The sequence below is a fragment of the Alexandromys fortis genome, unplaced genomic scaffold, assembly GCF_014885135.2.
Source record: "Alexandromys fortis isolate MF-2015 unplaced genomic scaffold, M_Fortis_MF-2015_v1.1 scaffold_420, whole genome shotgun sequence".
In the NCBI taxonomy this organism is placed as follows: domain Eukaryota; kingdom Metazoa; phylum Chordata; class Mammalia; order Rodentia; family Cricetidae; genus Alexandromys; species Alexandromys fortis.
The window spans coordinates 284,679-345,729 of record NW_026068289.1 but is presented as its reverse complement, the minus strand read 5'-3'; the positions used below and the strand labels follow the sequence as shown (position 1 = coordinate 345,729).

The 61,051-nt window shown below is 47.9% G+C and overlaps 2 protein-coding genes across 2 annotated transcripts in view; one reads left to right on the top strand and one right to left on the bottom strand.

Moving 5' to 3' along the window:
- Positions 1-5,605: 5,605 nt before the first annotated feature.
- LOC126494851 (uncharacterized) lies at positions 5,606-20,767 on the bottom strand. Its single transcript, XM_050132298.1, has 14 exons — positions 20,755-20,767; positions 18,584-18,604; positions 17,659-17,676; positions 16,147-16,173; positions 15,055-15,069; positions 14,093-14,116; positions 13,400-13,423; positions 12,946-12,969; positions 12,493-12,516; positions 12,207-12,233; positions 11,839-11,859; positions 11,324-11,344; positions 7,543-7,566; positions 5,606-6,649 (listed from the first exon to the last, which is right to left on the bottom strand). Exons 6-14 carry the CDS (start codon positions 14,094-14,096, stop codon positions 6,576-6,578), a joined length of 243 nt encoding a protein of 80 aa, XP_049988255.1. The 5' UTR covers positions 14,097-14,116; positions 15,055-15,069; positions 16,147-16,173; positions 17,659-17,676; positions 18,584-18,604; positions 20,755-20,767; the 3' UTR covers positions 5,606-6,575.
- A 33,419-nt stretch (positions 20,768-54,186) lies between these two features.
- LOC126494858 (HLA class II histocompatibility antigen, DR beta 5 chain-like) overlaps positions 54,187-61,051 on the top strand; it is a 12,316-nt gene continuing 5,451 nt past the window's right edge. The window contains exons 1-2 of the mRNA XM_050132305.1: positions 54,187-54,292; positions 56,997-57,266. Of these exons, the coding sequence (XP_049988262.1) occupies positions 54,193-54,292; positions 56,997-57,266 (370 nt within the window). The 5' untranslated portion in view covers positions 54,187-54,192. The remainder of the gene's footprint in view (positions 54,293-56,996; positions 57,267-61,051) is intronic.

Below are 61,051 nucleotides of genomic sequence, written 5' to 3'. Positions count from 1 at the left end.
TGAGGGTGGAGGTGGGGACAGCGTCCAGATGATGCTGAGGGTGTATGGAGCTGGGGACAGCGTCCAGATGATGCTGAGGGTGTATGGAGGTGGGGACAGCATCCAGGTGATACTGAGGGTGTATGGAGCTGGGGACAGCGTCCAGGTGATGCTGAGGGTGGAGGTGGGACCTGAACCTGTTAGTCAGATTCCAGAATTCAGTTTTAAACAATCACGTTTGACTACTTAAAACATGTGCTACCTCATTATTCAGAACCTCAGGTCCCTCTAATTACATGTGGGTAGCCAGCCTTCCAGTCCATCCTTTCTGTGTGATCTCATAAGACTCAAGTTGTTAGCTTTGGGTAAGAATTTTGTGGTTTTTTTTTGTTTGTTTTCTCTTTAGTAATTTGGTTCCCCAAATCAAGAGAAGGAACTATCTAGGCTATCAAAGTAAACTATGAGCATTTTTGCTGGGGAAGGAAGGCTCAGTGTGGACAGGGACTCAGTCTGCCTGTCAACTAGAGTCATTTAGAGGGGTAGCAGAAAGAAGGTGGGGGCAGTGCAAATGGTATGCCCTTGTGTAGGGCTTCAACTTCCCTGCAGCAATAGCCCCCAAAAGAGACACTGGGAGCCTTAGGAGATTTTGAATAAGAGGAGCATTTGAGGTGCCTCAGTTCTGGGCATGTAGAAAGTGTGAGAAGCTACGTCAGATATCTGAGTTGAGAATGCTTGAGGAACTTACCCATAGGAGGAAGTGCTAGAAGACAAAACACAGAAGACACATCAGTGGTCGGCTCCAAACCCCAAAGAACCCCCCTTCCAGCAGCCTTTCTCTAGGAAATTGTGCTTTTGTTTGTGTGTTTAGTCTGTGAAAGCGTGTGCCTCGTGCTGGGATGCTCTAGGCGGCCAGGTGGAACTGCAGGCAGCTGGGAGCCACCTGGCATGGGTGCTGGGAACGGAATCCTAGCCTTCTGAAAAGCAGAGCATTCTTGGCCACAGAGACGACCACCCTGTCCCACATCCTCAGGCTAGTGATGTCGGTCCTCCCTGGGTCTAAGTGAATGCATCCCCTGCCTTCCCTTACTCTCCCACAAGTCCCTTTAAATCCCATTTTCCTGACTGACAGTCACGAGCATCATCATGTCTTGATGTGCACGTTTTGTCAACACCAGGGTATTTCTCATCTTAACGTCTTAAGTGAAAGCAGTTTGATAGCACAGCACAGAGGAAGCCAGTCCCATTATGGCAGACTATACCAGTGGTTCTCACCGTCCTAAAGCTGCAACCCTTTAACACAGTTCTTCATGTTGTGGCAACCCCCAACCATAAGATTATTTTCATTGCTACTTCATAACTGTAATTTTGCTACTATTAGAACTGTAATGTAAATGGTTTTGGGAGATAGAGGTTTGCTAAAGGGGTCGTGACCCTAAGGTGGAGAATCCCTGGACTGTGGTGGCTCTTCTATTAGTAACTGAATCCAAGACAAAACGCTGTATATTACTACAAAAGGAAAATAGACAAGAAGGATCCAAACTGAAATAAGGAGGAACCACTTAAGGCAGAATGACTCCTTCAGATGGAAGGGTTTCCATTTCAACAAGATTTTGCAACATAAACTCAAGGGTGTTAATCCCAGGAACAGGGAAGTGATACACACTTACTGAATTTTCCCGAACTGTCCACTGAAAGACATAAAGGCAAACACATCATCAGTCAGTGCGTTTCCTCCCTCCTTCCTGACCTCCAAGCCCCTACATTGGATGGAATCCATGTCATTGCTGTCTGAGTCCCACTGGGTTAAATGTGGGACACTTCTGTTTCCTATGCAGCTCAGCTCTTTGACATAAAAGGTTGTATGCCCTGTCTTCACTAACCTTAATCATTTTTTAGTTTTGATTTGAAATGGGAGATCCTTAGGCTAGTGTAGGGGTTTTCCACTGGCTTAATTTCAAGACTGTGTCTCAGAAAATACTGAAGGCGGAGTGATGGGAGAGACACATGGTCAGGGCAGGCAGACAGATAAAATGATTTAAACTTACACTAGAAAACGAGGAGGAAAAGGGATGGAGAATTATTTATGTCCATGAGTTCGGCGGTCAGAGGTCAAAAGTGCCAGTGCAAGCAGAGGCCAAGGATGCTACCCACACGGAGGAAGTTTGAGGGGCAAGACCTGGACTTACCCGAGCCTATCGGTGCAAACACTTAAAAGGAAAAGAAAAAAAAAGATTGGTTTTAAAATAAATTATGCACTCAGTTCCCGTCCAGACCCCACTTGTAACACTAGAGGAAAGACTTAGACAATTCTCTCCCCCAAGAATATGCTGCCTTCTCATAGCCAATCTGAACCCCTGGCAATGACTTAGAAACCCTCATCATCTTCATGGCCCGTGGGACCAGTTTTAGGAGTAATGGGCATTTTTTTTCCTTCACAAAATGAAAAAAAAAAAGATTCTTAGCCAAAGCAAAGTGTCATGACTTTGAGGAGACTGGCAGGGTCCTACCATGAGCCCCTTCTTCATGGCCTCGTTCTATTTATACTCAGGAGCCCATCAACATGCTCTCCATACTGTAAACTTGTCTCTAAACTTTGGTTACAGTTTCTATTTTTGACAGTCTCTGGGGTTTAATGAGAATTCTAAAGCTGGTTTGGGAAGAGCTGTGATTGAAGAAATACTCTAGGTATTTTGGGATTAAGAAATAAAGCATATTTCTTTATATTTAAAGATTTCTAAATAGGTGTGTGTGTCTCTGTGTGTGTGTGCCTGTGTGTGTGTGTGTGTGTGTGTCGTGGGGGGGACTTCTTGGAGTCTCTGGGCCTTCTAAAAACTTCCCACCACTTAGGATCTAGGGCTTGAACTTGGGTTGCTGGCTCAGCGGCAAGCGCCTTTCTCCGCGGAGTCATGCCACTGGTGTTTATTCTGTTCTTTACCTTCCGTCATGCCCTTCAAGGCTCCCATTGCCTAGTATAGTTTATCTTTATTTCAAAACTGCATGAGTCGTCTTTAAGATTGCTCTGGGTTTTGTGATAAGCTCATGCCTTGACTGAGGAAAAGTCAGTAACTCCACAGCTTCCTAAGAACTGAGGGCAGCTAGAACCAGTTCTGAACTGATCTTCAGCTGAGGGTGTGTGGTGGTCATGAGCAATGCCGGCTTGCTCGTCGCTCACAGGGCATTTAGGGACAAGTTGAAATACCGTCATTTGATAAAAGTGCTCTTTGTGGGTTAGGGAGGATATAGAGGGGAAGGTGGGTGGATTTGCGGGAGAATGGCACCCGGGCTGGGGCCATAGCTCCTCCTAGTGTCCTAAACAAAATTTGTCTTTAATGCTAGCAGGGTTTTATCATTTGATTAAAACCCCAATTCTCTCACAACCACAAAGTGCTTGCAGTAGGTCATGTCTACCTAGAGAGCACACGACTGCACACTGGAGGACTAACCACTCCAGGTCTCAGGTGCCACGCCACAGTGTGTAAAGTGTGGCAGGGAACAGAAGGCACCGGCTCCCCTGCTAGTGGAGTGGTGGGATTGTCACTTGACCATGTCACGTGAAAAGCTAAGACTGTGCTGTGGGACAAACGTTTCCTAGGAAACGTGGGAGCGGCAGATTCTGAGTTCCGTGGTGAAGGATTTCTCTTGAAAATTCTCCACTAGGAATTATAGTAAAGAGGCCCTGGAGAGACAGCGCCCATATTTAGGGTCACTCCCAAAATGCAGGCCCCTGGACCCTCCTGGACCTCATAGCACACTGGCCCGCTTGTATTCTGAAGGACTAGTCATGTGTGAAAGCAGGATTTCTACCAGAATAGCGTCAGCACTAATCAGTCCTAAAGTTCTCTCTGCATGAAGTGACCCGCGCCATGGAGGGCCTAATGTCCATCCGTCGTCTTCATTCCATTGGCGCCCTGCTGGCCAGTCACTGCGTATTAGACACAACATTCTCCAGGACAACAGGGATGGAGGGGGCTTGGTAAACATGAATCCAAAATCCTGTCCATCTAGGAAAGGCTCTAAACGATACTGAAATGTAGAAGTAGATGGATAAATAACTTACCAAAAATCACGGGAGTAACTGGCAGGACAACATGAAACAAAAATGTATTAGCAGAATATTTGGAACAAGCTCTAGTCTCTTTCCTTGTTTTGTTCGCCAAGAGTTAACCATTGCTAGTGCTTCTGCTGGTGTCAGACCTCCCCCAGAGCTACCTATGATAAGAGGTGGGGCATATTCTAATGAGGGGGACTGGTCTGATTGGCTGCACGTCCCCTGTAGGGCTCCCTTTTCTTCCCTTCTAGTAGGAAGGTTAATGCAGAGCAGTCAGCAAGCTGATGCTGGCTGCACTCACTCCCCTCCTTACCCTCCCTCAGCCTATGTGCTGTGGGCTCCTCCGGGCTATCTCTGTACCTGGCGCAGCATCCTCCATAGCTTTTCTTCTTGCTAGAAGCAGGGAAATTTTTATTTCTTATGGAAAGCCATTGGCGAGCTGGAGAGATGGCTCAGTGGTTAAGAGCACTGGCTGCTCTATCAGGGGGCCCTTTCTCAGCACCCACATGGCATCTCACAACTATCTGTAGCTCTAATTCCAGAGGGTGTGACGTATGCACAGGCAAAATGCCAATGCTCATAAAATAAATAAATAAATTACAAAAACAGGAGAAGCAAAGCTGTTGGCAGGTTGTTCAGGGGATTTTTTTTTTTTTCTGAATCTTTCAGTCGAGTGTTAGCCTTGCAATAACAGATTGCTCACTAAGAGGGCATGCTTGGGGTAGTCATAAATAGAAGCATCCCACTGAACAGAGATCGGCCAGGACAGCATTCTCTCCACTGTGGGCATCCCTAATTCTATGAGATGGATGAAAAGAAAATGCACTTGCAGATAGGCACTGCTACACGGGCTAAATCCAAACACAGACCGTTTGTGTAGGCTGACACTGTCAACGGCACCAGCAGAAGTCTAACGATGAGGTCTGTCCAGACAGGGATCTGGGCTGAGAAGAGACCCTCCCCGTCCTTCACAACGAGAGGCTGCCGTATATTTTTCCTACACTAACACATTCATTTGGAAGGGTGAAAAGGAGCCGAGTCATTTTGTTATCCGGTTCCTCTGCACAGGCTGGGCAAACTCCGTTTCTCGGGCTTTTGCCCCCAGTTTTGTTGCTCTCTCGGGACTTTTTCTGCTTCCCCTATCCTCCTCACCTCTGTTATTTGTGGAAGAGTCTGGACAGTGAACTCAGGAGATGCTTACCCAGCTCTAGCTTGTATTTGCCAGTTTCACTCCATTTAGTCAACAGGGGCAGAGCTCCCCGTGCAATCGGGAGCACCCTAGTGCTGCTGCTGGAGGTAACAACAACAGCCGTGACCTTTGGCGTCACACGGGAGTCCTCTTTTGCTTTATTCCCCCTCTCTGAGCACTTATGTGTCGTGGCGTGCACATGGGGGTCTGAGGACATCTTGTAGGAGTGTGAGTCTTCCTAAGTGTGTAAAACTTGTTTGACTCTAGCAAGACATTCTACTTACCAGGAATATACCGTCATGTTCATGTTTCTCCTTGTCCACTGTTCCCTAAGAGATCCTGGTACTCAGGAGACTATGTAATCTACCCTAACACGGAGACAGACACGCCTGCCCTGAGCAGGGGCCATACTTATCAAAGGGGAGCTTTCTCAGAGTCGCTGTAGTCGGTAAAGCCAGCAGAGAGAGCACGGTGCACACGGGTGCTCTCCAGTGAGGGCAGAGACACACCAAGTTCTAAGAGGATTTGTTAGTGCTCAGAAGAAGGAGCTTTTCTCTCAACCTCCTTGGACATGAAACATGTCATAAGTGTTCAAATGCATGAGTGAACTCTGGAGGAATGAGCTTTTTTTTTCTATCTTGGCCCTATTGTCCTTCCCCTGGTCCTCCACTATTTTTTATTTTTTTATAAATGAGTAACATCTCAGTTGACTTAATTTGCTAATTCAATTTGACTTCTCTTACTTTCTTTTTGTTTTAAAACCCCAATTATCTATTAACTCTAACAAGAAAAGCAGCGGGTGACATTTCCCACAGGGGACAATTTGTGAAAGCTGTCCGAAGCAGCAGGAAGACATACTGGCGCCCTGCAGTAGGGGGCAGCAGCTTCCAACAAAGGCTAGCAGCTGTGCAGGGAACAAGAAAGGATGCTGCTGGAGAGGAAGGTGCTGGATGCGCTGGCAGCACATCGCAGTCACACGACAGAGGACACTTAGTAGCCCGTCAGCCACACGACAGAGGACACTTAGTAGCCCGTCAGTCACACGACAGAGGATACTTAGTAGCCCATCAGTCACACGACAGAGGATACTTAGTAGCCCGTCAGTCACACGACAGAGGACACTTAGTAGCCTGTCAGTCACACGACAGAGGATACTTAGTAGCCCGTCAGTGCCAACATTATCTTGTCATTGCAAATAAGAACAAAATAACCCAACTAAAAATATTCAAAAGGAGTAGATCTGACTTCAAGGTGCCTTCAGGCAGCTCATGGTCTGACTTGTTAGTGGTAGGGTTTTCAGTTACCGGTGACTTTAGAGGAAGCTGTGTGATTGAAACAAGAGAGACTGAAGGTCTGGAGTCAGAGAGACAGCGGGTGTAGGAACCAACCCAGGATGGGCGGGCAGACGTGGCACTTACTTGGGTCTTGTCTCACTGTGAAAAGAAACAGATAGATAAATGACCACAAGTTTCTGGATGAAGAACACAGCTACTTCTTAAACGCTGCGACAAGTTCTAGAGAAGGCCTGTGAGGGCTTGTGTCAGCGCCCTTCAAGTGCACTGGCGGCTCTGAACTGAGGCGCCTTTTGGAGAGACGAGTGTCTTTGGAAAAGGCCATCCCCCCCCGATTTCTCCCCAGTCTCCCCAGACAGAAGTTTGAAAACTCACTGCTAAGAATTTTACATCCCTATCCTTTCCTTACCCCTCTTTGGAAAGACTGTGTTCAACTGTGATATTTTTATTACAGCTCAGCTGTTCTTAGGTTCATTTTCGTGAGCTCTCTCCTCTTCTTCCATAAGCATAAATATTTCACAGGGGTGGGGTTGAGGGTCCATTGTTTCTCAGAGAGTCAGCTAAGGAGACCTAGTCTGAGTGATGATGGTAGTAGATATGTTAGCTTGGAATTCCTCCTGTGTACGTTAGGAAATGACTTATGTGATACAATGTATATGTATGTTAGGAAATGACTTATGTGATACAATGTATATGTATGTTAGGAAATGACTTATGTGATACAATGTATATTCATATATTAAGTACTGAGTTCACTGCTTGGCACAAGCTAAGTACCTAATAAATAGCTATCATAGTACCACACCAGGTACTAAGCATCTTCAGTTCTGACCTCCAAATGGCTACGGAGAGTTGAGAATGAAGCCAGCTGCTGGGAACAGGAGTGGGGAATTGGGAAACTAGGGATTCTAAAAAGCCAGTAAGGCAGAGAGTCAGAAATAGAAATGTTGGGTCTTGGTGCATTCACAGGGTTGACATGGGGACTCGCCCACAGGAAGTTAATAAAATACAATTGAGGAAAACACAGGACTTACGTATTACAGGTGGTCCAGGTCTTGCTTTAATGAAAAAGACAAAAACGTTAGTATAGTTTCCGATGAGACAGACTTATCTGTGCACATGTCTGACTGCTAGATGAGTCTTGCAAACTGACTAAGAGGGGGAGGTTCAGCGGGTTCATTTGGTCTCTGGATCACTTAGTTAATGTCCCATATCCCAAGCTGTGTTGAGCTGAGCTGCCTTCTTGACCCTCCATGGTCATTTGTCATTTGATGCTCACTTGTGGGCATCAGAGGACAGTCCGTGGGAATTGGTTCTTTCCTTCCACCATGTGAGTCCCAGGATGGAATTCAGATCATCAGGCTTGGCAGCAAGTGTCTGCCTTGCCTCTGAGCCACCTGGTTAAATGTGAATGCCATTTCCCTGAGTGTGGGCACACGTTTTTGTTCATAGATGGCAAAGCAGCGGTGTTCTTAGATGTGAGTCTGAGCTTACACTGTCTCAGGCTCCATGACAGCGTTGCTGTGGGCTAGAAACATGTGTCTTGTGAATTCCAGGCTCTTTGAGCCTCTGGGTTTCTCCTCTTCCGAGAACTGCACCCGTGGCTGCAAAGGGCTTCAGTTCTGGAAGTGGGATGCCTTCAGATCTCACTAGGGACAGAAGAAAGCACAGAGGGTTGTTCTCATTGCTAGTTGCCCCCTCCTCTGTCTGAGAAACACAGAAGGTTGGATCTTCTGCAGGTACCCAGTTTTTCCAGGACTGCCTTCTTGGGGTGTGATTGCTTTGGTCTCTTATTGATTTGAGAAATAAAAAAAAAAATCCCACATTCAAGCTAATGGCGCAAGCACCGATGGTCACCGCCTGTATGAAAACTTTTATCACACTTAGGAGGCATTTGTTTTGAGAAAAAGCTGTGGTCTACCACACACCCTGTCCTGCATCTCTGCCTTCCCATCAGAAAGTCCCTGGCTCCGGCTTCTCCAGGGAGACCCCTGTCCTGTCCAAGTCAGCAACGACTTCCACTTTGCAAACTCTAAGTCATATTCTCTCCAGCTCTGGAAGGTGGTTCTGTGGGACCCTTGGCCCCTTCTGCTACTGTCCATCCACTCACTCCATGTCTGCGCCTACATCTTCCTTTTGTGTCTAAAACGGGCTGTCTTCACCACGGTCCTTGGCTCTGCATCATTGAGTACACCTCGGATGATCCAGTTGACTCCAGTCTGCTTCTTACTCTTTCCGTGTGGGCTGCTCCTCACTGTCCTCCTGTCCTTTATATCATCGTTGTCGTCCTCATAGACAGTTCCCGTCTCCTGAGTGGTAGGATTGTAGGCGTGAGCCACTCTGCTTGACTGCCCCAGTGGCTCACGTATTATCTGTTTGCTAATTAACTCAGATTTATTCCTCGCTGCGTTTTGCTCCGAATCTTTGGATTCAGACGAACACTGTCTGTATCCACAGGAAGAAGATCTTTAGGCAGAAGAGGGTGTGGGATCCCCTGGACTGGAGTCATGAAAGATTGTGAGCCATCATGTGGGTGCCGGGACAGGAACTCAGGTCATATGCAAGAGCAGTCAGTGCTCTTAACCACTGAGACCATTCTGCAGCCTCCACTACATTTTAAAATCTCAAAATATAATCTTGAGTGAGGAGACGTGGAGTCACCAGTGTGTAGGACCACGCCTGGGCAGAGCAGACCAATAGATATTACATATATATCCTGCAGCGTGTCTCATCTGTGTCTGCCACGCCTGCTAACTCTGACACACTTGAGAATAAGTAATGTCTTGTCTCAGTCCTCTTCAGTTTCCTCCTAGGTTTGTTCTCATCCTGTAAACCAGCGCATGCCTCGTGTTTGTGCTTAAAGCCAGACGAGACCGCGCTGTGAAGAGGAAGACGGCGTAGTTCCCAGGTGCCTTTATGCCATCACAAACCCCATGTCCAGGCTTTTGCGTGCCTTCTCTGCCTAGTGTCCCTGGAGCCTCCACCAAAAAGAGTATTATTTGTTCAGTTTGGATTCCAGCTTTTCATTTCCAGTGGCCAGACCTTCTGCTTACTTCAAGTGACCTGTGTGTGTTCCTGTTCCCAGCTGTATGTGGGTCTGTGATGGTTCTCTTCTTTATCAACTTGATTGATTTAGAATCAGGCAGGAGACACACTTCTGGGTGTATCTAGGAGAGTGTTTCCAGGTAGCTTTTTTCTCCCTAAATTATATGTCAGGGTGTGGGTGTGTGCACAGGAGTGTAGGTGTTTTGGGGGGCCAGTGGCTTTGGATCTCTTGGAACTGGAGTTTCAGTGGTATTGAGCCACCAGATGTGAGTGCTGGGACCCAAACTCTGGTCTGCTGCAGTAGTAACAACACTGTCTTTCAACAAAAGAGAGGCAGCTCTCCAGCCCGCAGGATGTTTAGGGGAGGGAAGACCGCTCCTGAATGTGCATGGCACCTGCCATGGGCTAGGTCTTGGGACTGAATAAAGAGAGGAGGAAGTGCGCTGTCACCAGCATTTATCTCTGCTTCCTGACTGCAGACGCGACCGGCTGCCCCACACCCTGCTGCCTTGCCTTTCTTTCCCGGCATGTCCAGATACCCTTAAATCCTTTCCTAGAGCATCTGACTATACTTAATCCTTTCCCAGCATGCTAAACTACCCTTAAATCCCAAGCCACAACAAAGCCTTCTTCCTGAAGATGCTTTCTGTCACAACAGCAGCGACTGATACCTAATCTAGGACATTTGGAGTTTCCAGCTTTGTTCTTGGTCCTGGGTCATGATGCTATGTTCATCGTGCAGTGGAAATTGGCTGATCTGTCTGTCTGTCGAGGAATACATGTGGGTGGGGACTTCAGAGGGGCACTAACATGTTCTAGCAATAGCATCTATTCCAATCCATCAAAGCAGCCCCTTGGCCCTAACACTGAAACCACTACATTCTACCAGCAGGAAGGACTGGGGCCCGCTTGTGTGGGAGCAGAGGTCTGCAGTCTACCAGACGGGTCCAGACACAAGCATGGTTATAGATGGGGACATTTTCACCCCAAATGTGGATTAAGTCATCTGCTTTGTCAACTCTCTATCTGCATTTTTCTTTCTTTCTTTCTTTCTTTCTTTCTTTCTTTCTTTCTTTCTTTCTTTCTTTCTTTTTCTTTCTTTTTCCATGAATCGATAGGTTGGGAGGAGCAGCCTCTTTAGACCCTGCAGCCTCCAGATCCCACTTCCCGCAGCTCAGGTCTTCTGGGCACACTCACTTATGGTCCCCCTTGAGCATTCTGAGTTTTTAACCTTGACAAGAACTCAGCATTTTAAGCTCAGCATGAGGAACCCGTGGGGATGTTGCAACAGACTCAAGAGATAGCCCTTGAATTCTGCGGTCACCATCAACATTCCGTCTGCAAGTTGGGTGGTGGTAGCACATGCCTTTAGCTCTAGCACTCCTGGAGGCAAAGGCTGCCTGTGAGTTCAAGGCCAGCCTTCTCTACAAAGTGAGTTCCAGGACAGGCTCCAAAGCTACACCGAGAAACCCTGTCTTGAGAGCCAGAAACAAACAAACAAACAAACAACAAAAACCAAAACCAAAACAAACAAAATTTGATTGGTGTTCAGTATAGTCTCAGATAGCATCTGGTATCTGAAGGTGTGTGTTGCTAACAGAAGGAGGGGGAAGTCTGTATCTGGGACCCCTGCTGGCTGCCTCAGGACCTTGTGAAACGCGAAAGCAACTGGATGTGAGAAACAGCAATCTCAGCTTCTAGTATTTAGAGGTGAAATCAGCTAAGCCTTGAAAACCCCCACATACCCCAGCAGAAAAGTAAAGAACTTACTTGTGGTTCTCTGTGAAATTACTAGAGAGAGAGAGAAAGAGAGAGAAATCCATTTATTTTTCTTAACTAGAACCAACAGAGAACTCTCTAATGTTCGCAGACATCTAATTTGATGATGTCTGCGAGGGGATTACTCAGCTAAAGAGCAAGGATGCATTCAAAACAACTCCATGCAGATTAGCTCAAATTTAGATGCGAGATTAAGTAGTGGTGCAGAGGTCAGGGCAGAATGCCTTCAGGTCCCCTCATAACTGGATTTAGCGGCTTTGGGTTACAGACTTGCCTGAGACCAGGGGACATTGTATTCCTGCCTACACCAATATTCTCTTGCTAGAAAAACCTCTGCCTATGTCTGCTACTTCGTAGCGATTTTAGATTGATCTTTGCAGACCCATGCTAGCTCTTTACTTCTTTGTATCCTGTTCTGCAGTTATGTTTGGTGCAGGAAAGCTGGACCGGAAAGAACAAGAGGGAGAGTCTCGGCAGAGAAGAGAATCAAATCAAACGGTACTCACTTATGGGTGTTGCAGACGGGCCTGAAAAGTAAGAAGAGCTGTGAGAGGCACATCTGTGATGTGGGCAGCTTAGCAGGGTACAGCGCTAGTCTTGAATTAGGTCCGATGATGATATTCTCGGGTAAAGAGTTGGCCTCAGTTTCCTATCCACTTCACTATCATAGGAATTCAATGAGACGGTGCAACTGAAAAGACGTTAGTTCGAACGGGAGGGGGGCGTGGATACAGCCTTGGGGCCAGGTTGGGCTGGAAGACAAAGGCAAAGGGAACTGGGGGTCACACATCTCAGGTGTCTGCACACAGGGCAGAAATGGGCTGGGCACACAATAACAACATTGGACAACAGAAGGAAACCAGGTAGAACTCACAGTTCGGAACTGATGAGGAACGACCACCTGTAAGACAGAGAAGGAGCTCAGTGCTTCTGTGCCGCACAGGTTTGTCTCTGTTTAGAGCTCTGTCTTGATGGGAGATTAAGCACCCTTTGGTCCCACCTGGTCCCCATGCCTTAGCAGACCCGCGCTTTCTGAAGGGACTCCATGATGTCAAGGCTTCTGATACAAGAAGGCAGGTAGTTAAAGTCATATGTCCCCTAAACCCAGAGACCTTAGGAGTCAAAGAGAGGAGAGCTTGGGGCTCCCATGCTGGACTTACTGTTGTCACATGGAGGTGGTCCACCTGGTAAGAAAAAACAAACATAAAAACAGAAAATTACCTGCTTTTTATTTTTTCCCATTCGTTTTTATTTTGTTTTATTTTTACACTTTAAAAGAGTATTCATTTTGTATGTGTGTGTGCGTGTGTGTGGGTGTAGGGTGTGTGGACACACACATGTGGAGGTCAGGGGTCAACTTCTGAAGTTGGTTCTCTGTTTCTCCCTGAGGGTTTCATGCATTGAACTCAGGTGTCAGGCTTGCGGGACAAGTCCTTTGACCCTGAGCCATCATATTTTAAGTTGTTGAGAAGTTTTCCCACTATTATTTTATATAAGTCGATTCTTGGATTTTTTTCCCATAAAAGTATTTAAAAAGTATATATATGTCCCCTAAACACAGAGACCTTAGGAGTCAAAGAGAGGAGAGCTTGGGGCTCCCGTGCTGGACTTACTGATGACACATGGAGGTGGTCCACCTGGTAAGAAAAAACAAACAAAAAAACAGAAAATTACCTGCTTTTTATTTTTTCCCATTCGTTTTTATTTTGTTTTATTTTTACACTTTAAAAGAGTATTCATTTTGTATGTGTGTGTGCGTGTGTGTGGGTGTAGGGTGTGTGGACACACACATGTGGAGGTCAGGGGTCAACTTCTGAAGTTGGTTCTCTGTTTCTCCCTGAGGGTTTCATGCATTGAACTCAGGTGTCAGGCTTGCGGGACAAGTCCTTTGACCCTGAGCCATCATATTTTAAGTTGTTGAGAAGTTTTCCCACTATTATTTTATATAAGTCGATTCTTGGGATTTTTTTCCCATAAAAGTATTTAAAAAGTATATATATGTCCCCTAAACACAGAGACCTTAGGAGTCAAAGAGAGGAGAGCTTGGGGCTCCCGTGCTGGACTTACTGATGACACATGGAGGTGGTCCACCTGGTAAGAAAAAACAAACAAAAAAACAGAAAATTACCTGCTTTTTATTTTTTCCCATTCGTTTTTATTTTGTTTTATTTTTACACTTTAAAAGAGTATTCATTTTGTATGTGTGTGTGCGTGTGTGTGGGTGTAGGGTGTGTGGACACACACATGTGGAGGTCAGGGGTCAACTTCTGAAGTTGATTCTCTGCTTCTCCCTGAGGGTTTCATGCATTGAACTCAGGTTCACATATATATATATTTATACTTTATATATATATATATAATTTTAAACATATATATATATTAAAAGTGGGTGCAACACGGAAACAGCAGCTTCTAAGCGCGAAGATGCACAGCCAGGGAAATGGTTAGATGCTGTGGTATCAAATGTGGAAGGCAGACCCAGGAGGTTGGGACACCCTCATCACAGCGTTTTTTTAAGTACCTTGTTTCTCTTTCTCTGTCAGTTATTCATTTCTATAACCAATCTTTTATTGGTGATTACGTAAAACTGTAGGACCCTGTACATTTTTCCTTTCATATGTTTGTATATCAGTCAACTTCAGATTTTAGAGGCTATTACTAATAACCAGGCAGATTTTGATAGTGAATCCCACAGTGGCCAGATAAAGACTGTTGGACCAGCATGGGGGTGCTGGGGGAGGCGGATGAATATAGACTTACACATCGCTTGAGTCTGTATTGCACCTGAAAAGCAAGCAGAGAAGTTGAACACTTTGCTTTCTTCCTTTAAAAACAGTGACTTTGAGACAGGGTCTCACTATGACCAGGTTAGAACTGTGACTCCCGGTTACAGACGGCACCAGACCAGCCCCACTACTTCCTGCTTGTTCCTGGTTTTCTCCCCCATCCTTCCCACATTAGGGATTGAACCTAGGGCCTCACACCAACCTATATTCCTCGATATTCCTGGCCCCTTCTCTTCCCACTCCTAGCCCCCTTCTTTTGCATTTTTGCTTTTTATTTTGAGACAAGGTCATGTTAGTTTGCCCAGGCATGCTCTTCTCTTAGCCTGTGGTCCAGATTGGCTGCAAAGCAGGCAGGCCTCTAGCTCTGTAGTAGCTGGCCTCACAGACCTGCGCCCTCACAGATCCGAGCCACCAGCCTTATTTCTTATTTCTTCCTTGCTGCAGACTACAATAAAGGCATTTAAAATTTTCAGAGAACTGGTGACCACTTTGTGGAATTCCAGGCAATGGAAAAGCAGAAGGCTCAGAAAACGGGACTTTTCAGTCCCTTTGTTAGGACATCAGATGTGATAGGTACTGTAGGACTCTGAGAAGGCCCAGCAGGGTCAAACAACACACTGATCACTTGTAGAGATGGCCCAGCTGGAAGACAGGAATATGTATTATTTTTCATTTGTTCATTCTTCCTTCTGCATAAGTTCCAAATTCAGAATCTTTAGAACCACAGGGAAACTTTTTTCCTTTGACCTTCAACTCTTAAGTAAGTCAAGGAACATCTTAGAAGCTTGTTACTATCCTAGTAGAGTCATAAGGGCTCAAGGAATGGGAGCTTTAAACTGTTGGGTCCTAACATGGATGGGGACATTTTGGCTCAAGAGTTTTTCGACGTCCCTGGAGACATCGGGGTCCATCACGAAAGGAGGCAGCCAGACTTACAGTTGGATCCGGCAGCTGAAAAACAAAGGCAGAAGTTAGGTGGGAAGTCTGGTGACGGGGTCCTCAGCAGAGACAGGCCAGCACACTCTCGTCTCCTCCCCTCCACGGGACCGCCGCCTGCCTGCTCCTCAGGTTGGAGTCATTTCTAACCCTGCTCCTCTCACCCTCTCCCCGACTTTGGTGCAAACCTTGACTTACTTATCCAGCCTCCCTCCCGCTCTCATTGGCAAGTTGCTATGATATTTGGGGGTTTTCTCTAATTTTTTTTGACAAGCTCTCATGTAGCCATACTGGCACTGGGATTGCTAAGGGTGATCTTGAACCCTGGATTATCATCTCCTCTAGCTCTCCAGTACAAGGGATACAGCGTGGCACCATGTTCATCACTTCCTGGGGACACCAGCTTGATGGTGGAAAGGAAGAGGAATAGGGGGAGAACAAGGGAAATACAGGAGGAGCAGAGGGGCAGCACAGGGGGAGCACAGGAGGAGGACGGAAGGAGGATGGGAGGAGGATGGAGGAGGACGGGAGGAGCATGGGAGGAGGACAGGAGGAGAACAGGAGAAGGACAGGAGGAGCACGGGGAGCACAGGAGAAGGACGGGAGGAGGATGGGAGGAGGACGGGGGAGCACAGGAGGAGGATGGGAGGAGGACAGGGGGAGAACAGGAAGAGGACAGGAGGAGCACGGGAAGCACAGGAGGATGTCAGGAGGAGCATGGGGAGCACAGGAGTAGGACAGGAGGAGGATAGGGGAGCACAGGAGCACAGGGGGAGGACAGGAGAAGCATAGGAGGAGGACAGGAGGAGCACGGGGAGCACAGGAGGAGCACGGGAGGAGCATGGGAGGAGCACGGGGAACACAGGAGGAGGACAGGAGGAGGACAGGAGGAAGACGGGAGGAGGACGGGAGGAAGACGGAGAAGCACGGGAGGAGCACGGGAGGAGCACAGGAGGAGCACGGGAGGAGCACGGGAGGAGCACGGGAGGAGCACGGGAGGAGCACAGTTGCTACAGTCACAAGACAGAAGGAAGCAGAGCAAAAGTGTCCAGCCTCTCCAAGGTCTTTCCTTCCCACCAGCATGTGACTCACTGCTGCAGAGCTCTGAAGGGTCTTCGGCTGGAAAAGAGCAAACAGGGACAGTCATCAGCAAGGCTTCACTTACCCTCTTTCCATCTAGGATGGAAACTTCTCGAAACAGCTCGAGATGACGTCATGATTCATAATGTCATGATCTGGTCACCTGCAGTCCCTTCAGACCTGCTCCCTGCCGGGCCACCTGAGCCATCTGAAAAGCGTTTCTTCCTCACTCCTTTTTGTGGGCTTCTAAAGACACTCATTTCTATAAATTCTTTTTTTTTATTTATTTTTCATTTATTTATTTATTTATTAAAGATTTCTGTCTCTTCCCCACCGCTGCCTCCCCTTTCCCTCCCCCTCCCCTAATCAAGTCCCCCTCCCTCATCAGCCCAAAGAGCAATCAGGGTTCCCTGCCCTGTGGGAATTCTTTTAGTTTTAGTTATCTTTCTCTAAACTTTTTTTTTTGTTCATCTACAACTCATAGGAAAGCTTCTGGCTTTCTTGCTATTCCTCCTAGGAGCAAAACTAGTAATACAATTTTCATGTGTACATTATAATATTTCCAAAGTATTTATGCGCAGGAGATATATAGTGGCTCTTAGGAGACTTTGGGACACCAAGAAAAGAGTTTCTCTCTTTGAGAATTTCCAAGACAGCAGGTGTAAGGTTATTGAGAGTCCGGATAGAGGTAGCCTTGACTGAGGGTTAGGGTGTGGCCAAAGTCAACTATACTGACTTTTATTCATTTACCCAAAGTTCCTTAGGACCAGAGTCGTGTGGGAATAACACCCGTTGTGTAGGTCTCAGTGGTCACGCTGTTGTGGATGCTACCCTGCTCCTCTACAGTTTGACTTCATTTCTTTTGTATGCTTTATGAGGTTGTACACACCACGGCACCCGAGACCAACCAGCCTCAGTCTGTTTAAACAGTAAAGTCTCCCCTCTTTACGGCTCACTTGACCAGTGTTCTCGTCCCTTGTTGTTTTCTCTACATTATTGCTACTGTGTCCTAGCAGGCCCTCTGGAATGCACAGCTCTCCTGAGCCCCTTTTCTCTGGTGCCCGGGGAAGATGACGTGTTATATGCTATATATTATAAAGCATACCATGTTTTGAAGCACATCATAGCATTTAGTGGTTTCCTTGCTCTTTTATTTGAAAAAAATTATTTTATGTATATGGGTGTCCTGCTTGCCCATATATCTGTATACTATGTATGTGCCTGGTATCTACAGAGGGTATTAGATCCTCTGGAGCTGGAGTTACAGTTGTGAGCCTCCATGTGGGTGCTGGGAACGGAACCTGGGTCCTCCGCAAGGGCAGCAATTGCTCTTAACTGCTGAGCCATCTCTGCAGCCCCTCTCTTAATATGTGACCCTAGAGAGTTCTTAGCAGCTACAGAGTGGGAAGCATGACAACATGCTTCAAGCCATCATCCTATGGCAACAAAAACCACCAAGATGCAGAACGTGTCATCAGAACATGCGAGGGCAAGGGACACCAGAGAGGAAAACGAGAGGTTTACCTTGTTCTGCAAGTTGCACTGCAAATAGAAAAAACGACTGTGGTTAGATATGGAGCAGGTAAACTGTCCTCCAAAGGCTGTGGAGAGCAGCCTTTCCAGGCAGCGCTGAAGCCAGCACTCAGCATCAGCAGGTCCCGCAGGCTCAGCCTGCACCAGCCCCCAGCCTCCCTCTAGATCTAGCTAGGAGGAAGGGCTGCCTCCTCAGGTTTGCATTCCCACCCCTGTCCTGCCAGGCATGCAGGCTTCATTTTTATGGCTACCCTCTTGGAACTTATGTTTACTTTTAAACCTTTTCTTGTACCACAATTAATAAAAACCCAGAGACAGATATTGGGGTTCAACCTGAAGGTCAGAAAAGAAAAACAGCCAGCCACTGGCTCTTACTTCGACCTCAGTCCAAAATGGTGATCCTGCCTCTCGGAATCCTCAGAATGAGATTGTGAGAGCTGTCTCCTCCCATTTTATATTCCTCTCTCTAGGACTGGGTAAAGGCGTGCACCACTACCACCCGGTTTCTGTGGCAAACTAGTGTGGCTGCTGGGATTAAAGGTGTGTGTCACCACTGCCAGGTCTGTAAGACTGTTTAGGGTGGCTGTTTTATTCTCTGAACTTCAGGCCAGCGTTGTTTATTAAAATACAAATGAAATATCACTACACTTCCTCCAACTCTCTTGACCGTTATGCTTGCTTTAAAAGTCGTTTCAGTGTTAATTAACATTGTGATGCTCATAAACAATATTAGGCTGCCTGATGCTGACTGTAGGGCAGTGGGGCCCTGTTTTCTTATGTATGACAAGTCTTTAGGAAGGATGGTGACAGCAGAGGGAAAGGCAAGGCCAAGGACGGGTTAGAGAGCGGCTGGAGCCAAAGTCCTTTGTCATAGACAGTCACTAGTGGCGAGCCAGTGTGTCTATGGGCAACTTACCAAAAGGGCCCGGAGTTTGCACTAGAAAGAAATCAGAATTAGCATGTTAGCATGAATGAATACTTTTGCTGGCGAATTTTCCTAGGGGAGGTTGAGCAGGGAGAAGGGGCAGCAATGCTGGGGTCACGGGGAACAAACTCAGTCTGCTAACTATGAAAACAAGGACCTGTGCTCTTCCCGCCAGTCCCAGGAGAAGAGACTGCTTGCCTACATGAGGACTATGGTAAGAGTCTTCTTTCTCACCAGAGGTGCACAGGCAGGGGGGCTGTCTGGTTTGAGGAGCTTCAGAGTCTGAGCTGAGGGCCAATGGAGCCTTCTGCTTTTAGTGGAGAACTGGCTTTTGGTTGATGATGCTGAGGCGACCTGAGGACCAGAAATCTGTCACCTCCCCCACAAGCATTGCTTATGCAGGATGAGCCTTGTAGGGTAGCATGCGTCCAGAAGGGAGACCCTACAGATTTTCGTTCAGAAGTTGTGGCTGGGCTCCTTTCAGGATACCTGTAGACTGTGGACACAGGGCTTCTGAGGGGTCTGCGGGGTTTTCCAGGGCAGGTCAGCTCCTACTTTGTTTGTTGGAACATCCAAGAGAACAGAGCCGAGACAGCTTTTGAGCCTTGTGGAGACCACAGCAAGGACAGTTCTCAAGAAGGGATTTGGCTGCTGCGGTCCTGCTGGCTGACAGCTTCTGCTGAGGATGCACCGAGTCAGTGGCATCAGAGGGCCGCGGTAAGCCTATGAGCGCAGCTCAGTTCATCCAAAAGACCCCTGTTGGGACAGCAGCCCCTTTCTTTTCCACCATGCTTCATGCCCTGGTGCTCATGATGAAAGATGTCCATGGTTGACTCATCTGAAGTTGGCTTTCCAGATCGGGGTACCCCGGGCCACGAGCAGTAGACAAGTTGGAATTTTGGGTGTTTTGCAACATAACTTAGCAGTTTCTCCCCCTCTTCATTGTGTGCATGCACGCATGCATGCGTGTTTACCCTTGCTCTCGGGGTAGAACCCCTAGAGTACTTGCTAAGTTAGTATCAGCATCGCATAGATGACCGTTTCATGTTTCTGCTCTTTCTTCAGTTTCCCCCGCCGTCAGCGTGTGCAGCCTTTCTTTCCAGCCCCTTCTCAGGCACACTGAGCCTCCCGCCTCCTGCTCCACTGACTTCTTCCCTTTCCTCTCTCCGGCTGTCATCTTCATCCTTTTTCCGCCTTCTCTTCCTTTAGGCCCGTTCTCTCCTGAATTCAGCATGTTCTGTAACCCTCTTTGTAACACCCAAAAATGGTAGCAGAAGGACTGAGTCAATAAAACTTGAGTCCTTGGGCTGGAGAGATGGCTCAGTAGTTAAGAACACAGACTGCTCTTCTAGAGGACCTGGGTTCAATTCCCAGCACCCTCACTGCAGCTCACAGGTTCTAGGGAACCTGACACCCTCACTTAGACATATGTGCAGGCAAAATACCAACATATAGGAAACAAAAATAAATTAAAAAAAATTTGAGTCCTCACTTCTTAAGGACAACATGATACCGTGCCATTCCTCATTGCCACGCCCCCAAAAGAAGACAAATGGCAACAAGACATTTCAGTTAGCCAGCGAAGGCTCATTCGGTTAATCACATGACTCTAGAGGCACTTCATTTAAAAAAAAATCTTAATTTTGTTAGTAAGATCAAAACACAATGTAAAAATTCTAGTTTGTGTGTAGCTAGGACTCAATTTATAAAGCTATATATAAAACAATGAAGAGTTTTATCTTGGCACCTAGCCATTACTTATGCTGTTTCTGAGGAAAAGTATGAATCGGGAGGTGATGGTTGCCATGGCAGCTGGTGACAACAGAACCAACTAGAGAAAAGTCATCAGAGAAACTTGATGCTTGCATCGTTCACAGGATGAACGAATGCATGGAGGGTAGAGGTTTCAGCGCTGTGTTGGAAACCTTGATTGCATGCTGACTCCAAAGTGCTGGATCGTGAGAAGCGGGTCAGGAAGGGAACCCCGGGCTTGTGGGCTCCACTGTCACAGTTAACACCATCTATAGGAGCTCTGGGAGGGACAATGGAACATGGTGGTGCTCAGTGTCTGAATCTGTGGGTGTAGATCATTGCCTCAAGGCAGACTATTAGCCTAAGTATCCCAAGGGTCCAAGCATGCAATGGACACCGAGGTGACTTACCGAAGGTTTTCTGAGACAGATCTGGAAAGAAAAAAGGAATGAAACAATAAGGTGAGTTAGTAGGTGATCTGGGCTCTGGATTGGGCTCTGATCTACAAGCCTTCTCTGCTGGGGACGGAGTGGACTGGAGTTGGGCTGCTGCAAGCTGACTCTTGCTGGAAGCGCTAGAGCAAGCTCGGGCAGAGAGAAGCCCTTCGCCCCTTGGCTCCCCTGAGACGTGGGTGGAGAGGACTAGGAAAACCTGCGGGAATCATTTTCTTTCGCTCCACTGCCCTCCCTCCTTCATGCTGTTGTTAAAAGCACGTGTGTGATGTTTACCAGGGCCCAACCTCCACTTTCTGCTACCATGAAGTGTGTGCTCATGACTCCCAGATGACTCACTGAAATGCCAGGTGGAGGAAAACCAAAAAGGCCGAGAAAATGACACTTCCAGACCTTTGACAGTACCAGGGAAAGCGGGCATAGAAAGAGCGAGCACCCCAGTAGAGATTTGGACAGGAGACTTACTGATAGGTCCTGTGGCTCCAGCTGCAGAGAGACAGAGAGAGAGAGAGATCATTACTTTATGAAGGAAATGCCCGAATACCTGCCTCTCAGCCTTCATGCTAGCAGAACTATCATGGATGCAAAGTCTGTGAAAATCGAGCATGGCTTGTTCGCTAAGCCATGGGCAGCCTTCCCACTGTACAACACACGGTACCTGTAAGAGTGGAGCTTTCTGTGCTGTGGCGGGCCAGCCTTAGGCAGTCGGGAAAGGCCCCACATTAGATCGCCGTGATTATGTTTTCCTTTGTTCCTTAGAGACTTACACTTACAGTTTAAGTAGACCTTCCTTTTCTGAAGAATGGTTATACTGCCCCCTAGAGGCCGTTACTGCGGGTTTTTTGTTTTGTTTTGTTTTGTTTTTAATTCAGTTAGTACATGGGATTCGAAGTCTTTGCATTTCACGCATGGTCGCTTTGGGAACTGTAATGAGATGCCCGGGAAAGGGGCAGGTCCACCCCCACCCTTGCAGGCTGGCTATGGGAAGGGCCAGAGTGGAAGACAGATACTCACGGATAGGCGCGGAGAATTGCACTACAATTTAAACAAGGGAGCATCAGTGTGGCTAACAGGTGCAGAATTTACATGCCACCAGTATTTCCCAAAGACATCATGAGACAGCTCAACCAGAGGGAGGGTGGCTAATACAAAGACGGCACGCAATTTAGCAGAGAATCATGAAAAGTTCCCATCAGAGCAGGTTATTCAGTGCCCATCTTAACTGAGAAATAAATAGAAACAAAAATCTCAACAAAATAATAAAAAAAGAAAACAAAAATGTAAAACCTATTTAACCTTCCCTTTTCTTAAACTCAGTGACGTTTCAGGGCATTTTGTCTTAGGTCATGGCGTCAGGTGGTGTCATGGACTTTGAATGCAATCACGGAACATGTATGGGAAATTCTTTAGGAATGGGAGTTGAGACAGGAGGGGTATGGAGAGGGTAGGGTCCCAGATCCCATAGGACAGAGAGATAAAAGGGAACTCACTTATAGGTCCAATGGTTCCAGCTAAAATATTAGAGAAACAAAATGAAGTTGATTAGTTCATAGGCAAAGTTTCAGTGGGCAGCACCCTCTCGTGGACAGCATGCTTGGACACAGCCCCTGCCTTCCTTTTAGCTGGCCAGCCGGAACTGGTTAGCTAGAGTCTGTGACTTCATCTTCTGAAGGAGACCATGGGATTCCTATCTTTGTGATGAGTTTGGTCCTTGTTCAAGAGTGAGCAGGTTTGTCACTGAGGTTTGAGACAGACTGAAGGCGTTCTAGGTAGGGATTGTGGGTAAAGGAATTAGGACCTGCACACTCCTTGTGTGGGGTGTGACTCACAAGCCCCAACTCTGACATTCTTTTTCCTTTTTCCTTCAGGGTTAACCTGTTCTTGTCCTGAGCGACATCAGGAATCCTGGGCAGACATGTCACACACTAAGGTTGGGGAGTTTCTCTTTTTGTGTTGGTAGTCGCTTTACTGCTGCTGCTGAGTGGAGACTCCACAGGGATGGAAAAGCTGCTTCAGTTGGGGCCAACCATGCTAGGTTTTTATTTTCTTCCTAAGTCACTCACATCTCTTATCCTGTATCCCGCAGGCTCCTGACAGATCTGTTGTTAGAATTGTCTTCCACAACTTCTCCACACTTCTCCCTAGACCTGTGTCACACACAACAGTCTCTGGGCTGCTCTTTAGACCTGGGCTCATGGGCACACTCCATCACTGATGGGGGGGGGGAACCCTCTGTCTGCAGGTGGGACTCATTGTGTGCCACAGAAACCTTCTCCTGTGTTGCCAAGGAGGCGGCCACGTTGGTCTCCCGTGAGCGCCAGTGGAACCACCCTATCTCCACTGGACTGTGTCTGTTCCCAGCCCCTCTCCCTTTGCACTGGAACTACAGTTAGGAGGTTTTGGATCTCACAGGGGTTCCCAGCATAGCAAGGGCAGAGGAGGAAGAAGGGAAGGAACCGACAGTGTTTGCAGGAAGAGGTTGAAGATCCCAGGACTGTGAATGTTGTGACTATTTTACCCAGCGAGGCAAAGCCAATGAAGATCAAAATGCAGAGAGGAACTTACTGATGTGTCCTGCGTTGCCAGCTAGAATAATAAAACACAAAACCGTAAGTTTGGAAGAAGCACACCTTACGGACAGTTTTTGGGAGGGGAGCAGGGGGATGGTTGGGTCAAGCATTCATCAAAGTCAGATTCATATAGGACGACGCCAGGAAGTCAGTCTGCATTTCCTTTTGTTGTTTAGGAGACAGAGGCCACCATCTAAGATTGTTTGCCTTCGTCTGGGTTTCCCCTGGTGCTTTTCACTAAATCTTTCTACAAATCTGTTTTGGATGAAGTGCTTCATCTGACCCAAGAATTCCCCTTGCACTTTTAAATGAACGAACTTGGGCTTGTTAGCAGAATTTTCGCCACCTTGCATAAAGCAGCGGAGCCATCCCTTTGAGGGTCTTCCTGCGTCTGATTGTGTCTCCTTACCACCCTTTGCCAGCTCGCCTAGAGCAGGCATTGCACAGAAGACCCAATTATAGTGGGATTATAGATCAGAGAAACATACACATAGGGTCGCCAACGGCCTTGTTGCTTCTTGTTTTATCTGTGATAAAAATTGAGATCATTATTGAAATCCCCAAGTGGTCAAAATTCAGAAATCAATTGCACTTTGGGTGCCTACCCCCAATTAATACATTAAGAATACAATCTGTATACTTAGGGAATATCTCCAACAAGGGGACAGAAGATTGTCAGGGCCCCAGGACCAAAACAGCTCCTGAGAGACAGTCTCTTCAAATGCAAGGGTGAGGTCGAGGAGGGAGGGGTCTGGGAGAGACAGTCTCTTCAAAGGCAAGGGTGAGGTCGAGGAGGGAGGGGTCTGGGAAGAGGCAGGTGATTACCAAGGTAGGCTGTGAACTTCTCTGAAAGCTCACAAGACATTACAGAAAGGACAGAACCGTGGTCTGACAACTCGGGCCATAGCGGGCAGGTGGTTCTCTTCCCTCCAGAAGTCTTGAAGTTACAGACCCAAGTGTCTGTCAGCTTTGCCACCCTCCAGTGCTCTGGCTTTGTGTACAATAATCTATTGATCTGACTTCCTCAGGCTTAGAGTGGAAGGTGTGCACCTGTCTTAGTGTTACTTTGAGACCCCAGTGGGGGAAAAAAATTCAGAGTTAAAACAAATGGGAAAAGAGGAAATTCTGCTGGGAACACTGTGAGGAGAAGGATCCTGTGAGGAGAGGGGGGGGAGGGGGCGGGCAGAGAGGGCTGAGTCTGTGAACCCTTGGAGTGGAAGCAGAGGGGCACAAAGCTTGGGTGCCCTGCCAAACCCTACAGAAAGCAACGGATCCAGGGCAGTCTCTGGGGAGAGTCCTTCAAATGAGAACCGAGGCTGCCCTGCAGTGTGCGCTAAGTCTTCAGCCTAGGTGGACAGACTGTTCATCTCTGTGCTGTCGGATGTCTTCAGGGACATATGCACAGGCACACACACAGGCGTGCACACACATGCATACACACATCCACACAAGCACACACATGCATACACACACATGCACCTACACAGAAAGTTCCTGTGCACACACACGGTCTCGGGGCTGTGAGAATCTAGCAGGATGAGCTGTCATAGGGGTATTGTCTACTTGGAAAGTCCATCCCCCATCTAAGAAGTATTTGAGTTTAATAATTAAAATAATTATGCTGACCACAGTACCCCTGCAGGCGGACTGGCTTAGCAGTGGCTCATTGGGGAGGGAAGGCAGTGAGCTCTCAGCCTTCAGCAGCAGTGTGTGTGTGTGTGGGGGGGGGGCTAGCTCCAGAGGGCTGTGGCCTGAGGTAGGAGGGCCAGTGAGGCCTTTCCACTGTTTTAAGAATAGGTATCAATCGGTGGAATCAGCTTGGACACGTGGGATGAATCAGGTCTTCAGGTTACAAGGCCCCCAAGGCATGGGGGCGTTGTGGAGATTATCAACTACGTTTTCAAATAATCTGATATACATTTGGACAAGATGGAATGATTTTACCCCTAGAAAAATAGCTTTAATTTGAATTCAGATGAACAATAATCAGAGTGGAAAATTATCTCAAGCATACAGGTCTGGAGAAAAAAAACCAAACTGTCTAATTGGGATTATTTTTTTTTTAAATTTATCCCTGAAATCCTTACTTACAAAAAAGCCCCTTCTGTTGTCTTCATCTTTCCTTTATTTAGGAAACACACGTGTTTTCCTGGGATCTGACCCGGGAGACTCATTTGTCTTCCTCCCTTTTGAGAACCTTAAAGCTGATGGTTGTAGTTACTTATGTAACTGATTTAAACCATCAGGCAGGAGATGGTTTAAATGTCGTGAAGGATGGTCGGTGAAGGCTAGCTACAGAGTCTGGAGCTCCAAGTTAGGTCACCTTGCCTTATCAGAAAACTCGTAAGACAGTGTGGGAGTCTGATAAAATCAGATATTAAAAAAATGTAAGAAAAACTTACGTGGTGGTCCTTGTATTAAAGCTGAACAACAGTAAAAAAACACAAAAACAAAAATCATGTTAGTGTGGAGGTAATGGTTTGTAAGAGGGGACCCCTACACTGCTGCAGCTGGCCCGGCACACCAGTCTGCCTCTGCAGGTAACCCTAATCTGCCCTTTGTCTTCTGCACCTGCTGCTGAATCTGCATAACATATGTGAGTCCTGAGAGAGTTTCCCAAAGGTGCAAAGCCCAGACAAACTTCGTTCAAAGAAAACAGCAGAATCCTTATCTGAGAATTTGCATTTGGCATTGTCCCTCTGGGGGCTTAGAGCCAAGACTTTGGTATATGGAATTGACTTGCTAAAACTGTGACTTGTTAACAAGAAAAGGGCCCTTTGCTCAGCCAAGGTGAGTGAGTCCAGAGAGATGAGGGAGAATCCACCCTGCAGCTGGAAAAGGCTAAATTCTTCCTTAAGGTGCCTCTGTGCTTCTTTCTCGACCCGCTTGAACGAATACCCACCCCTGGAATACAGCATGGCTCGCACACTATGTGATGTCCTGGACCATTGTCAAGAGCTGTTCCCAGGATGCACTAGGTCGTCCACTGCTCAGCAGGCTTAGCACCTCCCTCTGCCTGGTCACTGACTTGAGATTTTCAAAGCTGGACTAAGTTCTTAAGCACACAGGGTTTGAGATCCCCTTCCTTCTAGTACCACGGTCTGGTGGTGGTCTGTGGACATGCCTCGCGGGAGGACTTCCCACCTCCACAGATCCCACAGCTCCTGAGCCTCAGGGATGCACACCCTGTAGCTGAATCCTTTAGCTAGTAACACACTTTCCTTTGTGGTTAGGAGTCCCAGGGGTCACGGCCTCAGGATATGCCCTAGGGTCATCTTTGTCTTAAGGCTGTCGGACATGCACCCCCCCTTCTTTTTGAAACTTGTGCTCTGTAAAACACGTGGTGTCTGAATTCATGTTGGGGACTTCCTTGCCTTGCTACAGTGTGGCATCACCACCTTTGTCTGACAGCGAGACAGCCCTGCTTCATTTGGTGAGCAGAGAACCGGGAAAAAGAGAGCTGGGATTTTACAGCAGAGCATGTGGCTACAAATCAGTGTGCTGTAGACATTGTACAAAAATGCCATGCTGTATACTATAAATCAGTACCCTTTGTATTTATCAATGAAGAAAAAGGACCCCCAAATGCACCATGCCTTTTGCAGTCCACTGAGTGTTGGCTGTTTAAAAACCCCACACCCACTGCTGCAGGAAAATGTCTTCCTTGATCCAGAATGTTCTTTCTAACAAGCCCATCCTGTAGACGCCCCTGTGGGCTTTGGAGCACAGCAGTGTGTGCGTTCCCTGCCTGCACTGCACAGCCATACAGTTGCCTCACGCCCTACAGAAAGAAGCCTGTCAAAACTCCACCCTTCTTCCCTGGCGGAACCTTCCCAGGCGCAGACCACAAAGCTCAGCATTGCTGTTCTCTGCTTTGGTCTCAGACTCCCCGGCTCTGTCCGTCCTCCCCGGCTCTGTCCGTCCTCCCCGGCTCTGCCCGTCCTCCCCTGCTCTGTCTGTCCTCCCCTGCTGTCGTCTTCCCCGGCTCTGTCCGTCCTCCCCGGCTCTGTCCGTCCTCCCCTGCTCTGTCCGTCCTCCCCTGCTGTCGTCTTCCCCGGCTCTGTCCGTCCTCCCCGGCTCTGTCCGTCCTCCCCTGCTCTGCCCGTCCTCCCCGGCTCTGTCCGTCCTCCCCTGCTCTGTCCGTCCTCCCCTGCTCTGTCCGTCCTCCCCGGCTCTGTCCGTCCTCCCCTGCTGTCGTCTTCCCCTACTCTGTCCGTCCTCCCCGGCTCTGTCCGTCCTCCCCGGCTCTGTCCGTCCTCCCCTGCTCTCTCCCTCCATCATCAGGAGCTGCTGGTCTTGCACTCTGACACCTTGTCATTCTCCTCTTTGAAGGGCAATTTGACACTCTTTCTACTGGGGTGGGTGATGTCTTCCCTTGGATCCTTCCCTTGCCAGTTCAGGTCTCCTTTCAAAGCCCCTTATTCTACCCTTGCTCTGTACCCCCATGTTCAGCTCTCCTCTACCTTAACACTCTAATCCACTGTCTCCTAAGTTCTGGTCCCCATCTGAGTAAGTGTAAGTGTATTTGTGTGCAGGTGTATTTTCATCTTCCTTGGCTGGGACCTGTTCTCTGTAAGACAGGCCCCGGCTGGCTTGCTCTTGCACACACTAGGCACACTAGTAAATCATAGGACTTTCTAATGTGTTCCAGCGTCCAATGTTCTCTAATTTCCCTACCTTTTCTTTTCCTACCGTCTTGGAAAATTCACCTCCTTTTCAAACAAGCAAGAATATTTATGGTTATTATGGCCAGAGCTGGAAAAGGACAGGTCCCTAGGGGAGGGGGCGTGAGCTAATTAAACGTTTAGATATGCACCCCAGGAGGCCTGGCACCTGTTGTCTGCTCCCCAGCCCACAGTTTGCAACTCTCTAGTCGTCAGCTAGTTCAGCACCATGACAGTTTTCACAGTCTAGAATCCAGCACTGGACTCCCGTGCAGTGCACAGCGTGGAAGCAGGAAGCAACAGTGTGAGGGGTGGGTCCAGCATCCGGACCAACCCAGCCTGTGCCACTGTAGCCACAGCAGCTCCAGCTCTCAGCACCTTTGACACTTCCCTGTGCTTGTCCCCTGAGAGGTGGCAGTGAAGATCTGAGTTTATATAAATCAAATGTTTAAATCAGAAAAGTTCTAGTTTGTTCTGTAAGAAATTATCTTTTATATGACTAAATTACATGAAAATGAAGCAAAGCTAAATAAAATCTATTTTAATTATTGTGAAAGTTTGAATGGAATTGGCCCCCATAACCTCATAGAGAGTAGAATTATTTAGGAGGTGTGACTTTTGGGGGTGGGGGTGGCCTCATTAGAGGTAGTGTGTCACTGTGGGGGTGGGTTCTGAGGTTTCCTATGCTCAGGATACCACCCAGTATCTCAGTTGATTTCCTGTTGCCTGCAAGAGGTAGGACTCTCAGCTGCTGTCTGCCTGCACGCTGCCGTGCTCCCTGCCAAGGTGATAATGGACTGAACTGTGAAACTGTAAGCAAGCCACCACAATTAAATGTTTTCCTTATAAGAGTTGCTGTGATCATGGTGTCTCTTCACAGCAATAAAAGTCCACTGAGGATCTAAGGGCAGCTCTAAGGAGTCCCCTGTGAAGCGGCCTTGCTCATGAAATGACGGTGGCAAACCACAGGCAAGCACGATCATTTTCAGATCGAGATTGCCACAACTTATCATTTTCCAGCCTTATTTTAAACTTGAAGTGTTATTTTAAAATATAAGCACCATTTTGAAAATCTCTTGAAATCAGCTTTTCATTTCAAAAGCTCGCTGCACTGAATGAAGAAGTTCATGTCCTAGATTCCCCGGATCGCTGGGCAAGCCCTGACTTGGAGTGAAAACACAGGCTTCAGAATTTGAGTTTGGGCCCTTTTTTGTAGCTGTCTACTTTCAGCAATGTTAAAAGCTCCCTGTCAGCTCCTGCTTCCTCACCTGCAGCATCCGTGAGCCTGCCTTTCCTTTCCCCATGGCCTTCTCCGAGCACCCTGCCCCCATTGTTTGCCTTCTGCAGCCTACTTCCTGCCTGTTTTCTAAGTTTAAGAAAGATGTTAAGGCTTTGCGCAGACACACAAAACTTTCCTCCAACCAACACCACTTTGATTCTCTCTAATTTTGTTAACCAGTTTGTCAAGCACTTTCTTAAGAACTCATTAATTCTCTAAAATACTCAGCGGTGAATAAGAAACGGCAGAAACCTCGTAGGGTTAGGATACAGTTCCAGCTGTGGGGCCCAGCAAAGAGTGAGAAAGGAAAGAGGAGGGGCCTATCTATTGGTTCGTTCTGAAAGGCAATGCAAGCAAAGGGCTTATGACACCAGGCTCAAAAACTGTGTGTCCATGTCCGTGTGTGTGTGTGTGTGTGTGTCTGTCTGTCTGTCTGTCTGTCTGTCTGTCTGTCTGTCTGTGTCTGTGTTTATCAAAACAAGGAGCTGGGAGAGCATCAGCTCCCAACCAATGCAGTTATAGTGCAGGGGCAGAGGCATTAGTCCCCTGTTCCATGGCTGCCAGCCTGGCTGGGGACACGTGGGGAAGTGGGCGCTGTCAGCCATGCAGAACTTGCAGTCTCACTACACAGGACCACTTCTCTCTTGCATCCCCTGTGTCCATCGAATCCCCTCGTCCCTGTTCTCCGCATTTTTCAGTCCTTGTTCTACAGATTTGGGGATCGGTGTGATTCCTGGGAACACACTGTCTTAACAAGCTATGAGGAAGCTTCATTTACTTTCTGTACTTTGGTTGAGTACTAGGGTGTCTGGTTATAGTGAACCAAGAAATGTGGGGAGTTCCTGGAAAGCTTCCGGGGCACAGGGTCGATTGTTGGCAGAGGTGAAGAAAAGCAAAGCAACTTACCAGGACTGCATCGTGAAAGTCCTTAAAGCAAAAAAACAAAACCAGAGTTAGTGCTTCACAGCTCTGAGAGAACTCAGACTCGGTGATGTCACCTTGAAGCAAGGCCGAAGGAAAGAAGACAGTAAAGAGTCACACCCCTTTTCTACTGTTGGAGGCACCATGGTGAGTGGTCTCTCTGCATCACTCTCCGGGCGTGCCCCGGACTCTGGTGTGCCTCCTGGGGACACTGGCAGAGACAGATGCATGCCCCAGACACTGGCAGAGACAGATGCATGCCCCAGACACTGGCAGAGACAGATGCATGCCCCAGACACTGGCAGAGACAGACGCATGCCCCGGACTCTGGTGTGCCTCCTGGGGACACTGGCAGAGAGAGATGCATGCCCCGGACTCTGGTGTGCCTCCTGGGGACACTGGCAGAGACAGACGCATGCCCCGGACTCTGGTGTGCCTCCTGGGGACACTGGCAGAGAGAGAAGGACGAGAGTCCACAAGAGCAAAGATCAGACATCTTAAAAAGAACAAAATAAAACTAACAAACGCGGGAAATATGACCATCTTATCCAAAGATTGGTTACATAGGAAAACAGAATGAACTCAGACAAGGAAATAGCTCGTGACCGAAGGGACACCCAGGACTCCCTGCTGCTCACTGTGGAGACTCGTCAGACATCAATGTGACACAAGCTAGAGCTATTTGAAGGAAATGAACCTCACTTGAGAAAATGACTCCATAAGGTCCATCTGTAAGACTTCTAATTAGTGAGTGTGGGGCAGGGCCAGGCCCAGGGTGGGTGGTGCCAACCCTGGGCTGGCGGTCCTGGTTTAAGAAAGCAGTTGAGCAAGGCACGAGGAGCGAGCCGGTAAGCAGCACCCTTCCATGGCCTCTGCCTCGGTTCCTGCCCGACTTCCTTCAGTGATGAACTGTGATGATATGGACGTGTAAACCCTTTCCTACCCAGGTTTCTTTCGGTTGAGGGGTTTCATCACAGCCACAGTCACCCTGACCGAGACATTCACTGAACGAATTCCTTTTCCCTCTCTTGCATAAGTATGCGTGGTAAGTGGAATGATGCCGGCCCTGAAGCTCCCGTGTCCCACACCCCGGGATCCGTGGTGCTGTTGTGTGGAGAGGTCGGGCTGTCCCAGGACTGTCCTGGGTCGTGTGGATGGGAACAAACATTTAAGGGGATTATTTTGTTTCCATGGTGATTTGTCTGTCCTGAGACTTCTCAACTCTGAGCACGCCCGTGTCAGCACTGTCTTCCTCTCACAACTGTGCGAGCCTGTGTTTATTCCACTCCACTGCACGTGTGTGGAGACGAAGAACCGTGGGCGCAGACTCTGTAACAGCTCTTCGCGTCCTCGCGTAAGAGGCAGGAGCACGAGAAGTCTCACTGTTTTTGAGTATGGTCTAGTAGCAGTGTCTTAGCACTGCCCATGTGTCCCCGACAGAAAGAGGGCAGTCGATGAGACAGAGAGAGGGGCGTGTGAATGCAGAAGAGCAGGCAGTGTGGAAACTGTTAGAGTCTGTGACCGCTGAGGAAGGATGGAACCCGAGCGAGCTGCTCGCTGGAAAACAAGGGAACACCCCAGGAGGAGTGTAGATCTGCTGACACCCCAATTCAGTGTGTTTGGCGTCCTTCTGCCTACTGATCTGTAAGGTAAGGGTGTTGGGTTAAGCCAGAAAGTTATGATAATTTTTCACAGCCATGATAATAAACACAACCTATCCTGCCCTTGCAGCCGGGTATGGTGCTCTGACTGAGGTCTGGCCCACCCACTGTCAGCGCTGAGAAGACAACACCCAGGATGGAGAGGAGCACCTACTATAGCCATCCAAAGATCTACCTCTGCTCACTCAACGGCAGAGCAGACAGCAGGAGCTGGAGCCCTTCACTGAAGAGGTGGAGAAACTGGATGCTCAGGCAGTGTCTGAGAGTAGAGCACTTAGCGTCTGGGTGGGACTTGCTCACAAGTGGCTGTGGTGCTACTCTCTAGCCGCCAGCGCTCGAAGAGGCTGAATCGAAGGCTAGCCTGGGCTGTGCACACTCCCCCCATCACAAACCACACACCTTCAGACACGGGTTTAATTAAACACAGATGAGAAGGGGGTGCTGAGAGCTGCGCCATGAAGAGAAGCCTTGACATTTATTCTCACGTGTGCTAGCTCTAGAGAGAGAACTGTGGGTGTAGATGGAGGTGGGAGGCACGGGCATAGTCAAGGCAATTAAGGGAGGAGACTTTTTATAGTTAAAGAAAGATTCGAGTCAACAGATTGGAAAATCTTGAATCCTTAGTAGGACGAATGAAGTTATTAACACACGCAGGAACAGTGCGGCTAATACTCAGAATGCAAGAAGAGAAGTCTATTCTATAGAAAATGTTCTATTTTTGCTTAGTAACAATCATCAAAATAGAAAATTTTATCAACAATAACTAAACCAAGGATGAGCAAGAAAAATAAAGTACCGAAGATTTCCACCCTGTATTTAGTGAGATCAGGGCACTTTCAGTTGCAGGAAGGGTGGGGAAGCAACTCCTCACACTCAGGACTGAGAAGCCTATTGTGTGGGAGGTGTAGGTTAGAGGTCTGTGGGGCTAGAATTAAAGGAGCGATCGTCCTCAGCTTACAAACAGCTGTTGGCGTGGGAGACGGCCAATTAAACACTACTGTCTCCATTAAAAAATAAAACAGCGAGAATGAATAACACAAATTTAAGATGAACAAAGCGAATCCAGTGGAACAGCAAAGCCAAACACGACAGAGAAAGGAGGCCTTGGGACCGAGACCACCGTTAGCAGACCCAGCACCACAGCGGCTTCGCAACAAGAAATTTGATCCCCCACTTCTTTTCAAAATAACCCTCCAGAAGTAAATTTAGAAATCATTTGGAGGAAGGCCTTGCACCTAGAAACATAACCTTTATAACAACAAGACACAGTTTAAGACAGTAGCTTGTGTACCCACGCGAGGATAGCCAAGAAAGCGTCGACTTGACAAGACTGACATGTTGTGTTACAGGGGTATCTACTGTGTGCAAACCCATCTTCAGTGGTGCTGGGGGAGGGGTGGAACCGGCCAGGGGACAGCATGAGAGAATGAGAGGAGCTCCTGAGGATGCATGAGAACAGAAGATGATAGAAAAATACTGACTATTCACAAGCTGTGGTTTCAGTCCACAACCGAGGTGCATGCATTACATTTTTGTAATTACAGTTTTACAGGTTTGAGGAAAACACCAATTGCAATGGTGCCTTAAAAAGATGGCATTTCAGTAAAAATTACAAAACAATAAATAATGCTACATGGAGTTCAGTGATAGGTTGTATAACCAGCACAAGTAGACATTAAAGACCATGAATTCCCTTCTAAGTCTCAGAGAGAGGGTAGGGAAAACGAGGAGTCTGTAACACGCACAAAGGAATTGCAGCGTTATTTACTACTTGAGAAACATGAAGGTGTTTACACACAAGGAGGCTGAGTTCACACAATGAAGGTGTGTACACACATTGATGGGCTTACGCTGAGAGTGCGTACGTACACTGAAGATGGGTTTGCACACTGTACCATGGTGTATACACAGTGAGGGTATTTACACAGTCAGTGTTTATACACTGGGAGGGTGTTATATACAGTGTTAATTATTTCTGTATCTTATTTTAAAAACACTTTAAAAGAATCAAAAACAAGTATATAAACAATAAGGCTTGCAAAGCACAGCATGGCAGAACTGAAAGCCAGCCAGGGAACACTCACCCATGGAGCTGGTTGACTGTGCCCCCACGGGGTTGATGGGTGGTCTTCCCAGAGAAGTAGCAGATGGTGCTAAAACACATGAACAGAAACTCAGGAGGTCAGCCATCGGGATTTGCCTGTCAGCTGCTGCCAACGCCGTTGCCGTAAGACTTTATTTTGGCGATGGAACTGCTCTTTACGGGATAATTTTATGTCGGCTTGGCATGAGCTAAGGTGGCTGAGCTGGGAGGGAGCCTCAGCTGATAAAATGCCTCTGTAAGATCGGGCTGAAGGCAAGCGTGTAGAACATTCTTTCCATTAGTGATAGATGGGGGAGGGCCCAGCCATTGTGGCCGGTGCCATCCCTGGACTGGGGTGATCCTGAGTTCTATAAGGAAGCAGGCTGAGCAAGTCATGAGGAGCAAGCCACCATGGCCTCTCTATCAGCTCTTGCCTCCAGGTCCCTGCCTTGTGTGAGTTCCTGTCTTAACTTCCTTAGATGGTGTGGAAGTGTAAGCCAAACAGACCCTTTCCTCCCCAAATTGCTGTGGTCATGGTGTTCATTGCAGCAACAGAAACCCTAAGACTGGGCCTTACAGATGCTAAGCAAGCTCTCTGCCACTGAGCTGAATTCCTAGCACAGGGCCATGTAAACCTCTGAAGTCTGCTATCTCCTGCCGTCCTCTGCCTTCCTCTCTCTTTTCCTGCTCTCTCCCTTCCTCCTCCACCCTGTTCTCTGGCTCGTGGTTTTCCCTTTTTCTTCTAGGTGATCTGTGACTCAGCGCTCGGGGAGTGATTGACTCCTGTGTGCTGGGTGTTTGTCCTCCGTAGACACAGCCTAGGGAAGATGCTATAGTGGAACTGAGTTTCAAGAAGCCAGACAATACTTACTTAAACATCCTTTGGGCACCCCTGCAAGCACACACACACAAAAAGAAAAGTCAGTTTTAACATGGCGGTGTTAATATCACTGCAGACAGCTACCCAAACATCATCACCAGGGAGCAGGCAGGCAATGAACCAGAGGCAACAATCTCTTCATGGCTTGACTTATGAGTTAAATGAATAAGATGGAGGCTACCCACAGCAACTAATTTGTAGAAGAAATGCAAGGGATGGAAACATTAAACGGGGGTATATTAATTATAACAGGAGTTGAAGGGGAGCAGGAGAGGGCTGGCTGAGAGTTTGTTTAAAGGGCACCACACTAGCTGCACACACACGTGGATGTGATCACCGGATGTGCTTCTGGAGAGCTAACACTTGTCTTTTAGTGATGTCATAGCAATGGAATCCCTGAAGGATCCAGAGACAGGCACAGCTAACACCTGGAGGAAGGCTAACTGCTCAGCAGCCCAGGACGGCCAGCTGGGGGGTGGACAGGCAGGGAGAGGGGGCTGGACCCTTCATCAGTCATCAGTCAAGAGAAGGCTTCACAGACTTGCTTACAGACAATCTGATGGAGGGGCTTTCTCAGCTGCACTTCTTCCCAGATGACTAGCTTGTGTCAAGTTGTCAAACACACTCTCTCTCACACACAGACCGACAGACAGACACAGACACACACACATACACACACACACACACACATACACACGCCAGGACAGATGCCCTTATATGTGGACTAAGTCAAAGCACATGGAAGTTTCTCTCTTTTATACTATTAATTCTTCGTGTGTGTGGTGCATAGAGGTGTTTGCACATGTGTGTACGTGTGCAGGTGAGTGCCCATGCACAAGTGTGTGCACATGTGGAGGCCAGAGGAGGCACTGGATATCCTTCCCACCATCCCCACCTTATTTTATTAATTTATTGGGCAGTGCTGGGAATTAAATCCAGGGCCTGTGTGAGACCAGCAGCACTGTCACTAAGCTGCGTTGCCTACTCTGTCCCTTCACCTTAGGCTTTGAGAGGGCGTCAGCCATTGACCTGAAGCTCATCAGTCTGGCTTAGGATGGCTGGCCTGTAAACACTAGCGATCGGGCGATGTCTGTCCCCAACAATGTTGTCTCTGTATTTGGTTTTATGTGAGTGCAGGGATCTGAATCAGGCCTGTATGCATGATATGTTTGAAATTTGTTATAAAATAAAACCTTAGACACTGTATATACACTTTCCTGTAATAGTAAACATGCATTCAATTAAATCTCAGAATGTCTGAGTTATCATAGCGGCCTTATCATAACCATGACTCACAAACTGAGCTATAAACACTCAATTTCATGCACATAAACAAACATCGTGACTTCCATAGTCTCAGTTGACCGGTTAATATTCAGAAGTGGTAAAAGGGAACTTGCCAGAGCTTAGGCACCCCAAAAAGGTAGGATAGTTGTGATTTATAGGCCCACTTGTAGGGGGATTGCAAAGCCATTAGTCTTCATGAGTTTTAAATTTTGACTTATCCACATGTCAGTAAGATGTCTCCAGATTCAACTTTTCCCTGAGGTGCAAGCATCCACAGCCAGAAACGAGCAGTCAAGGCAGTGCTGAGTCATGTGAAAATAAAGTTATTTCCAGAAATCCCATGTGCCTATCTGCTTTGAGTCATCTAGCATCCCACAGCCTTGGACAAGCCGTTGCCATTTCTCATGAATGTTCCTCTTCCTCCAGTTAGGAGTAGTCATATTAGTAAATACGTTGATTTAAGTATTTAAGAGCTGATTACCAGGGCTCCCTGACAGTGTGCCTCTTCAGAGCTGCTGTGTTGCAGAGATTCCAGCTGTCCACCGCACAGAGAGCCCTGCGCTGGACTCCCGCTGTGGGGCTGTGTGAGCCTGGAGGATCCCCAGTGTCCTCCACTATAAGCTGGGGTGGGTCAGTGATGGCAGGGACAGCTCTGGGCAGCTCACACATGTGGATGTCTGCGTTCCTCGTAGAGAGATGACCGATGCCCGCTGGGGGGGCCAGCACACGGTGGGTGCCGAGTCCATGGGATTCTCTCCACATCCTGTCGCAAATGGCTTTGCTTTGCCGCCTTAAGTTTCTCACACTGAGGTAGCTTCTGGCGTTGGTTGGATGTGCTTTGAGAAGTAACTGTCACCCAGGATGTGAGTCCCCAAGAATTAGGAGACACAGTGACAACACCAGAGAGTGACCATACTTCTTTGAACTCTGGGAACGTCACTGTCCAAATCCTACCACTGTGCAATTAATTTTCAGGGATCTGTCGCCCCCCTGCCTCCGCATTAACACTAAGCAAGGTGTATCGAGCCGTGGTGTTTGTGTGATCCAGACACTGGGGTGTCCTCTAGCACTTTTCCGCCTGTGTTGGGGTGTCATTGGCCTAAGATTGCGTAGCTTCATGATGGCTGGATATAAACATTACAAGATGATCACCACGTCCAAAAAAATAAGCGATCATTGCTGATAGACTGTGTCTTTCTTGTCATGATGAGAATACTTGCAAGCCACTCACGGGATAAACTACGAGCACGTGTCAGTTATTCTGTGATCATTTCCTCAGGATTTAGTCCCCTCAGAATGGCAAGTGTGCGCCTTCCATCAGCACTGCCTGTTCCTTGGTCTTTAGTAACTGCCTTTCTGACCTCTGTTTGGATGAATTTATTTTTGTTTGTTGAGAGTTCCATACATGAACACTGTGTTTACATCACTTCTTCCCCGCTGCTCCCTCCAAGTTCTTCCACATCTCTCCCACTCCTCAAATTCGTGGTCTCTTATCTTTAATATTTTGTTACATATACATGAATTGCCTTTCCTATTCCTTCTCAAATTCATGGTCTTTTCTATTTAATTATTTTGTTATTACACCCTCCCCAGTCCACTGGGAAAAGTCAGGACAAGAACTCAGACAGAGCAGAAGCCTGGAGTCGGGAATTGGAGCAGAAGCCGTGCAGGAACACTGCTCAGTTGCTTGCTCCTCATGACTTGCTCTGCCTGAATTCTTGCACCCCAGAACCACCTATCCAGGGATGGCCTGGCTATATTGATCATCAACCAATAAGGTGCACGCCAGGCTGTCTACCGGCCAATCTCAGAGGCCGGGACCCAGCGGGACCCTCACCCAGTCACCCTAGCACAGACATTTTGACGTGGCAAGTCTTCCAAACCAGAGCACAGTATGTCTTCCCATTTTCTCGTGTGTTCCCCGGTTTCCTTAACACAGTATTGCCTTTGGCAAGCAGATCTTCCTCTTCCTTGGTTTTTCAGCTAGTCCACCAACAGTGTAGAAAATGCTGCTGGTTTCTGTATATTGTTTTTGATGCCCCACACTGCAGCAAAACTTTGGTCTTGGTGACTTTGATGGAACATGGGGTGTCCTACGTACAAGGCCACATCTACAAACAGGTGATTTCTGCTTCTCCTTTCCTGATTTCTATGCCTTTTGTCAAATTGCTCTGGGTAGGATTTCCAGTCGGATTGCAAAGGAAAGTGATTCAGTTTCCACCCAGGAAGATGATGTTAGCTTTAGAGCTGTCACTTGGGGGCTTCATCTGTGGAGGTGCCTTCAGTATGCACCTAACTTATCGTGGAGGAACGGTGGATTTTGCAAATGCATCTTCTACAAATCTGGATATGGCCATATGACTTCATTCCTTCATTTAAAAAATTTGCTTTATTGATTTGCATGCAGGAAACAATTCCCCACTGATTCTCTTTTGAATACTTAATTTGGTCTCTTGGTATTTTGTCTATTGTTCTTGCACCTGGTTCTTTGGTGATACAGCTGGTATTTTCTCCCGGGGCTTCTGCGTGGCTTTGGGATCAATGCAGGGCTGATTTGGGAATGCTAGTCTAAGTATTCCTTCCTCCTCAGTTACTTGAGCTTGAGAGATGGGATTGATTATGGATTGCTAGATCAATTCACTTGCATGTGGGCCGGACTTTTGATGACAGCATTTTGCAAATAGCTGATTCTTTTATCCATCTGACGGGAGCTGTTTCCAGATGCTCTCCATGGGAGACACTTAGGAAGTGAGCCATTGAGGGGGCAGTGTCGGGAGTCCCAGGCAAGGTATCTTGGGAAATGTTCTTGATGGAGTCTGTGGGACGTCACCTGGCAGCTTATCCTCCCCGCTCCCGACCTCCTAATCACTCAGGGTGGTGATCGCCCTTGTAGACAGAAGGAACTGAATCTGATGGGCAGCGTTCCTTAGGGCTGGAGGACGTGAGCACTCATTCTGTGTGCTGAGACTTTTCCTTCTGGGAGAAATGATGGCCTTAGGGGCCTTTCTTGAGCTTTGAGTTTGTTTCGGTGGGGAAGGTGAATGATAAGAGTGAAGCTGTCAATAATTTTAATGTCTTTATTCTAAGATTCCCTTCCTGGCTCCCGGAGTCCCACAAGGTTCTCTTGGGTGTTGATCTACGCTGCTTGGCACAGAGGAGGAGGCTCTTGGTCATGCTGCCCCCGTCAGTGTCTCAGGTCACTCTGAAGGGGTTGGAGGGTAGGCAGGAGGCGGTCGGGTAGGCTGCCTGCGAAGTCAGTTCACAGCATGAATCCAAACATCTCTCAACATTTGCCAGACTTCCCTAAACCTTTGATTTCTTGACTTTTGTTGGTGGTGAGTGTTAAGTTTGGGTCTTAAGTGTCTCCCACAAGCTTGTGTGCTCAGAGTTGGTCCTCAGTACATCAGTTTTTGGAGATGGTGTCTTTGGGGGTGGTGGCACTAAGAGGGGTTGTTTCTTGGCATGCATGAGGTAATAGCGTTGCTCCACCACAGACTGGTCCAAAGTAGCCACCAACCCAACGGAGAGCTCTGAGAGGAAGAGCTGAGTGTCTACTGACATAAATATCTATGTCTACCTCAAATATTTTATCCCATGGTGGAATTCTGACGGGAAACTGGTGACAGGATGGTTGCTTGCATCTGGAAACAACTCCTGTCAGATGGATAAAAGAATCGGCTATTTGCAAAATGCTGTCATCAAAAGTCCGGCCCACATGCAAGTGAATTGATCTAGCTCTTGGAACTGTTTGTGGGGGGAGTTTGGGCAAGAACAAGGACAGGGAAAGCTTAGACGCTGAAACAGAGCTCTGTGGGCAGCCAGCGGGGCCTGAGCCCCGCCCAGATGCTGCCAGGACTGACATCCCAGAGGGGAATCAGGACTCTCCTGGGGATTCCCCTCTCCATTGCTTACAGGATGAAGCCGTGTCCACCCATGGCCTGGACGTGAGGCAGTTGATTGGGAGTTTCAAGGTTCCACATTCTTCAGGCAGTGGTATGGCTGTTTCTGGCTGCATTAGGTGAGAACTGTGAGCGGAAAAGTTGTGGCAAGATTTGACAAACGCTCCTTGGCCAGCAAAGGAAGTGCTTGAAAGCTGTGGTGAGATTAGGTTGTTGAGAGGAATCTGCCTGCCTCAGGACACTATGTATCAGGATCAAAAGTATCAAAGTTTGGAATTTTTTTTCCCCTCAACTACCCTGGCTCCCAGAGGCCATCCAAGTGAGGGCTGGGGCCCTCCTGCTGTTCCCACAGCATCTGTGTGATGCTGTTTTCCCAAGCATGCAGAATATAAGAGCTACATAGTAATGGAGGCTTCTTCCTAGACTTCTGAGGTGCTGAGCAGCTCTGGTGCTGGTTGTAACTGGACGCGGGCATGCAGCCCACGAGAGGGGGCATTTGAGCTAAAGACGCAATTGGAGACCCTAAGCAGTTGCAGCTGTCAAGATCGTGGGACACCTGCTGAAGGAAGCCACAGGTGGTGAGTGGGGTCAGTCCTGGAGAGAGCCTAGACTGGCTACAGACAGCGGAGGTAGAATGGGGATTCGCAGACCCAGGAGCTCACGTTGGTGCTACCTTCCTTGCTGATGCGAGCTCGGAGACTCTGGGCAGTGCTGGGCTGGGACTGCCTCTGTCTGCACTGACTCTTGACGCGAGCTCGGGGGACTCAGTGCTGTGCCGGCCTGGGAACTGCCTTAGTTTGAATTTCCTTCTATTGCTTTGCTTCTTTCTTTCAGAGTGAGAATACTTGCCCCATGCTGATGTGTCTAGGAGCTATGTGAGCTGTTGGTCTGATTTTTGAAGATGCTCAGAGCTGAGAGTTTGCTTCAGATCTGAGAGGAAACATAGGACTTGGGTGTTTGACCTGTTTTGGAAGCACTGAGACTTCGGAGTTCCTTAGAGAGAAACTAGATGCAGTTTGTACTGTGGGATGCACTTGAACCTGCGGTTTGGATCCCGATTGTGTTCTAGGTCTCAGGTTGAAGGCCTGGTCTCCAGGGAAGCATTCAGAAGAGGGTCTTTGGGAGGGGACTGGATCTCACAGCATGGCTGGTTGATCAATTTATAAACTGCGGATTAACAGGAGGGGCTGCTGTGGAAGTGAATGCTCTCTGCTTTCCCGCAGCAGCTTCTGTCCGCACGCCGTGTGCTCTCTCCTTGCCCCAGCTTCAAAGCATCTGGACCGAGGCTCCGTGGGCTGAAGCACCTGCTCAGCAGCCAGCTCAAGCCCTCTCTTTTGAAGGTGTTTCCCTCAGGTGTGTTATCACATGAAGAGCAATGCACAGGCCTCACCGATCCTCACGCTAGGAGGAAGATGGCCGTTCCCTCTAATTTTACCATAAATAGACTTACCTCAATTATCACATGCAATGTCTAGAGGACTGAAGAAAAATGTAAGATTCTCAATGTCTTCTAAACAGACTTATGTATTCATAAACAAACCAGTGTCTAATATACTTGCCACTTTCTGTTGGAAATGAACTTCAGGATCTTAGAGGAAGCTAAGCACCATCATGAGTCTCTGAATTGATTATACGCATGTCTGCGCTACGTGTCAAGTAAAATTCTGATTACCTTTGTTACGTCTGGCAGAGGCGATACCTTGTGTGAAAGAGAAAACAGACTGTTACCAATGTCTCACCAAGAGATAAATTTACCTCCAGCCCCCATCACGACTAAGGGGTTAGCCCTTTCCCAGACTGTCCCGCTCTTTTGTCTTTAATTTCAGAAAATAAAGAGGGTTCAGAAGCTCCCCACTCTCCTCTCTTGCGTGTTGTGGACCAGAAGGACAGAGAGGAGGCGATGGTGAAGGTAGGTGGAGGGTATTCACAGCAAACTGTGTGATCCAACATTCCTCAACTCTTGGGGATGTGTGTGTGTGTGTGTGTGTGAGAGAGAGAGAGAGAGAGACAGAGAGAGTGAGAGAGAGAGAGAGAGAGAGAGAGAGAGAGAGAGAGAGAGAGACAGAGAGAGAGACAGAGACAGAGACAGAGAGAGAGACAGAGACAGAGACAGAGACAGAGAGATTGCTTCTATATCCCAAAGCTTCATGGTTGGTTGGTGGGTCCAGTTGGCTTCAAACAAGAATGAGGGGCAGTGCGCAGCTCCGAATGAGATCTGGATGTGACTCCGGAGAGTCAGTTGAGGGCACACCCATAGGCAGCCATTGGGAGAACAGTTCTAATGCCAAGATGACAGAGAGAAGGACATCGAGGCATACTGAAACCAGAGGCTCGTGTGAGTCCCTGCAGAAAACCTCAGTGCCTCGGAGTCTCCTCCTAGCCATCGTGTTTCTGGAGATGTTTTATTTCAAATTACCTTTGTAATTCACTCCAGCCTATATAGCTAAATTTGGTGGATAATCTAACTATAAAAATGCTAAATATTGAAAGCTAGCACTCAATAACCCTTTTTTCTCTAAGTCAAGTGGGTGTACTTAGTTTAGAATCTGAGCATTGGAGTCATGAGCCTCAACTCAGAACCCAGCTTCTCCTTTAGTAGTGAGGCATGGATGGGTATCAGCTGTTCAGATTATTAACTTCATTTTTAAAAATAGGGTTCGTAAATTTTGTGTGTCTCATTTTATTGTATAGTTTTCAAAGTATCTCTTCAATATGCCATTTGACCTTCACGACAATCTTTAAACTATGTGTTTTGTCCACGTAAAATGTATTTTATGTGTGTGGTCTTTGTGTTTTGCCTACATGAACGTCCTTGCTCTTAACCACTGAACCTCTCTCCAGCCCCTTTTATCCTATTTTAAACATCTGTGGGACTGTTTTTATAAGGGTTCTTATAGATCCTAGGGATGGGCGTAAACCAGAGGAGAAAGTGAATTATTTCAATGATCTTAAGGAGAGACAGTTGCCCTTTTGGAGAAAACGCCCAGCTGTTTTGCATCTGCACGAGCACTGAGCAAGGCAGCTGGAAGCCACAAGGGCAGTCTACTGCTTATACACATGACGCTGAAAGCGAGAAGCAACACATTCTTCATGAACTATCTGCAGTTCCTAATATTTGTTCCTACCATCTTCATTGTCCAGAAGCCCAGCACCTAGGGAGAAAGGAGAGAGCTCAGTGACTGTGATCTCAGCGCTTTACTTAGACATCTAAGAGTTAACACAAACACAGACTTCCAGGATGGCACTGCAGCACCCAGCTCCCTCTTCCCCTGCAACGTCCTGGGCTCACTCTCAAAGATGTTGCTACCTTTCCCTCCTCATCAAAGCAACCTTAGCCCCATCCACTCTCACCATTCCTGGCTGTTAGAGCCTTCTGTCCAGTTATGGAGGCCTCTTCACAGCGAGACTTAGGTCTCCCACTGAGCAATCAGTTTAATGGCTGAGGGGTCTGTTGATCCCAAGGCTTAGGGTTTCTGCTGCCCTGAGAGGAGCCTCCCAACCATGCATGCGCATGCACTACTGATCCATTCTAGGAGATCTCTGCCAAGATTCCCTTAGAAATGCAGAGGTGTAGCTCATGGGATCATATATTCTGTGTTCTGCAAGCACACAGGTGAGCCAGACACACACGGGGAATCCACGTGCAAAGCACTTCATCGCTCGCGGCGTCAGATACTCACATTGTTCTGAGTTGACTCTGGAGATTTGTGTCACTGTGGAAGGGGTAGGCAAATGTTTCCATTAGCTATTGGCAGAGGCGTTCTTCCCAGCCCAACCTTCTGTGCTTTAAGCCTTGACCCCCCTAGTGGTCCTCCTAATGGGATGCCAAGTCCTCCTTTCCAGTGTCCCCATCCAGCCCTGTCATGCTAGCTTGCTTTCTCTCTGAGGGTTCACAGGTACTAAGGAGAGGAAGTCTGGGGCATGCAGGTGACAGAAGGAAGCAGGACAGGTATGGAGGAGGATTCTGTGGAGAGGGACCTTAATTCTGGGGCCCTTCCTCTTCTCCTTCTCCCCCGTCCTCTAAGTAATAAATATCCAATTCTGTTCTGTATGATGTGTCTGTCCCTATCTCCTGCCCGCCCGCCATGTGACTAGCCACCGCTCGGGGACTGGCAGCCATCTCTGCCTGGTACTGGCTGCTTTCAGGGCCTGCTGCCTGCCGCCACATGGCCTGCTACCACCATTTGGGGACCTACAGCATTTCTGCTGCCTACTGCTGCCGGGGATCTTGCAGCATTTTAAAAAAAATTATAACAGGTACCACCGAGTGTTTGTATTACTGTCTCCCATGCTGTCACGTGGTTTTTTTTCTGCACACCGTCAGATGTGGCATCTGCCAGCATCTTGTTTTCCCACATTTTCAGACTTGCATGCTTTCCTTTGGAACTGAGATAGACTTGGTTTTAAAGTATTCTTATTCCTCTCACCAACTCTTCTGTTTCTGTTGACTGTGCCGATGGTGTAAACTCTGGAATTTTACTCTGTGAGCAGAGTCACAGGCAGGGTCAGACCTCTGACGCCTGTGTGGGGCACGCTCTGAGCACACCAGAAAAGTCTGTCGCTGGGGGGCTGCCTCTCAGCTTCCCTCCCTCTGGGACTTTGCGGGGAGTCGTCATGGTTACTCACCATTTTTTCTACAGCGTGTCCATCTTACTATCAGAATAACCAGGAAAAGGAGGCCCAGCAGAGTCAAGATGGCAACCAAAATTACTTCTGAAACAAAAAGAGACCTATCGGCTTTGGGCCATGTCATCGCCTGAGGCCACTGCTGCCCTCACACTATTCTGTCCCCTCCTCCCTTTTCCCTCTGGGGTCTCATGGAGCCCAAACTGGCCTTGAACTCACCATGTAATGGAGGCTGGCTTTGGTTCCTGTCTTCCTCGCCAGGGATTACAAGCCTTATGGGCAAGCCCAGCTTCTGGAGTTCCCTTCCTCATGCTTCTGTCATTCTGGCCCCAGCCCAGTTTTTAGCTCTTATACTTGTTCTCTTGGTTTTGTAACAGTCCTGGCTCTATAGCCCTTGCTTTAAAGTGGGCAATCAGAGGGATCCCCTCCTCCACGGAGGTTGTCAGTGGAGCCCCCTCAGTGGAACAGGAGGAGGTTGGGAGAGATCAGTGGTCTGGCAAAGCAGTCCTCTGAGGGGTGAGGGAAAAATTAGAACTTCTTTTTTGGTGTGTGTTTATAATTTAACCTTTTATGTATACATTTTCCATTTTGTTTAAAACATAGATATTAGTATATTTGTACATTTGTAACTTTTACAAATACACATATAAGAATGTCATACTCAAGGTTTTTTTTGGCATGGATGAGCAACCTTTTGGTTTTGGAGGCCCTGGAAAGGTGCCCTCTGAAGGCAGTGTTATTGATGTCTGCCGGATGAGAGGATGGACGTTTCCTGTCAGTGACCTTGGAGTCGTTGCTCACTGAGCCAACTGATGAGATACACACTTTTGAACTTTGTCACCGGGACTGGAGGGTGATGCCCGCTAGGACTGTCTGTGTATCTATATGGTTGGTTTGTATTTGATATTTAAGATAGAGCAGAAAAGACAGTGAATGGGGGAATAAGTCCATAGCAACCAGAAGTCTGTGTGACCACGGAAGCCTGAAGATTATCAAGCTCTGAATGCCCAAGGTGTAGTAGAAGGGGAATGGGCTGTGTCCCACCGTCTGGCTAGCTTAGCCCCAAAATAATTACACAGAAGCTGTATTCATTGAAACACTGCCTGGCCCATTATCTCTAGCCTCTTCTTGGCTAACTCTCACATCTTAATTAACCCATTTCTAATAAATCTGTGAACCACCACGTGACTGTGGCTTACTGGCAAGATTCTAACCTACGTCCATCTTGGTTCGGAGAATCATGGTGTCTCTCCCTGCCTGCCTTCTTCCTCCCAGAATTCTGTTCTGTCTATTCCGCCCACCTAAGGGCTGCCCTATCAAAAGGCCAAGGCAGCTTCTTTATTCAACCAATGAAATCAACACAAAGATAGAAGGACCTCCTACACCAAAAGGAAATAGATCATCCCACAGTCAAGGCTAGTTCCAAGAGAACTAGTGGAAATCTCCTTTGTGCTATAACCTCAACCCCGCTGGCAGGTCGGTCTGGTCTGCTGAGTCTTTTTAGATGTTTGTGAGAAAATCTGCTGCAGAACCCTTAGCATCTAGATATTTGCTCTGAATATATTTCCTGAAGTCAGCCACCACAAGAGTGTCAGATTCTGGTAAGAAGGAGATTAGCTCGGATGGTGGCTCAGAGGACGTCCCAGAAAGCAGCTGTCCCTTGCCTGGTGTTTGAAATGTTCTTAGTGTGGACTTTTAGACGTGGTCATCCTGTGCGTGGGGAAGGGATGAAGTTGGATGTGGTCATCCCGTGCGTGGGGAAGGGATGAAGTTGGATGTGGTCATCCCGTGCGTGGGGAAGGGATGAAGTACCTAATTTTTGTTGCTGAGGCAGTGAGCAGTAGGAAGGATGGGCGGGGAGGCTGTGGTATGTTCTAGCACTGTGGGCAGTGGTTACTCTGTCTGAGAGTTTAAACTTTAAAAAGCCAGAAATGATTGCTCTAGAGATGCGATGACCATGGACAACTTTCCCTCAGGAATCAGTCAGAACAAAAGAACGGGTATTTGGGCTGAAAGACACCAGGTAAGAAAGCAAGCCAGTTCCATTAATGCCCCCAGGACAAGACTTGAGAGAGCAGGTATCGAGGAAATGCCAGAGAGGAAGCTGGCTCTTACCCAAGCCTGCCATCTTCCGGTTAGTGTCCTCAGTGGGTTCCACGGCATCTGGATTTGTTTGTCAGAGAGAGATCAAGATAAATAAGTCCTTAAACTCACAGCCCTGAGCTGTGAGGCCTGAGTGCTAGGGAGACCCTTGTAGACAAGAGTGCAGAGGGCCTCCCAGGAACTGTGTGGCTTAGGTTCATCAGACCTAAGCAGGATATGGTCTGTGAAGGTTCCGGAACTGGTGTCATAATGAAGTCTCAGAACTTCTAAGAGGCAAGAGAAGTCCCTGGAGTTAAAGAGGTAAGGACTTCTGAGAGACCAGATTTAAGGACACTCACACATGAGGCCATGCTATTGGTTTTTACAATAATTTTTGATAATCCGGGCACTTTGGCTCAGGACTCTGTGTCTGTTTCATGTTGAGCACCTTCAGCAGGGTAACTTTAGAAATGTTTCTTTGTTAAGAAGGTGAAAAAAAAAATCTTAAAAGTAAGAGCCTTCAAATGAAGATGAACAAGGGAAGACGTTGAGCCACCATCTGGGGTTTCACACTCCCATGTGGTAACAAAGTACAAAGTACTAGTCTCAGGGCTGTTCAGTAGGCAGCTGAAAGCACCCAAGCAGCCCCCAGTAACCGCCACCGCCCCAGCCCCAAGTACACTTCATATCTCCCCAGTAACACATTACCCCCCGCGCCCCCCAGCACTCTTTCAAGATGGCAGACGGATCACATGTGTTTTTTAATATTTATTTATTATGTATTTATTATGTACTTATTATGTATTTAATACTTATTATGTATTTATTATGTCTGTGTCTGCAGGCCAGAAGAGGGCACCAGATCTCATTACAGATGGTTGTGAGCCACCATGTGGTTGCTGGGAATTGAACTCAGGACCTTTGGAAGAGCAGGCGATGCTCTTAACCTCTGAGCCATCTCGCCAGCCATGTTTTCCTGCAGTGCTGAAGGCGGTGTTTCCTAGGGCAAGCAGCCAGCTCTAGAAGAGGAGTGCTGCCCTCTAGCCACAGAGGCCCCACCTTTGGGACTTTGTTTTGCTTCAACCCTTATGGTTATATAATCATTACTCAATTTTTATGGTCTAAGTTGGTAAGAAAGTAATTTAGAAAGTTTCCTATTTATAAATTTAAATCACTAGAATTTCAATAATAATTTAAAAATTTCCGACTCTCTATCCCCTCAACTATATAACCTTGATTGTGGTAATAACACAGTATAAAAGAAATAGGATTTGTTTGCATAAGATTTTACAAGATAGATTGCTACCTCAGCTTGGTGTCCAAGTTTCAATGCAAGTTTTCCTTGTCTGTTTTTAAAATCTTTTATCAGTGAGATTAAGAGCTTACAGAAGGGACCCTGTGCTGGGCCGACAGGGAGACTTGCACAGTGAGGGTCTCTGTTGCTACTGGGGGTAGATAACAAGGTGAGGATATCCCGGGCCAGTGATCAGCGAGGTGGTGGGGTCCCCGGGGCCGGTGCCCTCCCAGGAGTCCCACACTGGGAACACCACACAGACTCCATCAGTGGCCGGGCACTCCAGGGGCTCTCGCTGAGGAGGGCAGCTGCACAGAAGCAGTGGCTCACTGCTTTGGACAGGAAAGGCCTCACGGGTCTCAGGGCCATAGCCTGCTACCTCAGCACCTCCCTCTTGCCTCCTTGGAGCTGCCCTGGCTGAAGTTGTCATGGCCTGAGCAAACCTCGAACCGTTCATGAGTTTGCATCCGCAGAAAGCTCGGGATAGACTTGCCTCACAGTGAGGCCTGCCAAACATTTAATGACCAACTAAAGGTCTTCCTGCTTAAGATTCTGCAAAGCTGCAGAGAAGATGCATCCAAGCTCTCTCTAGCTGAGCACTGTTATCCTGAGACCGTAATCAAACAAGGACATGGTGAGCCAATGACACACAAGACACAGGGGTGCAAAAGTCCTCAACTCAACACCAGCAAACCTAATCAACAAGACACAGGGGAGACTCACATACTGTGACTGGCGAGGGCTGTCCCAGGGATGCAAGACACACCAGAAAAGGTGGTAGAAAGTTCAAGAAAAATAAAACCTTAGTATTAGTGGACAAAATGTTTTCAAATTTGAACATTCTTCCACGACTGAAGTTCCTAATAAATTAAATATGGAAAAAAGACACTTGAGTGTAACAGAGAACACACATGACATTTCTACACCAGTCATGACATTCAGTGGAAAGACCAGTGAAGACCTGAGCCTGTAAGAAGTGAAAAGCCTGCGGTGTGGTCACGGCAGTCATCTTTGGGACCTCAGAAGCAGCAATGTCACACGCACATATGTTTCCTACTAAACTACCATGTCTTAGAGGCACTCGGTCACAAACTGGCTATTTCCGTACCATTGTTTAAAATCTCTTGCCTCTAAGCTGGGTGTGGTGGTGTATGCAAGACTTCAGTCAGAGGAATCGCAAGTTTGGAGCGTTCCCGGGATACATATGGAGCTTGAGGCCTTGTTCCTCGTCGTCTATGGTTCCCAGGTGATGTCTAGCTGAGGTCTCTATAGTGCCCTCCACCCCTGCAACAAACTTCTTCGGGTCTGCAGGCTGGGTGGTGCACCCCATGGAGTCTGGTTGGGAACCGCCATGGCTGACAGCCCCTGCTCTCAGGGCATCTGCGGAATTAGCTGCACACGGGTGCTTCCACAGTTAACAGCTGTGCACCCGGGACTGGCGGTTAGACCACACCTGGACCTCCTTGAGCTGTGGATTGGGAGGGCAGGGGGCCCTGTGCAGGGGGAGAGCGAAGAAGCTTCGAGCGTGTTGCTTCCTCTTTGGTCAGGGTTTCTAAGTAAAACAGTTCAGGGACGTAATCCTCCCATGTTCTTCCTTTAGAGTTTAGACACATGCACATGTAAATACATATGAATATCCATGCATGCACACAACTGAAATGGATGCATACAAACCGAAAATGCACCAGAATTAGTCTATATCCATGTGATTTTCGTTTCTCAGGAGATGAAACTTTCAGCCCTTTTCTTTATCTGCTCGTCCTGACAGGCATCCTGGCGGACTGCACAGTTAGTCGTGGAGGATTGTGCTGCAGTAAACACGGAAGCAGGGACAAGCCCCGGGTTCCATGCCCAGTACAGGAAGACACAATCACAATGTACAGTGCCCACCAGTAAACAGCAGCACATGGCACCTGCGAGAGTCACACGCAGCATGCAGATGTGTTGGGCTTTGCCCCACACGTGCCCTCACATGTGCAGCCCCGCCAATGCTGCCTGATGCACCTCAGCTCGGACCTGAAGCTGTCTCTGCTGTGATCGCCAGACTTCAAGCTGAAGACTTAGGGTTTCGTAGCGCAGGTCTGCAGCAGGTCAGGGCCAAGCCAGCATCCTTGGGTCATGCTGCGCTGGGCAAACACGTGTCTCACGAGCATGCACGGTGGCTTTCGCTTTTAGTCATTTATTTGAGAGGCATGTTATTTTGTCTTAAATTGTGTGCGTGTGCGTGTGCGTGTGCGTGTGTGTGTGTGTGTGTGTGCTGTGGGTGTGTGTGTGTGAGACAGGTACCCATGGAGGCCGGAGGAAGGGATCTGCTTGGAGCTGGTGTGACAGATGCTGTGAGCTACCCAATGGAGTGCTTGAAGCCAAAGTCAGGTCCTCTGCAAGAGCAGCAAGTGCTCTTAGCCATCTCCCCACCCTGCATTCATCTTAATAAATGACAAAGTTATGTGTATTTCAAATAATTGCTTGACATGGAGGTTCTTTATGGGCATTTGATTTACTCGCCTAGCACGTGCTCCTGTCTTCCTGGGTCAGGCAATGGTTAAAGTCTACGGGACAATGTTGGTACTTGCTGCAGGCTGACACACTTGAGAACGTCCCACACAATGTTGGTACTTGCTGCAGGCTGACACACTTGAGGACGTCCCACACAATGTTGGTACTTGCTGCAGGCTGACATATTTAAGGACGTCCCACACATCCAGCTCTCTGCTCTCCACGGTGAATGTTCCACTGAGCTCCTTCCTTCTGGGTGAGCATCTCAGTTTTCTGGATTGAAACCCGATGGTGACAAGTGAAGCTTTCAAACAATGCTCTCCTCTCTCTGAAGAGATGGGGCGAGCGTCCGGGTGGCAGCTCTGACCCCCCCATTTCTATGAGAAGGCAGCAGTTAGCCCAACTTTAGCTAACCTGCCCTTCCCTCCACTGCGTTCCCCCAGGAAGTGTGTGCTTCGTCATTGGCCTCTGCCAAGCTTCAGGTTTTACTAAAAGGAAAATAGATGGGTTGCCCACCAGGGGGCACTCACCTTCCATCCGACAGTGTGCGGGGTGGGGCGTGCCTGTAGCTGACTTCTTGTAGCCACTCTGCCGCTAATGGGCCCAAAATGGCCTTTGGGTTTAACGACGGTTTCTTTTCTCGGTTGTCAGAGTGTGGTGACTCAGTTACTTCTGGTGTCTGAGGACGCTCTAGAGCACAGCTCCTCGATGTTGGGGTGTACTGGGTGTACTGGTGTAAGTTTGCCATAGCAACCGGTGCAGCTCACCCACCCTACACACTCTGAAGACTGATGGTTAGACGTTTAAGTTGATTTTACTTATATAAAATGTTACCGTGAACAAATGCTCCTTGGTTTATGCTGCTAGTTAGAAACTTTCATCGGCTGTGATGGGTTATTAATGAAATGCATATGAAAGACGATGATTTATTTTTAGTAAAATAAGCAGCATTCTAGCCACAGGCTTTACAGGGTGGATTAAAAAGAGATTGATTGAGCAGGTTTATTTCTATTATGTTGGTGTGTGTGTGCACGCGTGTGTATGTGAAGGTATGCATGTGTACATGCATGCACACATCACAGCCAGAGGTCGATTAGGATGTCATTCCTCAGAAGCCATGCACCTTGTTTGAGACAGGCTTTCTTACTGGGACCTGGGCTTGCTGAGAGGAGGGGCTACCTGGTCAACAGGATCCACCTGCCTCAGGCTCCCCAGTGCTGGGATTATAGTCATGTGCCATGCGTCTAGCTTTTTACATAGGTGCTGGGATGGAGCTGAGCTGTCAAGCTTGTGTGGTGAGCACTTTCCTGGCAGCGCCATCTCCTCGGCCCCAGGCTGATGCTTTCCACACTGTCCACACCACACACAGCTGCAGGGTGGTGAGTCCTAGAACGCTGAAGTGAATCTGAAGAAAATACATCTTCCTACCTGGACCCTTAGATCACAACTCCGTGATCTTAGCTAGTCTAGAGGGTTAGGCGGGAGGACGGCAAGTTCAAGGTTATCTGTGAGACTGAGTTGTCTCGAAGTCGAAGGTGGGCTGCAACTGTAGCTGAGTGGTTGGCGCATGCCCAGCACGCGTGGGGTTGCTGGGTAATTTGCTAGTTTAGTCGCTCAGTGTTAGGTCGGTGCTTTGCCATGGAGATCTAGATGGGGAAAATAAACCTTAAACTCTTCTGTTGTGGGATATTATTTTAACTGGGCAAAGATGTGTTACATTTGTTTAATTATCTAAAAATATGTTGCACTTGTTTTTACCTTGCCTAACTCTTGATTGGTCTAACAAAAAGCTGAATGGCCAATAGCTAGGCAGGAGAGGGATTGGTGGGGTTGGGGGCTGTGGGAATAAATAGGAGGAGAAATCTAGGCTAGAGAAGAGAAGAGAGAAAAGAACAAGGGAGAAAGAGAGGGACATGCCTGGACCCAGAAGTCAGGCAGCTGACAGACAGACAGACAGACACAAAAAACACGAAAGTAGGACATACAAAAAGAAAGAAAGAAAGAAAAAAGGTTAAAAAACCCAAGGCAAAATGTAGATAAAGAGAAACAGATTAAAATAAGAGCTAAGTTAAGGCTGCGCGTTCATAACTAATAGTAAGTTTCCATGTCGTGACATGGGAGCTGGTTGGTGACCCAAAAGAAAGCCTACTAAACTCTTCCCTGTATGATATTAATCTTCACAGCTGTGAGAATCCCAGCTCCCTCCCTGAGCATCCACAGGAATTCTGGTCTGACCTCGGTGTGTTGTGCTAAAGAATATAAAACCAGGTAAGTTGAGTCAATGACATCAGGCTGAGGAACATCACCTCCAGCTGACACCCACAGAGATGAACACATAATCCAGGGCTCTGACCCAAGTCAGAGAACTGCTTCAGTCTGGATCCAGCTCTGCTGCACACCCCACACTCCCCAGACTCTTGCTCTCAGGACTTCAACTGAAACCTGGCAGGACCCCACCCTCATCCCCCAGGATGCCCAGCTGTTATGGAACTGTCTTTTTGTGCACGGTGAACATGTGTTGCTCTCATTGGCGTAATAAAGAGCTAGTGGCCAACAGCTAGGCAGGAAGAGGTTGGGTGGGACTTGTGGGCAGGGAAAGAGAGAGCGTGGGGATGAAGAAGGGCGGAGTCACCAGGAGACGCAGAGAGAAGCAAGATGGACTTGCCATGCTGAAAAAAGGTACTGCAACACTTGGTAGTTCACAGATAAGAAATATGGCTTAATTTAAGATGTAAGAGCTAGTTAGTAGCAAGCCTAAGCTATCGGCTGAGCATTTAGAATTTATTATAAGTCTCCGCTTTGGTTATTGGGGAACTGGTGACCCCAACAAAAAACTCCACATACACCCAGCTTCTGCTTTGAGTGTCTCCCTTGAGGACTGGACTGTGAATAACCATGGGGACCCGCATCTGCGCTTCTGGAGGCCCCACTGAAATCAGCAACAGTTCAGGAGCTGAGCTGGAGAAGCCCCTCATGTCAGGACTACACCGTGACTCACCTTCAGTTTCCATTAGCTTCTCAGAGATTCCCCTAACTGAAGAAGTGCAGACTCCACTGTCCAATCAGGAGCCTGAGCTCTGCCACATCATCGGTTACCAGGGGAGACTGGAAACTGCTCCTGGAGACGACCACAGCACCACAGCCTTCTCCAGCTCTAGGAAATGTGAGAGACAGTGGTGACATCATCTGACATGGACATCATCAAGCTGCGTGCAGTGAGCACCAGGTTAAAGGTGACTGACTCGCAGCCGTCGTCCTTCATCTCCTTGGCTCTCACAAGCTTCAAACACACCCTGGTCCCAGCAGCCCTGTGTAGGGGAGGCTGACTGCTCGTCCAGTGCTCAGACTGGCGAATGAGTGACACCATCGCAGAGCCGGCTCAGCACTGTGGCTGGATGGAAGCATTTCAGCTGCGACTGGATCAAGCATTAAAAACACCAAATTAAAAAAGAAATTGCTGGTTTCATAGAGGGCCCTCATAGTGAATTTCTAACTAGTAACTGATGATGCTGTTCACATCTGATGCTGATTGGCTCCTCAGCATCGACCTTACTCAGCACAGCACCAAAGCAGTGAATCCCCTGGGTCTTCTGACCTGGGTGTGGATGGAGAGAGGAGACAGTTTTCAGGGTGTGAGACCACCTCTCCTCCAGCATGGTGTGTCTGTGGCTCCCCAGAGGCCCCTGGGTGGCAGCTGTGGTCCTGACACTGATGGTGCTGAGCCCTCCCGTGGCTTTGGTCAGGGACCCCCGACGTAAGTGCACACCTCAGGTGCTGAGCTGCTGGGGGTGGGGGAGGAAGGGGCCGACTTCTCACTGTCCAGGTCAAGCCCCTTGAATCTACTGATATTTTCTGTGACCACCCACAGTCCCCACATGAAATCCAAACTGTTTCCCCAAATGGAAGCCCGGATGCCTGTGCTCTCAGATCTGTGTGAGAGGCCCCACGTATCAGCCACTGCTTTCCAGTTTTTTCCTGGAGCATCTGCAGCCTTGTGTCACAGTCCTCAGGGCCTGGAGAGGACTGATTATCATGATGTTAAATCAACCCCTGCACAGGGCTTGTCCTCATTGTGTTGAGCTATGACAAAGAGGTTTCTCGTTAAAAATAGGACTTCATATGTATGTTTGTATTCTATGTTGTATGTATATTTCTGTTTTGAGTAAAAAGCTGAGCTTCCTGTGTGGAAGCTCAGCTGGGTGGTGGGTTAGTTCGCTTTCTCCTCGGGAGCTAAGGCAGCCTTAGAGCCGTGGGCTCCGTGAGCCGTGGGCTCCGTGTGGGCTCCGTGAGCCGTGGGCTCCGTGTGGGCTCCGTGAGCCGTGGGCTCCGTGTGGGCTCCGTGAGCCGTGGGCTCCGTGAGCCGTGGGCCGTCCTTCTGAGAGCCCAGGGCGGATTGGAGCCCGGTTTGGTTTTGCTTTCACGTTTTGTGGCCTGGAACCGCGAAAGAGGATTGAATCTCATCAGCTTCCCCCTCTGATCAGATTTGACAAGTAAATTTGGCATTACATTGTAAAAAGATCTGGCTTGTGAATTCTCTGGATCTGTCATTCAGATCAGAGACTGTGGGTCAGTGTTGGGATCATGGTTTAAATTTCTGGAACTTCTCCAGCAGTTTCCTATTACTTAGGAAAAGCCCAGAGGCCTGCGTCAACGCCCGGCTTTTAAGTGCTTAGCTCCCCACGATCCCTCCAGCTCCTCTCTCGCCTGCGCCCTCATATTCTGAGATTCATTGTCCTCCGCTTTCTTGACTAAGTTCATGAACTCTCTCAAGTTTTTATGCATGGTTTCACCTCACCTCACGTGTGCACCCGTCCGTAAACACTTGTAGCCACCACCCTTCCCGTCTGAGACCGACGTAACCAACCTTGACGCTAACCGTCGTTCCGTTCCCCAGAGCGCGTCTTCTCTGGTTCCGTCTCCCTGCCGTTTCCGTCTACAGAGCCGCACCCTTCTCTCCTGACTTGTCTCGTTCTGGGATCGCGTCTTGACCGTTTCCCTTTGGTTTCTCACTTCATAATTTTAAGCTGAAGAGTGAGAAGAGGTCGTTGCTTTCTCCTCTTTAGACCCCCAGAGGCAGCACAGGCCTGCCTCATGGCCAGCCCTAAGGAGCCTTTGGCGGAATATTCTAGAAAGGGTGAAGAGGCTTGAGAGTGAAGGTGGGAGGCAGCTGTCAGGCTGAGGCTCAGCCCTGAGCAGTTCCTGTGTGTGGTCTTCATTAGGACATTATGGGCACGGGATCAGAAGGTGTCCCCTGCTCCAGGGCCCCCTCTGGTGCTGATCTTTGAGGAGGTGACCTGACCGCAGCGGTCACTTCCAGTCCCTTCTGGATGGCCATGGCAGGGTTGTGCTGTCTTGTTTTAACCCATCTGGACTGTTCGTTTCTAGACTGTGGGTCAGTAGCAACACTTCCACCCTCTCTGAGCAGCAGAGATGGTTTGTATGTGGGAGACATCCCTGCCATTCCTCCAGGGTTTTTGTTCTATTTTGGGACATTCTCTTTGACGGGTCTGGAGCTAGGCTAGGCTAGTGGCCCGTGAGACTCCGGGATCCCTCTGTCTCCCCTCATAAGGTTAACCCTATGAGATGTGAGCTCTGGGAATCAAAAGGCAAGTGCTTTACCCTTGAACCATCTCGACAGCCTCAGCAGAGGATGTATTCTTGGCCAAGACTGGGAGAAGCAGGAGATGGAATGGCCCATCAACTTCTCCACCCGTTTGGTGTCTGGAGGTCACAGACAAGGACTAAAGAAATGAGGGGAGGCACGGGCTAGTGAAAGGGTGGGGTGTTTGTGCTTTCTCTGGCAGTGGAGGTAGGTTTTCCCAGAACTGGGTCCTTCTCCTTTATGGATTTTGTTAAGATTATAGTGGGATATTATTTATATTTTAATAAATAAACCTTGCCTGAAGACCAGAGGCGAAGTTAAAGCCACTAGAGGTCAGATAATGGTAACACACACCTTTAACCCCAGAATTTGGGAGGCAGAGGCAGATGGATCTGTGAGTTCAAGGCTACCTTGGGCTACACAAGACCAATATAGAAACAAATTCAGGTGGTGGTGGCTCACACCTTTAATCTCAGTCCTAGGAAGTCACATGCCTTTAATGCCAGCACTAGAGGGGATATAAAATGGGAGGAGAGAGAGGCTTAGTCTGCTTAGTCTATAGTTGCCCAGCCTTGGTAGAGGTAAGACCTCTCTAGTGGCTTGGCTGCCTTGCTTTTCTGGTATATGGGTTGAACCCCAATATCTGTCTCTGGGTTTTTATTATTTATGCTACAGAGAGAGAGAGAGAGAGAGAGAGAGAGAGAGAGAGAGAGAGAGAGAGAACACAGTGTAGGCAGAGGTGGTTCAAGGCATTCATGCCCACTTGGTTTGAGTATCTGAAGAGGGACATATGGCTTTGAGGTGTCGGGTCCCTGAGAGAGAGTCACTTGGGCAGGTGACACTTCTGTCTCCACAGCTCGTTTCTTGCAACAAGTTAAAAGCGAATGCCGTTACTCCAATGGGCTGGAGCGGGTGCGGTACTTGCAGCGACACATCTATAACCAGGAGGAACACTTGCGATTTGACAGCGAAGTGGGCAAGTACCAAGCAGTGACTAAGCTGGGACGGATCCAGGCAGAGTACTGGAACAGCCAGAAGGGTTTCCTGGAGCAGAAGCGGGCCAAGGTGCACACGTTCTGCAGATTCAACTACGCCATTGTGGAGATACTAACAGTGCAGCAGAGAGGTGAGGAAACGGGGAGGGAGGGAAAGGCCAGAGAGAGAAGGGGAGGGGGAGAGAGGAGGGGAGGACACAGAGAGAAGAGGGGAGTCTGGGGGAGAGAGGAGGAGAAGACACAGAGAGAAGAGGGGAGTGGGGGGAGAGAGGAGGGGAATACAGAGAGAAATGGGGGGGTCACACACACATGTGAGGAGCACCCAGAGGGAGTGTGTGGCTGTTGATTGACAGGGATGCTTACCTGGACCCGGTCTGACCTGTCACAGGTGGATCCAAGCTGTGACTCCCTGAAGTTTGCATTAAATTCTTTTTTTTTAATATTGATTTATTTATTATGTATACAATATTCTGTCTGTGTGTATGCCTGCTGGCCAGAAGAGGGCACCAGACCTTATTACAGATGATTGTGAGCCACCATGTGGTTGCTGGGAATTGAACTCAGGACCTTTGGTAGAGCAGGCAATGCTCTTAACCTCTGAGCCATCTCTCCAGCCCCCTTGCATTAAATTCTTAAGTTTACAAAAAGGGATAAAAGTTATAGACATATTAGCATTGCCACTGTTTTAAATTAGCACTGAAAATGCACCTGTAGAAAAAGCAGCTAACAGGTGTCTGTAGTCAGCTGGAGTAGACTCATGTCTGCGAGCCACGTGCATTGGCACACCTCAGATCCCTTCCTTTTTTTTTTTCTTTTCATTTTTTTAAAAGATTTATTTATTTATTATGTATACAGTGTTCTGCCTGTGTGCTTACCTGCACCCCAGAAGAGGGCACCAGATCTCATTACAGATGGTTGTGAGCCACCATGTGGTTGCTGGGAATTGAACTCAGGATCTCTGGAAGAACAGTCAGTGCTCTTAACGGCTGAGCCATCTCTCCAGTCTCCTTCAGATCCCTTCCTTAGGCCGTCACCATGCGCAGTGGCACGCCTTAAGTTACTTTCTTAGATCCTCACAACTCACTTTACTTCAAATCTTTTATTTCCATACCATGAGACACAGATGGTTGGTCCCTGAGACCAGTCATCTCAAAGCAAACTCTTTAGAATAAAGAAATAGTAAAACATTGAAGCCCATTCTGTGGTTTATCTTTCAGTGTGAAGTCAGTCAGCAAGGTAAGCCGTTCTGTGTCTGCCTTTCCTGTTGGGAGACCTAATGGCTCTGGAAAAGTGAAGCCTGATTTTACACACGAAATGAACTAATTGGGCAGCAGCAGCCTTGCGGGGAGGGGCTGGGTGCTCACTGCTGCCAAACTGATAAAGCTACAGTTAGTTGTCAACACCGTCAGCTCTCTTTGCTCAGTGGTTAGTGTTACCACAACCCAGGAGGAGTTGCCTATGCCATGGAGTTCTTTGGAGAACTTAGGGTTGCCTCTAGGAGCTGTCGTTTCTATCATGGGAAGCTGTGTGTGTGTGTGTGTGTGTGTTAATTAATTAGTGAATTAATTAATTAAAAAATTCTCATTTTACATACCAGTCCCAATTTCTACTCCCTCCCCTCCTCTAACCCCCTCTCCCTCCCTGCCCCCACTCCAGAGGGTAAGGCTTCCCAGGGGGAGTCAAGCAAGTCTATCCCATTGCTTTGAGGCAGGACCAAGGCCCTCCCCACTATGAGCAAGGTATTCCTCCAGAGAGAATGGGTTCCAAAAAGTTCAATCACAGGATAAATCCTGGCCCCACTGCCAGTGGCCCCACAGACTGCCCCAGCCATACAACTGTCACCCACATTCAGAGGGCCTAATTTGGTCCTATGCAGGTTCCCAGCTGTCAGTCCAGAGTCAGTGAGCTCCCATTAGCTCAGGTAGACTGTTTCAGTGGGTGTCCCCATCATGGTCTTGACCTCTTTGCTCATATTCTCACCCCTCCTCTTCAACTGGATTTTGGGAGCTCAGCCCAGGGCTTGGTTGTGAATCTCTGCATCTGCTTCCATCGATTGCTGGATGAAGGTTCTCACGGGAAGCTAAAAATTAAACATTTAGCATGTCATATTTAGCAGATCTCTGAGAAGTTTGAACACCATATATCAAGTATACCTGATTTTAAACAGACTAATGTTTTTAACTACTTGCTTTAGGATTAACCTTGAAAACATTTACAGGAGGCTGATAAAGCTCGTCCCTGTAAATGGATTGCATTTGCACTTGGCATGACTGACATGGTTCTGAGCTCATTAAAGAATCTGATCATTGGGGCTGGAGAGATGTCTCAGCAGTTAAGAGCACTGACTACTCTTCCAGAGGTACTGAGTTCAATTCCCAGCAACCACATGGTGGCTCACAACCACCTGTAATGAGATCTGGCGCCCTCTTCTGGACTGCAGGGACACATGTAGGCAAAGCACTATATACATAATAAATAAATAAATCTTAAAAAATGGATCTGATCATTTATAAAGTTACTGACCATTAATCCGCGTGTCTTAATTACCTCCAACAGTTGACAACAAGTTAACAGCTTTGCTAAGATTAGGTCTTTATCATTTCAGCCCTGCTAAGTCTGGGCCTTAAAAATTTGTCTTGAAGCTGGGCAGTGGTGGCGCACACTCTTCTTCCCAGTACTCAGGAGGCAAAGGCAGATGAATCTCTGAGTTTGAGGCCAGCCTGGGTTACAGAGTGAATTCCAGGATGGCCAAGGCTACACAGAGAAACTCTGTCTTGAAAAACAAACAAATACCAAAAATTTAATTGAAGATCCTTTATTATCAAAATAAAACTTTAAATTATAATTAGAGAAACCGAGAGCTTTCCAAGACCATAAATACAGCTCTCATAGAGACCGGAAACCTTACTGTCCTGATCCTGTCGTAGTCCACCATGACAGAATGAAAGGAAAAATATCGGCTCTCGATGCCCAAGACCAAGTTCTCAGAGGGACAGAGGACCAGGAACAAGAGACAAACCCAGGAGGTAGAGGACAAGGGAGAAGGAGAAGGGGACAGGGGGAAGGGGGCAGGGCTATTTGTCCCAGATAGGGACAAAGGCCTGCTCTGGGTGGAGAAGAAACAGATGTAGCCCATAGGAAAATGGCAGTTTATCAAGGCAAAAAAGGGAAACTCCATGTTAGAATGAGGTGTTTAATTTTAATTGGGCAGATTCATTAGCTGAGCCAAAGAGGGCCTTTGAGTTCTATACTTTGATACTTTGATAGCTGGACCTTGGTGGTCTCAGGAGGAGGAAGTGGTCACATAAGGAGATGGACCTTGGTGGCTGGCTAGCTCTAGGAAAGTAATCGAATGGTTTTGGCAAGGCAGAGGGAATGGGGTAGAAGAGCAAGGCCTGCCAGAGCCATGTGCGCCACACTTGAGCTGGCCAGAGTTATTTCCCAGAATACCAGTTTCTTGTGTGTCTTAGGCTTTCTGTCACTGTGAAGAGACACCATGACCACGGCAACTCTTTTTTTTTTTTTTTTTTTGCACACTTGGGTTTTTAATTTTTTAGCAGACAACACACACTTCCCTTACCCTTTAAGTTAGTGTGACAATCTTCCATAATAAACTACTTAAAGAGAAGCTTTGGTCAAAAATGGAATGAGATAGCAAAATCAAAACAAAATGAAAAGAAAGAAAAAACAAAAAAGAAACCCCTGCTGTCTTTAAACCCACACTTCACCCACAACATCCATACGAACACACGCTAGTTGCTTGATAGTTTGACAGTGTTTCCATGGGCCGGCGGTCCTCACCAGCGTGCCAACGGCAGAGTGTGCGCATCCCCGTCTGTTCCTCGTGCTGGATGGCAGAGGCTCACACAGATTCACATTATCCGGAGGCCCTGGATGGAAGACTCCAGAGTCTTGA

Excerpts from the sequence above, each read along its gene's own strand:
- LOC126494851 (XM_050132298.1), bottom strand. Across the intron at positions 11,860-12,206 it reads TTCCTCATCAGTTCCGAACT|GCCCGTCTGCAACACCCATA; the intron begins GTGAGTTCTACC and ends CTTACTTTTCAG. Across the intron at positions 6,650-7,542 it reads ACCTGGACCACCTGTAATAC|TGAGACAAGACCCAAGTAAG; the intron begins GTAAGTCCTGTG and ends TTCTTTTCACAG.